The 72089-nt window shown below is 44.0% G+C and overlaps 2 protein-coding genes across 3 annotated transcripts; one reads left to right on the top strand and one right to left on the bottom strand.

Annotated features, from left to right (window-relative positions):
• Window positions 1–8853: 8853 nt before the first annotated feature.
• LOC138369654 (uncharacterized) lies at window positions 8854–11791 on the bottom strand. The gene is made up of 2 exons (XM_069333081.1): window positions 11673–11791; window positions 8854–11221 (listed from the first exon to the last, which is right to left on the bottom strand). The coding sequence occupies exons 1-2, from the start codon at window positions 11789–11791 to the stop codon at window positions 8854–8856; spliced, it is 2487 nt and encodes an 828-aa protein (XP_069189182.1).
• A 4727-nt stretch (window positions 11792–16518) lies between these two features.
• Window positions 16519–69730, top strand: LOC138369815 (uncharacterized). Of its 2 annotated transcripts, none has more exons than XM_069333558.1 (5): window positions 16519–16586; window positions 23869–23966; window positions 25179–25317; window positions 34912–35067; window positions 67815–69730. In XM_069333558.1, the coding sequence occupies exons 2-5, from the start codon at window positions 23925–23927 to the stop codon at window positions 67943–67945; spliced, it is 468 nt and encodes a 155-aa protein (XP_069189659.1). In that variant the 5' UTR covers window positions 16519–16586; window positions 23869–23924; the 3' UTR covers window positions 67946–69730. The 2 variants fall into 2 exon arrangements, with proteins under 2 accessions (XP_069189659.1, XP_069189658.1); XM_069333557.1 differs by lacking the exon at window positions 16519–16586 and adding an exon at window positions 16758–16855.
• The last annotated feature ends 2359 nt before the right edge of the window (window positions 69731–72089 follow it).

Raw genomic sequence — 72089 nt, 5'->3', positions numbered from 1 at the left:
AAGGCGGTGGTTGGGGTGCTGGTCCTGCAAGAGAGTCCCATTTGGTTGTGCAGTCTGTGAAGCTGGGATCATGTACCCCTGCCTGTTGAACTGAGTGCTCAGGTAGGATTTCCTTCACCAAGTTGTCAGACCCCACTGAAGAGGACAGGAACGCTGGTACAACAATTTGTGTTGCTGTGTGCACGCCAAGGCCCCCGAGTCTGACAGGAAGGGAGGCCTGTTTCCACTGTGAGTCGCTGAGGGAAAGATTGAGGGCTTTTTCTAGTGTTGATTTCAGCAAGCTGTCGTACTCTTCTAATTTAATATTGTTGAAAGATGGCAAACATCTTAGAAAGTAGGTCAGCCTGGGGAGGGACAAGCATCTGGTGATGAGGTAAAGTGCATCATGAGCATCGATGTCTTCAATCCTCTCGTTCATCCTCTTCAGGTCAGTGATCTTCTTACCAAGGACCCCGTCGATGGCATTCCTTCCAAGAGGAGCACCTAGGAGTGTGCTGTCCTCAGGGTTGGTTGTATGAATGTCAGGCAAAACAACCTTTATTTGCTCTATTATGCGCTGGTTGGTGGAGGTTATTTCGCACTTGGAAGTGTTCAGGGTGAGGCCTAGGCTTGCTCCTTGCTCCTGAATTATTCTTATGTCGTCCAAGAGTGAGGCTGGGGAGCCGGCTAGAGTACCATCGTCCAAAAAACAAATGTTAAGCTCACTGGACAGGTTATCGGTGACTTCCTTGATAACTAGGCAGAAAAGAAAAGGAGCAAGGGGGTCACCCTGTTGGACACCTTCTTGTGATTCAATTTCACGTTCCCCAAAAAGCAGAGTTAGATTCTTGCTGTAGCATGATTTTACAAACGGGTAGAGGGAAGGAAAAAGGCGATGAACTGCATCGAGTACTGCATCCCTTCTAACCAGATTGAAAGCATTTTTGAAGTCCAGCTTTATCAGGGCTTTTTCATCCGTAATGTTGGCAATGTAGGCTCTAGCTGCATGAGCCGCTGCCTCACACCCTTGGGGAAAGCCAAACCCAAGCTGTTTTGGGTTCAGCATGTCGGCTGCTGCCTGACTAACTGCTCTAGCAGCAGCCTTAGCGACGAGACGCCGGAGTGAATTGCCCCCAGCTATCGGTCTGATTCCTCCATCTTTTTTCCTCAGGGCACAGAGGGTAGCGCCAAAAAAGAGAGGCCGTATGGTCTCTGGTATGTTGTCAGCTAGACATGTGTTGGTGAATCTAGTTAGTTCCACCAGGAGGCCCTGTGCAATGTCTCCCAGTGCAGGGTTGAGCATTTGTTTGATGTGGTTGGGTCTAAGTCCTGTGAACCCACCTGCTGATCCTGGTGGGAAGGATAAAGCTACTTTATGCACCATGGATTCGAGCACACACAGGGGTTCTGCTCTGGTGACATCGACTAGGGGAACACTGTCGTCACGAGGAGCTCTGGGTGGGTCTTTTTTCCTCAGGGCTTGTGCTGTATCGGCATCCCTGGTGGCAACTGTGTCTTCACTGGTGATGACTCTGATCGCCCCTATTGTGTTGCCTTCTTCTATTTTCTTGCTGTCTGTTGCTCTGATTTTGGATGCCTCTGCTGTTGATACCTTTCCTGCCGTGGGTGTTTTTGGCACGGGTGGGGAGAGGTGCCTGGTTGTCCTCTCTAGGAAAACTATTTATAGCCATAATGACCGACGAAGCTAGTGATTTGTCTCTCCTTGCAGGGACACCTAGGCATATGTTTCTAAACAGGAGAAGGTTGCGCCATGCTTGGATGGTTCCGGGGGAGTCATTGACCTTTTTCAAGAGGCTGGATAGTTTGGCTGCTGCCTGGGGCCGGGCAGCTTTGGGGATGTGCTGCAAGGTTCCAACCGATGTTGCTTTGATGGCTTCTAGTAGATTCTCAATCGAAATGAGGCTGTTGGAGGTGTTTTCCCTGACTGCTGGATATATATATATATATATATATATATATATATATATATATATATATATATATATATATATATATATATATTTATATATATATATATATATATATATATATATATATATATATATATATATATATATATATATATATATATATATGTCGTACCTAATAGCCAGAACGCACTTCTCAGCCTACTATTCAAGGCCCGATTTGCCTAATAAGCCAAGTTTTCATGAATTAATGTTTTTTCGTCTACCTAACCAACCTAACCTAACCTAACCTAGCTTTTTTTGGCTACCTAACCTAACCTTACCTATAAATATAGGTTAGGTTAGGTTAGGTAGGGTTGGTTAGGTTCGGTCATATATCTACGTTAATTTTAACTCCAATAAAAAAAAATTGACCTCATACATAGAGAAAAGGGTTGCTTTATCATTTCATAAGAAAAAAATTATAGTAAATATATTAATTCAGGAAAACTTGGCTTATTAGGCAAATCGGGCCTTGAATAGTAGGCTGAGAAGTGAGTTCTGGCTACTAGGTACGACATATATATATATATATATATATATATATATATATATATATATATATATATATATGTCGTATATGTTACTATAATACTAGGTACGACATATATATATATATATATATATATATATATATATATATATATATATATATATATATATATATATATATATATATATATATATATATATATGTCGTACCTAGTAGCCAGAATGCTCTTCTCAGCCTACTATGCAAAGCCCGATTTGCCTAATAAGCCAAGTTTTCCTGAATTAATATATTTTCTATAATTTTTTTCTTATGAAATAATAAAGCTACTCATTTAATTATGTATGAGGTCAATTTTTTTTTATTGGAGTTAAAATTAACGTACATATGTGTCCGAACCTAACCAACCCTACCTAATCCAAACAACCCTACCAACATCCAAACATATATATCTAGGCTACTGGGGAGGGAGGACGCGTGGAGGAGACGCTGTTGTTTACTAAGCCATTACCTAGGGACATCTTGGCGTCACCGTGCTTAGCCTTCACAAAGTGCTGTGTGAATATCCTGGGAAGGTGCAGGAATGGCGGATGATGCCTAGAGTGGACCATCTCAACAAAAACGGATCAAACAGGTGGGTTTGCAGTGTATGGAATACAACGGCAGTGAGGGCCTCTCAGGCGCCCTATAGGCCTCCCACGGCTAAGGTGTGGGGGGGGGAGGGGGTGTTGTTGTTCGGTTGGGCGAGGATGTGCCACCCAATGTTTATAGAAATACGTTTGGGAAAGAAAATAAAAACCAGCAATCATGTTCAGAGCTAATAGAGCTCACAGTGTGTCGGATTACAAGTGTATGATTCATTCATCATTGTGCAGTGATATACAAGAAAATTATACCAGTGTTTAAGTGTCACCCTGACCCCCCCTCAAGCCGACGAGGCCCGGTCAACCCCCCACCTCCTCCCCGCCCGCCGGCCTCACCTCACCACTGTACCTCTTGCCATCCCACCACCCAGCCCACCCTGCGCCTGGGCGTCTCCCACCCACCTATTTACCGCCCACACAGTGCTTGTTGCAGGGATGTGTTACCCTCAATGCACCCAGATATGGCACAGGTCACAGCAAGCATTCAGGTTCCTCCCAAAAGGGAGGGAGACACAAGTACTCATACGAGTGGTGAGTGTGAGGGGCAGCTAGCCACCCCTCCAGCCACCACCCGTGTCCACCCCTGCCGCCACCACCCCTGTCATCCCTCCCACGCCGGCCGATGTCTCAGTCCGCCCGGGGGATGGAGGGGACTCCACCAACTAACCAGGAACCCCTCAGCCAAGAACACGGTCTTGGGAACAGTACATCCGTACGTGCAACCAGAGGAATGTGTCGGGTGTGTGACGAATATCACAACCTTAGAAACGATGGAACCCTACGTCAACACAACAACTGTGAGGGTTCACGGACGGTACCTGTAGAGAGAGAAGGCCCACTGGTTCCCCGGCACCCCCACACATCCCAGCAAACTTCATGTCATCAGATGACCTCCTGGGGGCCATCAAAGCATCCACCACCAGAACTCTTCCTCACATTCCTAAAGCTGCACGCCCATTTGCAGCAGGGAAATATACAGACCTTCTCAGGAAAGTGTATGAACGGTCCGCAAATCTTAATGCCGCGGCCACCATCAAAGCATGGCATAATTTGCTCCTGTTTGGCAATATTTGCTTAGGCGTACCTGCAAGAGGAGGCAAGTCACTAGCCTCATCAATCACTAGGGCAATAAATCATTTCCCCAGAGCTGACAACTTGATCACCATCCCTCCTCAACGCAAAACCGTCGTGGCAGACCCAAGAGTTCCAATGATAATTTTAAACTAGGAACACAAGTGGCCCAAAAAATTGAAGAGGGCAACACGGTAGGAGCAATTAGGTTACTTACCCGCGAAGACACAATCGCCCCTAGAAATGCCGCTACTGCCGACTCACTGAGAGAGAACCACCCTCCTAGAGTACCATGGGAACCTACTGCTCAGGACACAAATGTCCCGGACATGGGACCTCTATTCCTCCAAGCGTCAGAGGTATACAAAGCCATCATGTCATTTCCGCCAGGCTCAGCAGGGGGATACACTGGAGTAAGACCTCAGCACCTCAAGGAGATGGTAAATCCAGTTCTCGGAGAAGTTTCCGAGACACTACTGTCAGAGGTCACGAAGTTTGTCAACGACTGCCTCGCTGGGTTGATCCCAGATACAATTAAACCCTTTTCCTTCAGAGCATCCCTTTATGCCCTTAAGAAGAAGGATGGTGGAGTCAGACCCATTGTTGTGGTTAACACACTTCGGCGCCTTGTTGCTAGGGCAGCTGTCAGAAAATTTAGCATAGACGCTGCAACGATGCTTCGACCCCATCAGCTAGGTTTTGGTGTCCCCCATGGCTGTGAAGCAGCAGCTCATGCAGCACGAGCCTATATCAAGCACCTCCCAGAAAATAAGGCATTAATTAAATTTGACTTTAAAAATGCCTTCAACCAGGTAAAATGGGATGTGGTACAGGAAGCAGTTCGAACAAGCTTTCCTTCTCTACTCCCCTTCGTTTCAGCAGGGTACAGAAGGGAATCGACGCTGTTGTTTGGGGAACATGAAGTTGTTTCTGCAGAAGGTGTCCAGCAGGGAGACCCACTTGCCCCTTCTCTTTTTTGCATGGCTGTTAAAGAGGTCACAAGCAGGTTGACCAGCGAACTCAACATCTGGTTCCTGGACGATGGTACCATGGCAGGGACACAGGAGTCCCTGCTAGAAGATCTACAGCTGGTGAAATCTAAGGGAGAGGAGTTAGGACTCACCCTAAACCCATCAATGTGTGAAATCATCTCATCTAGCCAACCAACCATAGATGCAGTGCGAATCATATTGCCAGGAGCCCAAGTGATAGCTCCCGCCAACAGTGTGCTGCTAGGGGCACCTCTGGGCTTGAGCGCCATTCAGGTAGTCCTCGAAGAAAAGCTGAACGACCTGAGGAGGATGGAGGGAAGAATAAGGGCTTTGGACGCTCACGATGCTTTGTACCTTCAAAGCGCGTCTTCTAGCTGTGCAAGCGCCCCATGCCGGGGGACTTCCTGTTGGCAGTCCTTAATTCCGCCTTGGGCACCCGCCTGGACCATCGGACCCTAAGTATTGGTGTTGCTCTGCGCCTTGCCGCCCCTATCTCCACCGAGCACCGGTGTATTTGCGGCCATGCACGGGCAGACCAATACGGCAGCCATGGTCTCATCTGTCGTAAGACACAGGGAAAAATTGCCAGACATGAAGCAGTCAATGACATCATCAAGAGACGTTTGGCAACAGTTGGGTGTCCAACACAAAGGGAACCCCAGTTGTGCAGGCCTGACAACAGCCAAAAACGCCCAGCTGGAGTCACCCTGCAGCCATGGAGGGAAGGTAAACAGGTCGTGTGGGACTACACGTGTGTATCTACATTGGCTGATACCTATCAACCTTACAGCACAGCTGAGGGAGGCGGGGCGGCCACCTTCAGGGAGACCCAGAAAACTAACAAGTACAGGGACCTAGAACGTTGTTACAGGTTCGTGCCGATAGGCTCTGAGACTCTGGGCGCCTGGGGTAAATGTGCACTTAATTTCTTGAAGGAGGTGGGCGAGGAACTCATTGGGAAAACTAGAGACCAAAGAGCGGCCAATTTCATGTTCCAGCGCCTGAGTGTCGCTGTTCAGAGGGGAAATGCGTGCTGTATCTTGGGTACGCACCCGACCCCCGAAGTGCTGGACGAGGTCTTTGAACACTGATTGGTATATTGTTATATAAGTGTGTGTTTTCTGTAAACTGTAGCATTGCAATAGAATAAAATAAAAAAAACATTAAAAAAATAATAGGGGTGGTAACAGGAAATAATAATAATAATAGGAAAAGATTAAAGTATTCAGTTGAATCCACAAGGTCTTCTCTGAACACTATTTATTTTCTTCTTCGAGGATGTGGGTCCCTTTAATTAAACCAGTGGTGTTACCCCTAAATATATATATATATATATATATATATATATATATATATATATATATATATATATATATATATATATATATATATATATATATATATTTATATATATATATATATATTTATATATATATATATATATATATATATATATATATATATATATATATATATATATATATATATATTTATATATATATATATATATATATATATATATATATATATATATATATATATATATATATATATATTTATATATATATATATATATATATATATATATATATATATATATATTTATATATATATATATATATATATATATATATATATATATATATATATATATATAATATATATACATTAGTATTTTTGGTAGCAGTCTTTCTTGTAAACATATGTTGTTAATTATGACCGAAAAACACGAATTTTCTCAATATTTCTTATGTTTCTTTTCACTGTCGATGGTAACTGAAAAATCAATTCTCAAAAATTCATTTTTATTTCTAGTCTGATGCGATGCTTGAACGCGTTTCGTAAAACCTTATTACATTTTCAAAGACTTTAGTTTACACACACAACTGTAACCTGAAAACACTAAACCGTCAGCTAATCTGCCATACTTATACTCGCATGTGGATGAGGCGATATGGTGCAACAGTTTTGGATGAGGTGAACAAACGTGTGACAAATACAAGACAAAACATGAAACTGTGGGTATTAATTGGATATGAGAGCATAAGAATGGAAGTAACTGCAGAGGGCCTATTGGCAATTACTTTCTCTTGATGCTTCTATATTGGTTCGAGTCTTGAAGTGGGTAGAATATAGCTGTGCATTAATTGGCTGTTGATTACTGGTGTTGACATTTTGATGTGTAGTGCCTCGCAGATGTCGAGCCGACTGCTATCGCTGTACCTATCGATGATTTCTGTGTTATTTGTTAATACTTCTCTGGTGATGGTCTGGTTGTGAAAGGAGATTATATGTTCCTTTATGGAGCCCTGTTGTTTATGCATTGTTAATCGCCTGGAAAGAGACGTTGTTGTCTTGCCTATATACTGAGTTCTTTGGGGCTTACAGTCCCCAAGTAGGCATTTGAAGGCATAGACGACGTTGCTTTCCTTCAAGGCGTTCTGCTCTGTGTCTGGAAAGTTTTTCATGAGTAGATTGGCCGTTTTTTTGGTTTTATAGTAAATCGACAATTGTATTTTCTGATTTTTCTCTGTAGGGATAACGTTCCTATCAACAATATCTTTCAGGACCCTTTCCTCCATTTTATGAGCTGTCAAAAAGAAGTTCCTGTAAAATAGTCTAATAGGGGGTACATGTGTTGTGTTAGTTGACTCTTTATAGATTGCATGACATTTTACCTTTCTTTTTATGATGTCTTCAACAAAACCATTAGAGAAGCCGTTATTGACTAGGACCTGTCTTACCCTACAGAGTTCTTCATCTACTTGCTTCCATCCTGAGATGTGGCTGAGAGCACGGTCGACATAAGCGTTGACAACACTCCTCTTGTACCTGTCTGGGCAGTCACTATTGGCATTGAGGTACATTCCTATGTTTGTTTTCTTAGTGTAGACTGAAGTGTGGAAGCCTCTGCTCCTTTCCGTGACTGTTACATCTAGAAAGGGCAGCTTCCCATCATTCTCTATCTCGTAAGTGAAACTTAACACCGAATTCTGCTCGAATGCCTCCTTTAGCTGTTGCAGACGTCTGACATCAGGTACCTGCATAAAAATGTCTTCAACATACCTGCAGTATATGGCGGGTTTCAATTCCATGTCAACTAAGATCTTCTGCTCTATGGTACTCATGTAGAAGTTCGCAAACAGGACACCTAGGGGAGTGCCCATGGCGACCCCATCTACTTGCTTATACATGTGCCAATCTGGACTCAAGAAGGGTGCCACTTTAGTGCAGGCTTGGAGTAGCTTTCTTAGTATGTTTTCTGGTATGTCAAGAGGAGTACAAGCCGGATCACGATACACTCTGTCCATTATCATCCGATTGTTTGATCCACAGGTTCAACGAATTCCTTTGGAGACTTCAGGCTGAAAGCACATGGTACATAGTTAGTCAGCAGGCAGTTGAGTCGCTTAGTCAGCCTGTATGTGGGTGTGGGTATCTAGCTGATGATTGGCCGAAGTGGGTTTCCGGGCTTGTGAATCTTGACATTCCCATACGAATAACCAGGTTTGCATTCCCCGATATCCTTTGGCAGGTAAAGTCCGGATTTCTTGGCGTGCACAATTTCGATCAATCAGTTTACCTTTGTTTTCAATTCGGCTGTAGTGTCCTTTACCCTTTTGGAATTTAGTTTGGTCAGTGAGTATGAGGTCATTTTTGCCAGATATTCTTTAAAAAGACGAATAGCTGACAAAAATGAACCTCATTGGTTAAGTTAATTTTTGACCTGGAATGACCTGGGATGACTGGCGAGACCTGCGCTGCCTGGCGAGACCTGGGCTGCCTGGCGAGACCTGTGCTGACTGGCGAGACCTGGGCTGACTGGCGAGACCTGGGCTGCCTGGCGAGACCTCTGCTGACTGGCGAGACCTGGGCTGCCTGGCGATACCTATGCTGACTGGCGAGACCTGGGCTGCCTGGCGAGACTTGGGCTGCCTGGCGAGACCTGTGCTGACTGGCGAGACCTGGGCTGCCTGGCGAGACCTGGGCTGCCTGGTGAGACCTGTGCTGACTGGCGAGACCTGGGCTGCCTGGCGAGATCTGTGCTGACTGGCGAGACCTGGGCTGACTGGTGAGACCTGGACTGACTGGCGAGACCTGGGCTGACTGGCAAGACCTGTGCTGCCTGGCGAGACCTGTGCTGACTGGCGAGACCTGAACTGACTGGCGAGACATGTGCTGACTGGCGAGACCTGGGCTGACTGGCGAGGCCTGGGCTGACTGGCGAGACTTGGGCTGACTGGCGAGACCTGGGCTGACTGGCGAGACCTGGGCTGACTGGCGAGACCTGGGCTGACTGCCAAGACTTGGGCTGACTGGCGAGACCTGGGCTGACTGGCGAGACCTGGGCTGCCTGGCGAGACTTGGGCTGACTGGCGAGACTTGGGCTGACTGGCGAGACCTGGGCTGACTGGCGAGACTTGGGCTGACTGGCGAGACTTGGGCTGACTGGCGAGACTTGGTCTGACTGGCGAGACCTGGGCTGACTGGCGAGACCTGGGCTGACTGGCGAGACTTGGGCTGACTGGCGAGACCTGGGCTGCCTGGCGAGACCTGGGCTGACTGGCGAGACCTGGACTGACTGGCGAGACTTGGGCTGACTGGCGAGACCTGGGCTGACTGGCGAGATATGGACTGACTGGCGAGACTTGGGCTGACTGGCGAGACCTGGGCTGACTGGCGAGACCTGGGCTGCCTGGCGAGACCTGGGCTGCCTGGCGAGACCTGTGCTGACTGGCGAGACCTGGGCTGCCTGGCGAGACCTGGGCTGCCTGGCGAGACCTGTGCTGACTGGCGAGACCTGGGCTGCCTGGCGAGATCTGTGCTGACTGGCGAGACCTGGGCTGACTGGTGAGACCTGGACTGACTGGCGAGACCTGGGCTGACTGGCGAGACCTGAACTGACTGGCGAGACATGTGCTGACTGGCGAGACCTGGGCTGACTGGCGAGGCCTGGGCTGACTGGCGAGACTTGGGCTGACTGGCGAGACCTGGGCTGACTGGCGAGACCTGGGCTGACTGGCGAGACCTGGGCTGACTGCCAAGACTTGGGCTGACTGCCGAGACCTGGGCTGACTGGCGAGACCTGGGCTGCCTGGCGAGACTTGGGCTGACTGGCGAGACTTGGGCTGACTGGCGAGACCTGGGCTGACTGGCGAGACTTGGGCTGACTGGCGAGACCTGGGCTGACTGGCGAGACTTGGTCTGACTGGCGAGACCTGGGCTGACTGGCGAGACCTGGGCTGACTGGCGAGACTTGGGCTGACTGGCGAGACCTGGGCTGCCTGGCGAGACCTGGGCTGACTGGCGAGACCTGGACTGACTGGCGAGACTTGGGCTGACTGGCGAGACCTGGGCTGACTGGCGAGATATGGACTGACTGGCGAGACTTGGGCTGACTGGCGAGACCTGGGCTGACTGGCGAGACCTGGGCTGCCTGGCGAGACCTGGGCTGACTGGCAAGACTTGGGCTGACTGGCGAGACCTGGGCTGCCTGGCGAGACCTGGGCTGACTGGCGAGACCTGGACTGACTGGCGAGACTTGGGCTGACTGGCGAGACCTGGGCTGACTGGCGAGACTTGGTCTGACTGGCGAGACCTGGGCTGACTGGCGAGACTTGGGCTGACTGGCGAGACCTGGGCTGACTGGCGAGATAGGAGCTGACTGGCGAGACCTGGGCTGACTGGCGAGACCTGGGCTGACTGGCGAGACCTGAACTGACTGGCGAGACCTGAGCTGACTGGCGAGACTTGGGCTGACTGGCGAGACCTGGACTGACTGGCGAGATATAGGCTGACTGGCGAGATAGGGACTGACTGGCGAGACCTGGGCTGACTGGCGAGACCTTGGCTGACTGGCGAGATATGGGCTGACTGGCAAGATTTGGGTTGACAGGCGAGACCTGGGCTGACTGGCGAGATATGGGCTGACTGGCGAGACCTGGGCTGACTAGCGAGATATGGGCTGACTGGCGAGACCTGGGCTGACTGGTGAGATATGGGCTGACTGGCGAGAGACAGATAAACAACTTAGCAATTTGATTACCATTTTCTCTCGACCCGTGATTTGTGGAAGGCCTTTAACAATTTTTTTTCATTACTAGCACATATTTTTCCCTTTATGTATTTGAATATATTTTACACGTTCGTATTCAAGCTGAAACCTGGCCTGATTACTAAAAAATACATTCAACCAGCAATCTTATTTGGCTGCTCTGAAATTCTCGGTTCAAACTTATACATTTTTAATAGATACTCAACCTATATTTATATCTGACTGTTCACATTCTTCAGCATAATTAATGGGTAGCAGGCAAGCCACATCTCAGGCAGCAGTCGGGCGAGGCGACACCTCAGTACTGCTGGAGTCGCCCTCACGACAACACCTCGTTTAGGCACCGCTAGCGGTCACTGTTCCTGTCTCGACTTCCTCGCGTCGCCAGAAGAGCCCCAAGTGTGTGTGACCTCGCGCCTTCCACCCGACCATGTCAGTGTGTTTCTTCATAGTCAATTAACCAACAAAACTTGCCGTATTTTGACCTCTGACACTCGCACAACGACCAACACTCTATGGTGAGTTGCTTGTGCAATAACATTTGAATTTGTCACAGGAGTTCTGACCCCCACACATTCACACGTAGGAGGCATCGTTACCAGTCACCAGTGGGAGGCATCGTTACCAGTCACCAGTGGGAGGCATCGTTACCAGTCACCAGTGGGAGGCATCGTTACCAGTCACCAGTGGGAGGCATCGTTACCAGTCACCAGTGGGAGGCATCGTTACCAGTCACCAGTGGGAGGCATCGTTACCAGTCACCAGTGACACCACACCAGAAGCCTAAAAGTCTAGCGGTGCCAGGAACCAGCAAGTGTATTGGTGCCAGGAACCAGCAAGTGTAGCAGTGCCAGGAACCAGTAAGTGTAGCGGTGCCAGGAACCAGCAAGTGTAGCAGTGCCAGGAACCAGTAAGTGTAGCGGTGCCAGGAACCAGCAAGTGTAGCGGTGCCAGGAACCAGCAAGTAAAGCGGTGCCAGGAACCATCAAGTGTAGCAGTGCCAGGAACCAGCAAGTGTAGCAGTGCCAGGAACCAGCAAGTATAGCGGTGCCAGGAACCAGCAAGTGTAGCGGTGCCAGGAACCAGCAAGTAAAGCGGTGCCAGGAACCAGCAAGTGTATTGGTGCCAGGAACCAGCAAGTGTAGCGGTGCCAGGAACCAGCAAGTGTAGCGGTGCCAGGAACCAGCAAGTGTAGCGGTGCCAGGAACCAGCAAGTGTATTGGTGCCAGGAACCAGCAAGTGTAGCGGTGCCAGGAACCAGCAAGTAAAGCGGTGCCAGGAACCAGCAAGTGTATTGGTGCCAGGAACCAGCAAGTGTAGCGGTGCCAGGAACCAGCAAGTAAAGCGGTGCCAGGAACCAGCAAGTGTATTGGTGCCAGGAACCAGCAAGTGTAGCGGTGCCAGGAACCAGCAAGTAAAGCGGTGCCAGGAACCAGCAAGTGTATTGGTGCCAGGAACCAGCAAGTGTAGCGGTGCCAGGAACCAGCTAGTGTAGCGGTGCCAGGAACCAGCAAGTGTAGCGGTGCCAGGAACCAGCAAGTGTATTGGTGCCAGGAACCAGCAAGTGTAGCGGTGCCAGGAACCAGCAAGTGTAGCGGTGCCAGGAACCAGCAAGTAAAACGGTGCCAGGAACCAGCAAGTGTAGCGGTGCCAGGAACCAGCAAGTGTAGCAGTGCCAGGAACCAGCAAGTGTAGCGGTGCCAGGAACCAGCAAGTGTATTGGTGCCAGGAACCAGCAAGTGTATTGGTGCCAGGAACCAGCAAGTGTAGCGGTGCCAGGAACCAGCAAGTGTAGCGGTGCCAGGAACCAGCAAGTGTATTGGTGCCAGGAACCAGCAAGTGTAGCGGTGCCAGGAACCAGCTAGTGTAGCGGTGCCAGGAACCAGCAAGTAAAGCGGTGCCAGGAACCAGCAAGTGTAGCGGTGCCAGGAACCAGCAAGTGTAGCAGTGCCAGGAACCAGCAAGTGTAGCGGTGCCAGGAACCAGCAAGTGTAGCGGTGCCAGAAACCAGCAAGTGTAGCGGTGCCAGGAACCAGCAAGTGTAGCAGTGCCAGGAACCAGCAAGTGTAGCGGTGCCAGGAACCAGCAAGTGTATTGGTGCCAGGAACCAGCAAGTGTAGCGGTGCCAGAAACCAGTGTGATTCTAACCAATGACGGCGCTGCTCCTCGCCCCTCTGGTCCTGCTGTTGACCTCCACCACAGCTGCTCAGAGCGTCACAAACTCTTACAGTGAGATGGTCTCGTGCAAGCTCGTGGGAGACGTCCTCGTGCGACCAAGCAGCTGTAAGTACACCTCGAACCAGAGACAAGTGCTAAACAGTCCTGAAAAATGTTGAAATAGATAAAGATTTAGTTATGAGTTCGCACTTAAATTACACCTCAATATCAAAATGAAAGTTATTGTTTCACATTCAGGGTTGCAGTTGCAGTGTGCAGTTGACTGCTTTGTGAGCAGTGCCTGTTTCGCCTTCAACTGGGCAGCAAGCTCCACCACAAGCAGCTGTGAACACGTCCAGAACACCAACAATGTTAGTCTCGTCAGGGACATTGGCTACAGTCTCTACATGACTAATAAGGGTCAGAAGCAAGCGATATTTATTTCCTTTATCTAACATCAATAAACATTAGATTCAATATGATTCGTTTAGTCATTTATACGTTGTCTTTCGTGGAAAGTTTTTGGTTTCATTTTCTCTTTTTTTGCCTTCAAGAACATAAGCAGTAAGGAATTCTGGGGTCAAACGAGGCAAGTCCTATTCAACCCGTCCTCACACTATGCTAGTTAAAACAGCGGCCGTCCTCCCCAGACGCATTCATCAATTTTAACATATTGTGTATTAAAAACTAGTTTGTTCTCATATATAATTTAATATTCTTATACATAAAATTCTATATATTGCTAGGCGTAGGTTAACTTAGGTTGGATGTTTAGGCTCTGGTGATTATTTGTATTTGAAGTTTGTGAGTAAGGCATTTATAGCAACCCGTCCTCAGAGCAAGTATATTCGATCCAGTGGTCGACCCAAAATATGCATTCATCAATTTTAACATTATGTTCATTCAAAACTGACCTTTTCTCAAATATAATTAATTTTTATTATATATATTAGCATATTGTGCACATCTACCCTCAGGTCAGGTTCGGTTAAGTGTTTAGGTTCTGTTAACGATTATTTGTATGTGTGCAACCCGTCCTCGACTCAAGTCCATTACATCCAGCTGTCGACCCCGCAGACACATTCATAAAGTTTTACACGCTGTTCATTCAAAACAAGAATTTTGCTCATTCCAAACAGGATTTATTGTATAAATCAATATTATAATATATTAGCATATTTTGACCAGACCACACACTAGAAATTGAAGGGACGACGACGTTTCGGTCCGTCCTGGACCATTCTCAAGTCGATTGTGATAAAGATAAAGATTTAGTTATGAGTTCGCACTTAAATTACACCTCAATATCAAAATGAAAGTTATTGTTTCACATTCAGGGTTGCAGTTGCAGTGTGCAGTTGACTGCACACAATCGACTTGAGAATGGTCCAGGACGGACCGAAACGTCGTCGTCCCTTCAATTTCTAGTGTGTGGTCTGGTCAACATACTTCAGCCACGTTATTGTGACTCATCGCCTGCATATTAGCATATTATTCATATATAGGCATAGGTAAGGTTAGGTTAGGTGTTTAGGTTCTGTTGGCGATTATTTGTATTTGTAGTACGTGGGTGAAGCATTTACAGCGTTGTGATTCGAACAAAATTTGTCAGTGAAGCACTTGTTCCGGAACCGTTGTCAGTCATGTGGAAACCGTTTTTCATTCATAAACGGGGTGTGGCGGGTGCATGGAATCACTTTTGGGTCTTTGTTTTTAGGACAGGCTGTGCTTTTGGGTCATTAATTTGAAGGACGGGCTAGTATTTGTAGTACGTTGGTGAAGCATTTACTGCGTTGTACAAAGGTCGCAGCGAAGCAATTGTTCCGGAAGTGTTTGGACGTCATCAGTAGAAAATCATGTGTGTAAACCACATTTCATTCATAAACAGGGGGCTTGGCGGCTGGATTAACGAATGTGGATCTTTGAATGTGAGGACGAGAAGTCCGGTTAAGATCCGTTTACTGACACTAGTTGGTATACTGGTTGGCTCGACTCCTGCTGGTTGGCGTTTATCCAGTCCTCATCAGCAAAGGCCATAGACCTTTCCGTGCACCCGCCAAAGCCCTTGTTTGTGAAAAAGACGATTTACACACGACTCACAACTGATGACGTTCAAATACTTCTCAAACAAGTGCTTTGCTAACGACTTTTGTTCGACACAACGCTGTAAATGCTCAGCCTGTCCTCCAAACAAAGATCCAAAAGTGATTCCATGCTCCCGCCAAACCCCCTGTTTATGAATGAAAAGTGGTTTACACACGACTCACAACTGCTGACGTTTGAACATATCTGGAACAAGTGCTTCACTGACGAATTTTGTTCGAATTACAACGCTATAAATGCTTCACCCACGTACTACAAATACAAATAATCTCCATCAGAAACTAAACACCTGACCTAACCTATCCTATGCCTATATATACACAAAATGCCAATATATTATAATATTTATTTATACTTGAGAAAAATCCCGTTTTGAATGAACAGCATGTTAAAATTTATGAATGCGTCTGTGGGGTTGACCGCTGAATGTAATGGACTTGAGTCGAGGACGGGTTGAAATGCTTCACCCACGTACTGTAAATAAAAATAATTGCAAACAGAACCTAGACATCTAACATAACCAATGCCTAAATATGCAAATATATAACAAGAACAGTTTGTTTTTTAGAAAAATCCTGGTTTGAATGAACAGCATGTTAAAATTCATGAATGCGTCTTTGGGATCGACCGCTGGATAGAATGGACTTGATCTGGTGAAGGGTTGCCTATTCATAATTCATAAATACTTTTATACTTTTGATGAACTATACAGTTGGACAAGCTCATTAATTTCTCATAATTACTGTATTCGCTTATCTTTTTTTAAACTTGCTTAATTGTTAGCCTCAATTATGGTAGCTGGTAATTAAATTGATTCGTCGACATCCTTATTGCAAACCCAAAATCTTGCAGGTTTATTTTATTGTTGTTAAACCACTTATCAAGCTGGATAAGAGGTTTAATCCATGTAGCGATTATAATTTGCTCCTTTGAGGGCATTGACAGATAGTCATTATTATATTTTAAATAATGCTGCCTCTAACACATGGCACATTTTAACGTTTAAAGCTTACGGTGAAAAGAAAATCTTGTCTACAGCTGTACGAGTGAGACAGAAGGAACCTGGCATATCGGGCACTTGGCCAAGAGAGACCACTCAGACCACCAGCCAGGTCGCACGTTCCTGAGGTCTCTGTTGGTGTTTACATTCGACGCTTCTCGGTTGCCCTGGAGAGTCGTCTCTCTGTTCCTAGCTAGTGTTTCCGTTGGGTGATTGCTTGTTTGCTCTGCTGGTGGTGGTTTGCCACTGACAGGGTGACGTTTGCTTAGCCATGGGGACGTCTCGCCCTCCAATGAAGAGGACGTTGTCGGCTGGTCTCGCGTTTACGGTGCCGGTGGACCATCCATTGGTTGGCGTCGCCTTGGTGGACGTGCTGCATGTGCAGCTGTCTGACCTGGTGGGCATCCAGCTGCTTCAGGGCCACCGTGCTGTGGTCAAGTTCCGCCTCCAGGCTGCCTTTCAGGCGTTTTTCGAGCGGTGTGAGGGGCGTGTTTACCCTCTCCCTGATACTGCTGGCTCAGTTAAGGTGGTGAATCTTAGTGTCACCTTGACGTCTGTGACCGTGCATGGTGTCCCCTTCGAATTTCAGGACGACTTTTTAACCTCCTGTTTCGAACGATTTGGGACAGTGTTAGGTATTCGTCGGAACAAGGTCGTTGCCGGGCACTGTGTTGGTATGCTTGACGGCTCCCGCACCCTGACGATGTCGCCGAGGTGTAGTGTCCCATCGTCGATGTCCGTGTTGGGTTACACGCTCCGCTGCCAGTACTGGGGTCAACCACGCACCTGTTATTGGTGTGGTCACGAGGGTCATCTGGCTGCGACGTGGGAGCGACTGGTCGGGTGCATGTTCTTCGTGCGGAGGATTTTCCGCCCCTGTTGCGTTCGGACAGTTCTGAGGACAGTGTGGGTGCTGTGCCTGAGGCGCCTGATTGCCTGTCTGCTGCTCCGCCTGTTGAGGCGAGTTGTACGGCCCGTGCGACACGTCAGGTGACTGCTGTGGCCCCTGGGGTTATTGAGCCAGTGTGTGTGGGTGTCGGGCCGTCGCCTGCGCTGCGTGTCGTGAAGGGTGTCCCGGTGGAGGTCCATGTCCCGCCCCCGCCTGTGGATGTGATACCGGCTTCCGGGGACGCGGGTTCTGCTGTTTTGGAGGGGGTGCTTCGGCATGGTGAGGTGCCTGCAATGTCTGTGTGCGTTGACGACTGTAGTTCTGCTCTTTCCATCCCTTTGCAGAAGCGTGCGCGTTGGTGCTCTGAGGCTGTTTCCCTGGATGATGTAGACAGTGTAGGTGATGTGGCCTTTGTGGACTCTTTGGACAGTGCGGGTGTGGCCTGTGTGGATGTGAAGATGGTGGCCATGCCTGCGGAGGGGCCTGCTGGGCGTGGTGTGGTGCAGCCTGTCTCGAAGCATTCGCGGCGGGCTCGGAGTGTGTCTCCCCTTTGTGGTGTGCCTTGGGAGGAGGTAGGGGAGTATGGTGCTCAGCTGGCGTCCCCCGCCGTGGATGATGGTGTTGTGCGGGGCTCCGAAGTTGCTACCTGTGTCCCCCTTCCTGCGTCACCTGCTGTTGGATCTCCGCAGTGGGGGGTTGTCCCTGATGATCGGGACCTCGTCGTGATGTTGCGGAAAGATGTGCGCCGGGGGGCCTCGGCTCCTGTGCCCGGTGGTGGGGTCGATGCCGCGCCTGCATCCCCTGCTGTTCCCCCTCCTTCCTTGCTCCGGGCTGGGGGTTGCCTAGTCCCGTCTGCTGGGGTCGTGCCCTGTGAGGGTCCGGAGTTGGGCCCTTATCGAGATGCCCGGGTGCTTCCGATCCCGTGGTGCTCGTCTACTATCTGGGTATCGTCGGAGAAGGAGTTTGTTTATAGGGTGCCGGATAGGATGTCTCAGCCGAGGGCGCCGCCTAGTGGCCTGCTGCCCGCTGACCTGTGGGTGATTTGGGAAGTGTACTGCTTGTGCTTTCCGATACACAATTTTCTGGAGAAGTATTAGTTCCCGTCTTGTGCACACTGCTATGCCGTACGTGGATCAGCTGCCGCCATGACCACGACGCCCTGCCCCCTGGTGCGAGATGTCTCCCTCTAATGTCTACTCCTCTCTCTGCGGCCCGTCACATCTACCACTTTTGACTTTCTTCTCCTCCTAACCGTCAACGGGTCTCCTTACATCTGTGCTGGTGCAGTCATCGGGAGGGTTAACCCTTCATGCAAACTGCACCTATTCTCAAGAAGAAGAGTACATATATGTGTTTATTAAAAATTATCTGATTGAAATGTCAGAGGATCTTCTCCGTCGGGCTCATGCCAGGTATGGGCGTGTGGAATTTATTCGTGAGTGTAGGAACACGTCCGGAGCCGTCAAGGGACTCATTAATGATTACAGGACGGCTAAGATGGTTCTTCGTGGAAATGTGCCTTCTTCTCTATCGATTGCTGACTATACGGTTGTCTTCGTCTACCGGGTTCAGACTCGGACATGTTTCAAGTGTGGTCATGTTGGCCATGTGGCTGCTGCCTGCACCACTCGGATGTATGAATGGGTTAACCTGTTTAATGAAAACGATTTTCCTCCTTTGCACGAGCAAGAAGATCTCTCGGTTCTGAGTAGTGCCCCTTGTATGAGAACGGATGCCGTGGTGGATGATGCCAATCTGGGTTCTACAAGTGCTGCTTCATTGGTTTGTACTGGTGGAGATGACGTACGTACTGCTGTGTCGTCTCCCGGATGGTCTGATAGGGGTGTTGATCTCCCTACAAGCCCGTGCGTGCCCGTGCCGGCCGGCTCCGAGGACGAGTGTGCTGCGGTGACTGCCAACTCTGGTGAGGTGGTAGATGCACTGGTTGGCAAATCATCGATAGATGTGTGTTCCAGTGCTGAGTCGATTGGTATGCATCGGAACCCGCAGCATGTGATCCGTGATGGTGTTGATGCGGCTCGGCCTGCTACTCGGACAACTGAGGTGGTGGCGGAAGTGCATATGGAGGATATACATGCTCCCAGTCGCAGTTCTGGATGACGTGAAGCATAGTGCATGTTGCCTGTCGGCGGTGGGCAGCACAGCCTGAAGCGACGGAAATTTGGGGATTCTTTTCAGAATATCCTAGATGCAAGGAAGAGGTTGGGAGACGGCACCCCCCCCCCCCCCTTCCTTGATGGCTGTGCAGTGTGACCCTATGGTTCCGTCCGACTCGGATATTCTGCCTTCTGGTGGAGGCGTGTCTGTGATGGATGATGGCATCCCTAAAATTCGTGGAAGTGGTCCACCACCTGGAGGTACACAGAATGTGGATTGGTGGGATATTGTTAAGGGGGTCCAGGAAAAGTCGGTAGGGGGCGATTTGGTAGTAAGGTTCCAGAAGAGTTCCGAGGGTAAGCTTGCCGATGTGGCTCCCTCTGCTGTAGTTTTGGGGGATGGGGTTGAGGGCTCTTCTGTTGGGTGCGATGCTACCCTGGGATGTAGTGATAGTATTGTGTGAGTGTAGTCCTCTCTGTTTATTTTCTCAATGGATGTGTGGATGACTTGTGTGACATTGAACGTTAATGGGTTGAATTGCCGTTTGAAGCAACATCAGCTTGTGTCTTTGGCCCGCTATCACAAGTTGGATGTTATATTTACTCAGGAGCATAATGTAAGGTGCATTGACCGTCTGGAGGTGTTGGAAAATTTCGAGGTGTTGCTGAACCCTCCGGTGTTATCAAAGGGCGGCACGATGATCTTGTTGGCGAAGAGGGCGAGTGTGGTAGTGGTGAGTTCGGAAATGAATGACTGTGGTAATGTAATTTTGGCGCATGTGTCGTTTATGGGTTCTGTGTTTCCCTTGCTGAATGTGTATGCACCCTGTTTGAAACCAGTGAGTTGTATTTGTAAATATAAAAGGAGGGAGCCGAGCGGACAGCACGCTGGACTTGTGATCCTGGGTTCGATCCCAGGCGCCGGCGAGAAACAATGGGTAGATTTTCTTTCACCCTATGCCCCTGTTACCTAGCAGTAAAATAGGTACCTGGGTGTTACTCAGCTGTCACGGGCTGCTTCCTGGGGGTGGAGTCCTGGTCGAAGACCGGGCCGCGGGGACACTAAAGCCCCGAAATCATCTCAAGATAGATAGTTTACCCTCAGGGATGCATAGGCGAGCTGAGAGGGAGGAGTTGTTCTCGGATGGTTTGCTTTATTTTTTACAGAATGATACGAGGAGCAGGATTTTTGGTGGTGACTTTGTGTAATTTCGGTTCAGGACTGTAGCACTCTTACTCAGGCGTCTGTCTCTCCTGCTTTAGTTAGGACGTTGCAGTCTGTACACTTCCGTGATACCTGTTTTCTGGCGAGTGGTGTCCTGGCCTATACTTTTGTTAGTAGGGATTATGGTACTCGCATTGATCTTGTGTAGGTGCACAAATCTTATAGACAGGTCCGCTCCTGGGCCACTGTTCCGGTCTGTTTTTTGGACCATAGTACGGTGGTGGTGGGCGTTGTTGTTGTAAATGATCAGATGGGGTTGGGTAGGGGTTGGTGGAAGCTAAATTGTAGTTTGCTTAGATTCCCGCTGGTGATGGAGGAATTTGGTGTAATGTGGAGAGCGCTGGTGAGGCGGAAACCTGAATTTGTGTCTCTGTTGGATTGGTGGGACTGGTGTAAAGTGGAGTGCAAACATTTCTTTGTTCGTTTATCGAAGCGCCTTGCGGCGGAATGGTATGGTCTTTTGAATTTGTTGCAGGCTCGATTGCGTCAGCTTTATGGGCTTATGGGCCAGGGTTTGGATAGGTTTGATGAGATTGTCTTGTTGAAGAGAAGGATAAATGGGTTGCGGGATGGAGTATTCACAGGGTGGATGGTATGGTCCTCACTAATACTGATGGGTTGGTGTGTTATGTTCGGGAGGAATTGGAGGGTTTGTATAGGAAGGTGGAGTGTGTTTCGGCTGATTGTGAGTATTTTCTTAGTTTTTGTCAAAATGTGTTGTCTGTTGAGGACACTGTACCGTTACTGAGGGAGTTTACGGATAGGGAGATTTGGGAGGTGGTTCGGGGGTTGGCGAATGGGAAGGCGCCTGGGTCTGATGGGTTACCGGCAAAATTCTATGGCTGCTTATGGGGGGGGGGGGTGCTTTGGTCGGACTTCTCAGAGGTGGTGCGGTATAGCCTGAGGCAGGGTGTCATTAGTGGGTCACAATCGTTTGGTATTATTCGCCTCCTACCAAAATTGGGGGATGTGCAGCTGCCCTCGAATTGAAAACCGTTGTCTCTCCTGAATCAGGACTATAATTTTTTTTTCAAAGTTACTGGCAAATAGACTTTAGTTGGTTTTGGGGAAGTGTGTTTCGCCGGGGCAGTTTTGTGGTGTTCCGGGTAGGTCGATGGTCTACTGTAATAATTTGATGAGGGATATGATTTATTATCTTTCAATGTTGTTTCCTCGGCGTTGATAAATTTAAATTAGTCCAAAGTTTTTGATAGGGTGGATATGAGTTTTGTGTTTCAGGTAAAGGAGAGGGTTGGGTTTGGGCCGCAGTTCGTCTCTTGGGTCAGAATGCTGTATAGGGATTGCCAGAGTAGTGTTTGTATTAACAGGGTGTTGAGTGCCCCCTTTCCCCTTGGGGGGTCGGTCCGCCAAGGTTGTCCCCTTTTTATAGTCCTGTTTATTCTATTTCAGGAACCTCTGTATATAGCTTTGTGGTCCCATCATTCTCTTGTGCCGCCGCCTCTCCCGAATGGTTTGCTGGTACCTGTTGTAGGGTATGCGAACGACACGAGTGTGTTTGTCTCGACGGAGGAGTCGGTTCTTGTGGTGCAGGATGTACTGGCTCGTTTTCATTGGGCGACGGGAACGGTGCTAAATCGGAAGAAATCTTGTATGATGGGGCTTGGTGCCTGGGCTTCTCGGCCATCGTGGGGGGGGGGGGGGGTGCCATGGTTCTCGGTTGTGGACTTGATTCGGATTCTTGGCATCTGGAGGTGTAAAACGTGTGCGATGTCCTTGTGGGAGAACTGGGAGGCAGTCTCTAGAGGGGTTTTGGGTTCAATTTCATGTTTACATGGGAGGAGGTTAACTTTCTTTAATAGGGGGGCTGCTTCTAAACTGCAAGGTTCTTTCCAAAGCTTGGTATATTGCGCATACCTTTCCGTTGAGTCGGCAGTTTGCATTGGCCATCAATAAGGGGGCTTTTCGATACTTATGGGGTGGGAGGAATTATCCGATACATAGGTCTACGCTCTGTTTGCCAAAATTGTGAGGCGGGATTGGATTGTTCGATGTATATTATAAGGCGTTGGCGATATTTTTTGTCACGTTTAAGAAGGGGCTCTTAGAGGGGGCCGGTGTGTTCTCTTTTGGATTATATTATTGTACGATGCATATAAATTATCTGTTGAGATTGCCTTTGTGTTCAGAGACTGCGTTTCTATCGCCTCCCTTTTATACTTGTGCAATTGATGTCCTCCAGAGGCTTTGTCGTGTGGAGAGGTTCTTGTTTTTTTACGTGTCGGAGGGTGTATGAGGAATTGCGTCCTTTCGTCGCCCCTGCTGTGGAAGACTCGTTTCCTCTTTTTGATTGGGTGGTGGTGTGGCAATCGCTCCATTTGAAGTTTCTAGCTCCGTCGCAGAGGGAATTCCTGTACCGGTATTTACACAAGTCGCTTGCGACTAACGAGCAGCTGCTGAGGTTTGGAATTAAGGATAGTACTGGGTGTGACCTTTGTGGAGGGCTGGAGACTGCATTTCATGTGTTTTATTTTTGCCCAGGTCGGGCGAGGTTGGTGGATTCGTTGACTGGGACGCTTCTGCGTTTTTGCGGGTCGGCGTTCTGTATTACCCCTTTACGCTTATTGATGTTTGATGTTCAGGCTACTTGTAGGAGGGTCCGTAATACTGTACTTTTGGTTATATCGGATTATCTTTATTGTGTGTGGGTTGGGAGGCGGGAGGGGTGTACAGTGGATAAAACGCTGGGATTTTTGGAAGGTCGGTTACGTTACTCGAATTGGGAATTACGTTGGTTGCTTGGGGAAAGATTGGGGGATAATTTTACTGATAATTATGTGCGTTGGGGGTAGTACATGTCGTTTTTTTTGGGGGGGAGAGGGTATTGGGGCGAAGCTGTATCTTCCTGTCCTTTGTTTAATAGTGAGGCGGTGTATTCAGTTGGGTAGGGTGTCCGCGGTAGCCTTTGTTGTTTTCTACCATTGGTAATTAAATTGATTCGTCGGCATCCTTATTGCAAACGCAAAAGCTTGCAGGTTTATTTTACTGTTGTTAAACCACTTATCAAGTTGGATAAGAGGTTTAATCCATGTAAGGATTATAATTTGCTCCTTTTAGGGCATTGACAGATAGTCATTATTATATTTTAAATAATGCTGCCTCTAACACTTGGCACATTTTAACGTTGAAAGCTTACGGTGAAAAGAAAATCTTGTCTACAGCTGTACGAGTGAGACAGAACGTACCTGGCATATGGGGCACTTGGACGGGCGACCTCATGTGTGAGGAGGGATACTACGTCTACGGCTACACACTGTGGGTAAGACACGTGATGTGGTAGGGAGGTGGAACATTTCTAAAGGGCATAGTGTGAGAGAGATAAGGGTTAATAGTAGGCACAAGGTGGAGGAAGAAGTTGTATATGGAACAGTGAGAAGATAAATGTCTGGTAAAATGCAGTGTGAAGGACAATGTATTAGTGATGACAGTGTGAGGGATAACAGGTTGGAAGAGCACAGGACGAGAGGAAATGATTGCGCATGGCGCAGTGTTAGGGGAAGATGTATGCAGAGGGCGCAGTGTGAGGGAAAGAGGTATGTCGAGAGTGCAGAGGGAAGGGGAGGGGTATATAGACGGCGCAGTGTCAGTGGAAGAGGTATGTAGAGGGCGCAGTGTGAGGCAAAAGGGTACGTAGAGAACGCACTGTGAGGAGAAGGGGGGTCTGTAAAGAGCGCAGAGTGAAGGGAAAGATTATATAGCGAGCGCAGTTTGAGGGAAAGGGGTGTGTAGCTAGCGCAGTGTGAGGGAAAGATATTTGAAGAGGGCGCAGGCTAAGAGAAAGAGGGTATGTAGAGGCGCAGTGGGAAGGAAAGTTGTGAAGAGAGCGCAGTGTGAGGGGAAGAGGTATGTAGCGAGAGCAGTGTGAAGGAAAAAATTATCTAGAGAGGGTAGTGTGAGGGGGGGATGGGGTATATAGTGCGTGCAATATAGGATAAGGCAAAACTTAAAACAAAATTGTTTGAGATGAAAGGGAACTTTTGAAATATATGTACGTTGTACAGGACAAGTGTTGGTGGCAGTGGCAGGTTGGAGCGTATGTAGTTCACGGGTCTGATAATGCTAATGGTGTTGATATTGTTGAGATGAGACTGTATGAATTTCAGATAAACATTTCAGTGACTAATAGTGATGGATGAAGTCAGCTAATGCCATAGTGACCCCTGTATGTGCTCACCATACAGCACAGGGACAATATTTGTTGCACATTTGGCACCATCAACAGCTCTCATGTATATGTGACAAGGAAAAGATTAGTAGTGCACATTATCTTCATTGGACATCGAATGGTTTTGAACTGTTGAAGATTCATAGTGCAATTTTTTACTGTCAGCCATTCAGTGTTTCTATGTTGTCTTCACGCATTGTTAATTCAGAAGATAATTTCAGCTCAACAATATATTTTTGGTTGAGACCAGCCTTAACTATGAAAATATCGAATTAAAAGTTAATAATGAAGAGTTTGTGTTGACAGCACGACACCTACGTCAACATCACCATGACCCCTGACGACTGCGGCCTCACGGGCATTGAACTACTGTGTAGTTCCCTGCAGGGAACACCATCTACCTCCGTCTATTATAATCTAAATTATCCAACCAGTACAAAAAAGGGTGAGTGGAATATGTTTAAAATATTGAATGATTGCATCCAGATGAACCAGATGATTGCATCCATCAGTCATCAACTCTTTCAAAATAACTTATACAATTTATTCAAATTATACACGAATAATTTCATATAAAATAGGTGTTTACATTCTTGAAGTACAATTTACTTTTAACCAAAATATAAAAGTTCACTTTTGATAATCTATACGTTCGAGAAGTCCTGATCTGTGTTGCTGTAAGGAGGAGGGAGCACCGGGAGCCGGGAGCCGCTCAGCCAATGTAGTGGACAGAACACTGGACGCGTGATCTTGTGGTCACGGGTTCGATCCGGGCGCCGGCAAGAAACAATGGGCAGAGTTATTTTCACCCTGATGCTCCTGTTACCTTGCAGTAAATAGGTACCTGGGAGTTAGTCAGCTGTCACGGGCTGCTTCCTGGGGGGTGGAGGCCTGTTCGAGGACCGGGCCAAGGGGACACTAAAGCCCTGAAATAATCTCAAGATAACCTCAAGATAGCATCCCATCTATAAGTTATGCTATATTACACTGCAGCCTTCAGCAATACTTTATTTCATGCAATTACACTTTAGTGTAGTATGTAACAACATTTTCACATATACAAAATATTATTGTCTAATGTTTTATGGCTTTCGTGCATTGTTTGGAATCGGTTAGACTATATTAAGTATTTCAGTTCGGCTAATAATCTGTCGTATTTACACTATGTAATTCAATCTCTGGTATACTACTTTAAGCTGAAGCTATCTAGAAAGTCGCGCATGTCAACTTGTCAATACTGTGTAACAAAAAATGGTGATTCATCATATATGTGTTAGAACTCTTATATAGGAGGAATTGTACATAGGAAATTTAAAGTGACTGTGAGACAAACTTCACAAGTGATCTATTTAGACAGACTTTATAGGAGTTCCACATCACCCAAGTCTTGTCGAGCCCTGACTATCCTGCCTATTTTGGCGTTTAACCAACACTGGTGGTTCTAAGACAAAGGAAAGTCCTTTACCTAAAACGCTTTTTCTGTCCGCGTGAGTCCGATTTCTGATACCACCGTTTCCTTTAACTGCCTCCCCTTCCGTTGTTGTTCCTCCAGCTGTTTCAATCTCCAAGCCGTTGTCCTCCGTCTAGGTAGGGTCCTCCTCTCTTTCTTTGCCTGTTGTAGCCACGTTCATTTGATCCATTCCATCCTCCGTTTCCTCTGTCTCCTCGATTGTATCGTTCCCTTCGGTCCAGCCCGTCCTTCTAAGGTTTCATAATACCAAGTTTCACGTTGGTTATGTTGAATTGTTGGGTCTTTCACTGAGCCTGTATTCTCCGCTTGGAGGAGGATGGACCTTGGTCTTTTTTCTTTGGTTACGGCTAGCTGCTGCTGCAGTTGCTGTTGTTCCTACTGCTCCGGTTCCTCTAAGATTTTGTTTAAAGCTGATTGTAGTTCATGAGTTGTTCCGTTCGCTGCTTTTTCCTGAAAGCAAGCCTATGTGTAGCTATTCTGTCCTGATCTAATCTCAAGTCGGCCATCATAGGTTATATGAACATTACCAATTCTGGGGTGCGTTCCACGCATGAAAGCATCTCATACCAGAGCTCCAACTCTACTTTCGTCCATGTCTTTATTTGATAGTTGTGCATTATAGAATTCATTCTTTGTGACTTCCTGCACATGGGGGGACTTTAATAAAAGGCATGGCATAATACCTCTGGCATTATTCTTAAAACAATATGCACTCCTTAATCATCTTGTCTTTGCAATTGCTGTAGTTGCCTTTTCCCTTATGGTGTAGAGGACTTTTGGTCTCCTCTAACTTTCCCATCTTCATAATCTTAGACTTACTGGATATGAATTCAAGAAACCATTTGTGTGATCACTCCTCGAGTTTGTTTAGGGCTTCCTATAACTTTTGCATTCTTCCTGCATTTTTTGCATTCCTTATAAGCTTTGCATCATCTGCAAACATTGACATGTACGAGCTCACTTCCTTGGGTAAGTCTTTAACATAAATTTGAAACGGCAGCGGTCCCAGGATCGAGTCTTGTGAGACTACATCTGTTACATTCATACATCTTGAAACGTACTCTCTGACTGATTTTTTTTTGTTTTCTCTCCTTTAGGTACTCCTTTTCCCTGTTCAGTGTTTTCCATGTGATCCCAACCTGATTCTCCATCTTTGACGGCCTGTCGCTCATGTGGAAGAGTGTTAAGTGCTTTGTTAACCTTATATGAAAACACAATCTACCCAACCTACCTTTTTTCTGACTTTTTCGTTTAAGAACTTATAGATTTTATAGAACTTACAGAACATATAGAACTCAGTTAAGCTTGTCACATACAACTTTCCTTTCTAAATCCCTGCTGACCTTTTGACACATAGTCAGTACTCTCCAGATACTTCAACATTCTCGACCTCATTAATGTCTCCAGCACTTAACATAAAAAAACATTGTCAAGGACACCACCAATTTGTAATTTAGTGTTTCCTTTCTATCGCCTTACTTAATATTTTAACTATGCATTTTTCCAGATTTCTGGGAGATTTCCTGTCTCAAGCTTTTATTAAATTTTTTATATATTAATGACACTGTACTGTGATGGTGGTGGTGGTGTTCGGAAGAGGGGTGGTGGCGGTGAGTATGGAGACGGGGTGGTGGTGGCGTGTGGAGACGGGGTGGTGGTGGTGGTGTGTGGAGACGGGGTGGTGTTGGTGGTGTGTGGAGACAGGGTGGAGGTGGTGTGTGTGGAGACGGGGGGTTGGTGGTGGTGGTGGTGGTGTGTGGAGACGTGGTGGTGGTGATGTGTGGAGACGGGGTGGTGTTGGTGGTGTGTGTGGAGACGTGGTGGTGGTGGTGTGTGGAGACGTGGTGGTGGTGGTGGTGTGTGGAGACGGGGTGGTGGTGTGTGGAGACGGGGTGGTGGTGTGTGGAGACGGGGTGGTGGTGTGTGGAGACGGGGTGGTGGTGTGTGGAGACGGGGTGGTAGTGTGTGGAGACGGGGTGGTAGTGTGTGGAGACGGGGTGGTGGTGTGTGGAGACGGGGTGGTGGTGTGTGGAGACGGGGTGGTGGTGTGTGGAGACGGGGTGGTGGTGTGTGGAGACGGGGTGGTGGTGTGTGGAGACGGGGTGGTGGTGTGTGGAGACGGGGTGGTGGTGTGTGGAGACGGGGTGGTGGTGTGTGGAGATGGGGTGGTGGTGTGTGGAGATGGGGTGGTGGTGTGTGGAGATGGGGCGGTGGTGTGTGGAGATGGGGCGGTGGTGTGTGGAGATGGGGCGGAGGTGTGTGGAGATGGGGCGGAGGTGGTGGTGTGTGGAGACGGGGTGGTGGTGGTGTGTGGAGACGGGGTGGTGGTGTGTGGAGACGGGGTGGTGGTGTGTGGAGATGGGGTGGTGGTGGTGGTGGTGTGTGGAGATGGGGTGGTGGTGGTGTGTGGAGACGGGGTGGTGGTGGTGGTGTGTGGAGACGGGGTGGTGGTGGTGGTGTGTGGAGACGGGGTGGTAGTGGTGGTTTGTGTGTGGAGACGTTGATACCTGCTTGATGGGGTTCTGGGAGTTCTTCTACTCCCCAAGCCCGGCCCGAGGCCAGGCTTGACTTGTGAGAGTTTGGTCCACCAGGCTGTTGCTTGGAGCGGCCCGCAGGCCCACATACCCACCACAGCCCGGTTGGTCCGGCACTCCTTGGAGGAATAAATCTAGTTTCCTCTTGAAAATGTCCACGGTTGTTCCGGCAATATTTCTTATGCTTGCTGGGAGGACGTTGAACAACCGCGTACCTCTGATGTTTATACAGTGTTCTCTGATTGTGCCTATGGCACCTCTGCTCTTCACTGGTTCTATTCTACATTTTCTTCCATATCGTTTACTCCAGTATGTTGTTATTTTACTGTATAGATTTGGTACTTGGCCCTCCAGTATCTTCCAGGTGTATATTATTTGATATCTCTCTCGTCTTCTTTCTAGCGAGTACATTTGGAGGGCTTTGAAACGATCCCAATAATTTAGGTGCTTTATTGCGTCTATGCGTGCCGTATATGTTCTCTGTATTCCCTCTATTTCAGCAATCTCTCCTGCTCTGAAGGGGGAAGTGAGCACTGGACAGTACTCAAGACGGGACAACACAAGTGACTTGAAGAGTATAACCATTGTGATGGGATCCCTGGATTTGAAAGTTCTCGTAATCCATCCTATCATTTTTCTGGCTGTCGCAATATTTGCTTGGTTATGCTTCTTAAACGTTAGGTCGTCAGACATTATTATTCCCAAATCCTTTACATGCTGTTTTCCTACTATGGGTACATTTGATTGTGTTTTGTACTCTGTATTATGTTTAAGGTCCTCATTTTTACCGTACCTGAGTACCTGGAATTTATCACTGTTAAACATCATGTTATTTTCTGATGCCCAGTCGAAAACTTTATTAATATCAGCTTGAAGTTTTTCAATGTCCTCAGCCGAGGTAATTTTCATACTGATTTTTGTGTCATCTGCAAAGGATGATACGAAGCTGTGACTTGTATTTTTGTCTATATCTGATATGAGAATAAGGAAAAGCAGCGGTGCAAGGACTGTAGCCTGAGGTACAGAGCTTTTCACTGCACTTGGACTAGATTTTATATGGTTGACAGTTATTCGCTGAGTCCTGTTTGACAGAAAACTGAGTATCCAGCGTCCTATTTTACCAGTTATTCCCATTGACCTCATTTTGTGTGCTATCACGCCATGGTCACATTTATCGAAAGCCTTTGCGAAGTCCGTGTATATCACATCAGCATTCTGTTTCTCTTCTAATGCCTCAGAGACTTTGTCGTAGTGCTCAAGTAGCTGTGAGAGGCCCGATCTTCCCGCTCGAAATCCATGTTGGCCTGGGTTGTGAAGGTCATTGGTCTCCATGAAATTTGTGACCTGACTCCTAATCACTCTCTCAAATACTTTTATGATGTGCGATGTTAGTGCAACTAGTCTATAATTTTTTGCCAATGCTTTGCTCCCTCCCTTGTGTAGAGGGGCTATGTCTGCTAATTTAAGTGCATCTGGTATCTCCCCCGTGTCCAAGCTCTTCTTCCACACTATACTGAGTGCCTGTGCTACCGGCACTTTGCATTTCTTTATAAATATTGAATTCCATGAGTCTGGACCTGGGGCCGAGTGCATGGGCATGTTTTCAATTTCTTTTTCAAAATTTAGTGCGCTCGTGTTTATATCAGTTATATTTACAGGGGTTTGAATATCCCGCATAAAGAAATTGTCTGGATCTTCCACCTTCATGTTGTTTATTGGAGTGCTAAACATGTCCTCATACTGCTTTTTTAGGATTTCACTAATTTCTTTGTCATCCTCCGTGTATGAACCTTCACTTATACGAATAGGTCCAATACTGGCTGTGGTTTTTGCTTTTGATTTCGCATATGAGAAGAAATATTTTGGATTTGTCTTTTTTTCCTGAATGGCTTTCTGTTCTAACTGCCTTTCTTCAGTTTCATATGAGTGTTTCAATTTCCGCTCGATTTCTTCAATCTCCCTATTTAAATTATTCCTTCTTTGACGGGAAATTCGTGTCTGCATAAGCAGTTCCGTTATTTTTTTCCTGCGTTTATAGCGTCGTCTGCGTTCTCTTTCTACGTTAGATCTCTTTCTGGCTTTCCTCAAAGGAACATGTTTCAGACAGACTTGATACGCTTCTGAAGTCCGTTTTTCTATTCCTTCTGTAGGACTTGTATTACTTAGAACAGTTCCCCATGGAATGTTTGTAAGTTCCCTGTTTATTATCTCCCAGTCTATCCTTTTATTATTAAAATTGAATTTACTGAATAGCCCCTCTCGCTTTATCAACGTTTTAGGTCTATTCTGAGTATTGATGGTCGTTTGCACTTCAATGAGCTTGTGATCTGAATATGTGGTATCTGATATCGTAATGTCTCTGATAATGTCTTCATTGTTCGTAAAGACCAGATCTAGAATATTTTCATTTCTCGTTGGCTCCGATATCTGCTGATTGAGTGAAAATTTGTCACAGAATCTAAGTAGTTCTCTAATCTGTGGTTGGTTAGGTCTTGATAGATTTCCTGGAATAATATTATTGTTTGCTATTTTCCACCTGAGACTAGGCAAGTTGAAGTCACCTAGGAAGATAATATCAGGTATCGGGTTCTCCAAATTATCAAGGCTATTCTCTATTTTGCTTATCTGTTCTGTGAATTCCTCAGCCGTTGCATCTGGCGGTTTGTATATTAGTATAATCACTAAATTTATTTTCTCTATTTTTAATCCCAGTACCTCTACCACCTCATTTTAACGTTTAGGAGCTCCGAGCATACAAGGTCTTCCCTAATATACAGACCCACTTCTCCATGTGACCTAATTTTCCTATCACACCTGTATAGGTTATATCCTGGAATCCAGATCTCACTGTCCAACAATTCCCCTGCATGGGTTTCTGTGAAAGCTCCAAATACTGCATTTGACTCCGTGAGGAGGCCATTTATGAACTGTACTTTGTTGTTTGTTCTTGTTTTCAGTCCTTGTATGTTGGCAAAGATGAATGAGGTTACTCTATTAGTGATAGTTTGAATGGGAGACTTTTTCGGCAAGTCCATTATTCGTGGACATAATGAGTTTGTTCTGACCAGTACTGATTGTTGTAGGGCAGTTGTCTGTCGTAGTTGTAGTTCCCTTTCGGTGGGTAATTGTATCTGTAATTCTGGAATGCAAGTGGATCTGGCATCCAGTTCCATACACTCTCCATGCTGCTCCTTTTGAATTCTCTGCCGGTCTGGTATAAAAAATTTAGAGTTTCCTCCAAATTCATTATCCTGCTTGCCACTCTTTATGTAACGTTCCGTGCCTTTCACGTGAAAGTGTGGGCAGCTAAGGTCATAGCATTTTCTGTCCTCCAGTGAGGTTTGGCACATGTCAGGATGGAAAAACCTACATATTGATCCAAATCGACACTCACCTTTCCTAAGCATATTTAAACATTTTTTGGGATGTTGGTAACTGCATTCTAATCCTTTCTTATTACCAGCATATCTGTCTGCATATGCCCTTTGCATAAAATTTGCATAAGTCTGTCCTTCTGTTCTGAATTGCTCTATCGGGAACCATCGTAGTGTCTGTACCTATCGAGCTGTCAATGCTGTCTGTTACACTTTCTAGTTTACTGTCATCTACATCCTGGCCTACTGAGTCAGAGTTTACAACTTCCTGAGTTTCAGACTCAGTTTCATCCCTGACTATAGCCTCCGCCCCTTGTATATTAGAATTGTTGTTCCTTTCCCACTCCTTCTGGATGGCTGGTAGGCTTCCAATGAATGATGTTTTCCGATCATGCGTCATGTTATCTACCCCGTGGTGGAGGTGGTGGTGGTGTGTGGAGACGGGGTGGTGGTGGTGGTGGCGTGTGGAGACGGGGTGGTGGTGGCGTGTGGAGACGGGGTGATGGTGGTGGTGGCGTGTGGAGACGGGGTGGTGGTGGTGGTGGCGTGTGGAGACGGGGTGGTGGTGGTAGTGGCGTGTGGAGACGGGGTGGTGGTGGTGGTGGTGGTGGCGGCGTGTGGAGACGGGGTGGTGGTGGTGGTGTGTGGAGAGGGGGGTGGTGGTGGTGTGTGGAGACGGGGTGGTGGTGGTGTGTAGAGACGGGATGGTGGTGGCGTGTGGAGACGGGGTGGTGGTGGTGGTGGCGTGTGGAGACGGGGTGGTGGTGGTGGTGGTGTGGAGACGGGGTGGTGGTGTGTGGAGACGGGGGTGGTGTGTGGAGACAGGGTGGTGGTGGTGGTGTGTGGAGACGGGGGTGGTGGTGGTGGTGTGTGGAGACGGGGTGGTGGTGGTGGTGGTGTGTGGAGACGGGGTGGTGGTGGTGGTGGTGTGTGGAGACGGGGTGGTGGTGGTGGTGGTGTGTGGAGACGGGGTGGTGGTGGTGGTGGTGTGTGGAGACGGGGTGGTGGTGGTGGTGGTGTGTGGAGACGGGGTGGTGGTGGTGGTGGTGTGTGGAGACGGGGTGGTGGTGGTGGTGGTGTGTGGAGACGGGGTGGTGGTGGTGTGTGGAGACAGGGGTGGTGGTGGTGTGTGGAGACGGGGTGGTGGTGGTGGTGGCGTGTGGAGACAGGGTGGTGTTGCCGGTCTTTGGAGACGGGGTCCTCGCCAATTTTTGCTTGCGGGGGTTGAGCTCTGGCTCTTTTGTCCCGCCTCGGGGACCCGCTTCTCGAGGTAGTGTGATGGTGGTAGTGTGGAGACAGATTGGTAATGGTGGTTTTTGGAAACGGGGTAGTGGTGGTGTGTGGAGACTGGGGGTGTGTACTCACATTTTTGTTCTCACCTCTTTGTGCTTGCGGGGGTTGAGCTCTGGCTCTTTGGTCCCGCTTCTCAACCGTCAAACAACTGGTGTACAGATTCCTGAGCCTACTGGGCTCTATCATATCTACTTTATATATTGTGTACTTTCTTAATCAGCCTCCACCACATCACTGCCAACTGCATTCCAACTGTTAACTACTCTGACACTGAAAAAGTTCTTTCTTACGACCCTGTGGCTCATTTGGGTACTCAATTTCCACGTGTGTCCCCTTGTTCGTGTACCACTCGTGTTAAACAGTTTATCATTATCTACCCTGTCGATTCCTCTGAGAATTGTATGGAGTGGAGTGTGTGTGTAATTCAGTTCACTCAGCGAACTGAGTGTGTGGAGACATGATGTTAGTCTGTGGAGACGGGATGTTAGTGTATGTAGACGGGGTGGTAATGTGTGGAGACGGGATGTTAGTGTGTGTAGACAGGGTGGTAATGTGTGGAGACGGGATGTTAGTGTGTGGAGACGGGGTGGAAGTGTGTGGGGACGGGGATGGTACCATGAAACTTACACCTTATATGTAAAGTGTATGTATCTAAACTCCCAACTTATGGTTTGTTCCTAAGTTCTTTTATTGATTTTATTATAGCAATAAACATGACATATTTGCATAATTTTTGGGGGGAACATTGAATATTTGTATTAGGAAAACTAAAGATGTTTTGGAAACTCCATAAGTCACGAACCTTTATTATATGCTAATGTGTCAGAAAAGTGTCATAGAATGATTATATCTGAAAGGTGTTTTTTTTATTCAAACATGAAAATATGTAAAATTCTTTGAAAAAAAAATATATAATCTCCCTTTCTATTTACACTGCAGTACTGAAACTTGGAACAATTGCAGCCCATTTCATATACAACTAGTCAAAAAATATTGGTTTACATTGAACAACTTTTCCAAAACCAATCTAATGCCCCCAACAAGGTGGTGGTGGTGGTGGTGGTGTGTGGCGGGAGAGCTGTAAAGGTGTGCATGAGAGGCACACCACCACCATTACTCCTGTCCCCACAGACGTAATTATTAGTGCAGCGTCAACTCTGGAACTGCCGGGTAACCAATGTAGCATTTAATTTGATATCTTGTGAAAATTCACAAAATTTCAGTACACTTAACATGAATACTATTTCTACCATAAACTTCTGTTTATCTGTCATCTTAATAAATGAAGTTATAGTTTTTCCAAACATCTCTCGTGCAGCAACAAGATCACATCTCGGTGCATTGTGTATTCCATACCTTTTCCACAGATACAGTTAACTGCACAGAGGGAAACTTTATTCAGGAGTTCATGATCAGATTTGGTCCAAGACGGGGCTCTGTATACGACGACGATGCCTTGAACCAAGTTTACTTTCGCTGTCAAGACAACACCAAACTGACAAGTTTCACTGCCAACGAAACTGGTAAGTTTCTTGAAACCTTAATGGGGTTTGTCTGTCATTATTTTCTCTCTTCAGTGACAGCCATGTAGATGAGCATTGTTGTAAAAGTATCTGTTGAGCTTTCTTTTCTTATAAGTGGAACTTGAAAGACTTGGAGGGAAGATGTAGCATTTGAAAGAATTTTTGTCGTAATAAGCTGGAACGGAAAGCAGCATGAAGAAATCATCCAATTTGAGTACCATAAAGAATAAAAGACAGGAAAACTGATGAGAAATCTACTGTATATAATGTTGATATATTAAATGCATTATCTGCACTGGAGGATGGGTATTCCAGGGAAAACAGTTCTCCTTAAATTTAAGACGAAGTAAGAAGCTCAAAAAGAAGGTAAGAAGCTCTTTATAGTTTCCATTTCATGGTGTCATTTGGACAGGGCTTTTGTGCTAATTAGATTGGAAATACATTAAGAGTTTGCTTTCCAGGACCGGGAATTGCTGATATGTAACAAATATTGGGAAATTGTGTCAGGTAATGGAAAAATCATTGTTCGTATTATTAGAGAGGTCAATGATTTGGGTATGTTTAAAAGTGAGGCACTATAGGAGAAATAAATAATTGGGGCCAGGAGAAGAATCAATCTCATATGCATTCTGCACTGAAGGGATGGTTGGAAAAAATGGCAGCCTAGAGCTTTTTAGTGTAAATTACTAACATCCCCACAAACACAAAACGTTGTTTTAACATTCGCAAAATCTGGTGGTATCTAGAGAGTTGTGCAAATGACAAGTTGTGAGAAAGTTTCAACATTCATTTAGGTAACATTTAACCTAAGAAAGATAAAAATATTTAAATTTAACAATTGCACAATAATAGATTTTCTAAAACTATTGTCTTCCTTATATTAAAAATTTATTTCTACATGTTTAAAAATTATATTTCCTTACTTTTCAGTAAAATACATTAAAAAAATAAATATTGTGTGATAACTGTTCGAAAAAAATATTAAAACATTTATATATTCTATGACCGGATTAAGTATTTTTGTGATATAAATCAAATTGGCTTTTATAACACTATTTTCCTCCTTTGAATATCCAGGAATACTAATATCATGTTTAACTATTAAATGTATGTATTTTCTCTAAAATACATAACATGATAGAATTTGTGTCGTAACAAATGATTTGGAGATGTGTTGTGGCTTTTATCTCTATTTAATTCAAAGCAAACGAAGATCTTGGCGTTCTTTAAGCACCCTAGCAAGCATTTCGTCTGGCCCTGGGGATTTGTTTGGCTTCAGTTTCACTGTTTAATAACATCCTCCCTGGTAACTGCTAAACTAGTCAACCTATCCTGTTTCCCCACCCACATAGACTTGTTTGGCTGAAGGCATAATGTTAGGTTTCTCTTTCGTAAATACAGAGATCAAATATTTATTAAAAATACTACTCGTCTCTTTGTCATTATCAGTTATATGACCTATCTCAATTTTAATGGGCCTATCATTCCCTAATCTTTCTTCGATATAACTGAAAAAATAACTTTAGGATTTGTCTTTGCTTGCCCTGCTATACGAACTTCATAGTTTCTTTTTCTCCTCCTCATCTCTTTTTTTTTTTTTTTTTTTACATTTCTAACCAGTTGGACGAATTCTTGTTCTAAACTAACTTCCCAATTCCTAACCATTTTGTACCAAGCTCTCTTACTTTCTATGAGGTTCTTCAGATGCTTTGTTATCCATTTTGGGTCATTATTATTCGATCTATTAAATTTGTATGGTGTACTACATTCTTGTGCTTTGCTTAGAATATTGTTAAATGTTATTTTTTGAACCATCATCAAAATCCCTTTTACATCACCCATCATTGGGTTCACGTCTCGTTCATTGACTGACTCCCTCCCCCTATGCTCAGGACTTTCCAATCTATTTAAACCAACAAATTTCTTTGGCCATTAAAATCAGCTTTTCGAAAATCTGGCACTTTAACAGAATTTTCTCCTACAAATATATTCCATTTTATGCTAAATCTGATTTCTTTGTGATCACTGTTCTATAGCTCACTCCCTATTTCGAAGTCATTTATTTGTGTTTCCCTGTTAGTTAACACTAAATCTAAAAATATTATTTACCCCAGTTGGCTCCTTAATGTGTTGCTTAAGAAAGCAATCATCAATCAATTCTAGAAAATCTTCTGCTTCATTATTCCCTGTTTTGTTAATCCAGTTTATTTCACTGAAATTAAAGTCACCCATGAAACAAATACTGTTTGACTTAATGCTCTAGATATTTCATCCCATAGATGCTTAGCTTCCATTCTGTCCAAGTTTGGTGCCCTGTATATAAATCCTATTAGATTTTTATCTATTTTGTTTAATTCTAGCCAAATAGTTTCTGTGTGAGGCTCAGTTTTGATTCCCACCTTGAGATTACATTTAAAATTTTCCCTGACATATATGGCTACTCCCCCTCCTCGTCTAATATATCTATCTGTGTAAAATAGTTTAAATCCGTTTATTTGATATTCAGCTAATAGTTCTCTGTTTTCTATATTCATCCGTGTTTCTTAAAGTGCAATAATATCTATTGTTTCTGTGCAAAGAAGAGCATTTAAGCGAGCATGTCAGGGAACCTATAGTCCCGAAATACAATAATAATAATAATAATAATAATAATAATAATAATTTTTATTTAGGCAAAGGTACATACATAGAGATTTTACAAAGTTTGTTGGCTTTATAGATAAGAGCTAGTACATACAATGCCTAAAGCCACTATTTTGTATCTTCCTACAAGGAAGAGGATAGACAAGAGGCACTGAACTATAAGCCAGTGTCCCTAACTTGCTGAATACCATGCAAGCTGATAGAGCAGATTGTGCGAAAAAATCTAGTGGAACATTTGGAGCGAAAGGCGAAAGAACTTTGTAACACAGCATCAACATGGGTTCAGGGATAGCAAGTCCTGCCTCGCAGGACTAATTGAATTCTACGACCAGGCAATAAAAATCAGGCAAGAAAGGGAGGGGTGGGGATTCATATTTTTTGATTGCCAGAAAGCCTTTGATACAGTACCACACAAGAGGCTAGTGAAAGAGGATGCAGGCAGGAGTGAAAGGGAAGGTAATTCATTTGATAAGGGAGTACCTAAGCAACAGAAGACAGCACGTCACTGAGGGCTGAGGTCTCAAATTGGCGAGAAGTCACCAGTGGAGTCCTGCAGGGTTCATTCCTTGGACCTATACTGTTTCTGATATATGTAAATGATCTCACAGAGGGTATAGAATCGTTCCTCTCAATATTTGCTGATGATGCGAAAATTATGAGTAGGATAAAAACAGATAGTAGGAGGTTACAAGATGACCTAGTCCAACTGAATGAATGGTCCAACAAATGGCTAAAAATGTTCAACCCGAGTAAATGCAAGGTAATGAAACTTGGCGGTGGAAACAGGAGGCCAGACACAGAATACCGAATGGGAGATGAAGTACTTCATGAAACGGACAGAGAAAACGGACAGATCTAGGAGTTGATATCACACGAAACCTTTATCCTGATGCCCCACATAAAAAAATTACATCTGCAGCATACGCGAGGCAGGCTAACATCAGAACAGCCCTCAGGAACCTATGTAAGGAATCATTCAGAACCTTGTATACCTCATATGTAAGGCCAATCGTAAAGTATGCGGCCCCAGCATGGAGCCCGTACCTTGTCAAACACATGACGAAGCAGGAAAAAGTTCAGAATTATGCCACTCGGCTAGTCCCCCTGGACTAAGAGGCATGAGTTACGAGGAAAGGCTGCGTGAGTTGCACCTCACGACACTGGAAGACTGAAGAGTAAGGGAAGACATGATCACTACCTACACAATTCTCAGAGGAACTGGTAGGGTAGATAAGGATAAACATTTTAACACGGGTGGTACGCGAACAAGGGGACACAGGTAGAGACTGAGTACCCAAATGAGCCACAGGGACATTAGAATGAACTTTTTCAGTGTCAGAGCAGTTAACAGGTAGAGTGCATTAGACAGTGATGTGATGGAGGCTTACTAAATACACGGTTTCAACTGTAAATATGAAAAACCCAAGTAGGCTCAGGAATCTGTACATCAGTTGATTGACGGTTGAAAAGCGGGACTAAGGAGCCAGAGCTCAACCCCCTCAAGCTCAACTAGGTGAGTACACATACAAAGGGTGTGGAGGAACTTCCGGAATAACAGAACACCATAAAGCAGGAAGAGATACCAGAGAACCAGGAATGAGTATGTCAGGGCGAGAAAGAAGCAGAGAAAAGTTATGAAAATGATATAGCAAACAAAGCCAAGACCGAACCAAAGCTACTCCACAGTCACATCAGAAGGAAAACAACAGTGAAAGAACAGGTATTGAAACTTAGAACAGGCGAGGACAGGTATACAGAGGATGACAAAGAGGTGTGTGAAGAACTCAACAAGAGCTTCCAAGAGATCTTCACAATAGAACAAGGTGAGGTCACTGTGCTAGGAGAAAGGGAGGTAAACCAGGCGGCCTAGGAAGGATTCGAAATTACGAGAGAGGAGGTCAAGAGACACCGCTGGATCTGGATGTTAGAAAGGCTGTTGGTCCAGACGGGATCTCGCCATGGGTACTGAAAGAGTGTGCAGAGGCACTTTGCTTGCCACTCTCCAGTGTATAGTAGATCACTGGAGACGGGAGACCTACCAGAAATATGGAAGACGGCGAATGTGGTCCCAATATACAAAAAGGGCGACAGGCAAGAGGCACTGAATTACAAGCCAGTGTCCTTGACTTGTATACCATGCAAGGTGATGAAGATAGTGAGAAAAAACCTGGTAACACATCTGTAGAGAAGGGACCGTGACAAATCGCCAACATGGGTTCAGGGAGGGTAAATATTGCCTGACTGGCTTAATAGAATTCTACGACCAGGTGACAAAGATTAAGCAAAAAGAGAAGACTGGGCGGACTGCATTTTCTTGGATTGTCGGAAAGCCTTTGACACTGCACCTCATAAGAGGCTAGTACATAAGCTGGAGAGACAGGCAGGTGTAGCTGGTAAGGTGCTCCAGTGGATAAGGGAGTACCTGAGCAATAGGAAGCAGAGAGTTACGGTGAGGGGTGAGACCTCAGAGTGGCGGGAAATCACCAGTGGAGTCCCACAGGGCTCTGTACTCGGTCCTATCTTGTTTCTGATATATGTAAATGATCTCCCGGAGGGTATAGATTCATTTCTCTCAATGTTTGCGGGCGATACCAAAATTATGAGACTGATTAAGACAGAGGAGGACTACTTGAGGCTTCAAGAAGACCTAGACAAGCTGAAGAAATGGTCAAACAAATGGTTGTTAGAGTTTAACCCAAGAAATTGTAATGTAATGAAGATGGGTGTAGGGAGCAGGAGGCCAGATACAAGGTACCATCTGGGAGATGAAATACTTCAAGAGTCAGCGAAAGAAAAGGACTTGGGGTTGATATCTCGCCAGACCTGTCTCCTGCAGCCCATATTAAGAGGATAACATCAGCGGCATATGCCAGGCTGGCCAACATAAGAAGGGCATTCAAAAACATGTGTAAGGAATCATTCAGAACTTTGTATACCACATATGTTAGGCCAATCCTGGAGTATTCAGCCCCAGCATGGAGTCCATATCTAGTCAAGGAAAAGACCAAAATGGAAAAGGTTCAAAGGTTTGCCACCAGACTAGTACCCGAGCTGAGAGGTATGAGCTACGAGGAGAGACTACGGGAATTAAACCTCACTTCGCTGGAAGACAGAAGAGTTAGGGGGACATGATCACCACATTCAAGATTCTCAAGAGAATTGATAGGGTAGATAAAGACAGTCTATTTAACACAAGGGGCACACGCACTAGGGGGCACAGGTGGAAACTGAGTGCCCAAATGAGCCACAGAGATATTAGGAAGAACTTTTTAAGTGTCAGAGTGGAATTTTTAAGTGTCAACAAAAATGGAATGCATTAGGAAGTGATGTGGTGGAGGTTGACTCCATACACAGTTTCAAGTGTAGATATGATAGAGCCCAGTAGGCTCGGAAACCTGTACACCCGTTGATTGACTATTGAGAGGCGGGGCCAAAGAGCCAGAGCTCAACCCCCGCATGCACAACTAGGTGTGTAACTAGGTGAGTACACAAACCACATTTCCACACCACTCCATAACACATCTTCAAACCACAGCTCTTCAACACAACACCAATTCACCCCACCACTACACAACAGCACACCACCACACCACCACACAACAGCACGTTACCACACCACCACACCACACAACAGCACGTTACCACACCACCACACAACAGCACTTCACCACACCACCACACAACAGCACTTCACCACACCACCACACAACAGCACTTCACCACACCACCACACCACAGCACGTCACCACACCACCACACCACAGCACGTCACCACACCACCACACAACAGCACTTCACCACACCACCACACAACAGCACTTCACCACACCACCACACAACAGCACTTCACCACACCACCACACAACAGCACTTCACCACACAACAGCACTTCACCACACCACCACACAACAGCACTTCACCACACCACCACACAACAGCACTTCACCACACCACCACACAACAGCACTTCACCACATCACCACACAACAGCACTTCACCACACCCCCACACAACAGCACTTCACAGCACAATACATTTGAATCTAAGAAACAAAATAAACGATTTAAGAAGTTTCTTGTCGCCATCTCCAATAGTTTAGCTCTCCATGTCTCCTTACTTCCATGCAGTTCCTTGTTCTCCCAGTCTATTCTTTTGTGATTGAAGTTCACCATGATGAGCAGATGGGATCTATTTTTACAGGCAGCAGAGACTGCCCTCTCAATTATAGTGTTTACCACCATGTTGTTGTTGTCATACTCTTGCCTGGGTCTTCTGTCATTTGTTGGAAGCTTATATATCACTGCTACTACTATTCCTAATCCTCCCATTGTCATGGTGCCTGTTATGTAGTCTCTGAATCCCTCGCTGCCCTGGATAGCCATCTCCTTCAAACTCCATTCCTTTCTCATTAGAAGGGCCACTCTGCCTCCTCCCCTACTTCCCTCCCTCTTTCCTTATTAGTGTGTAATCCTGGGGAAACACCCCATTCGTTATGATTCTTGAGAGTTTTGTTTCTGTGAGTTCGATTTACTTCTTGTGCTCTTTCCCTTAGTTCACTTGCCTTGCTTGTAATCCCATCTATGTTCGAGTACATCACCCTGAAACTCTCTTCTGTCCTTCCTCAGTTTCTGTTGATACCCCAGAAGCAGGGAAACAGGGCAGGTCCAGGATGGGAAGGCCTAGGAAGGGAGACCTGGAAGATCTGGGGTGTGCGGGGGGCTGGGATTATCTGGTACGGGGAGGGTGGTGGAGGAAGGAGGGCTTTAGGGGATGGGGGAGAAGAAAGGGTTTGGCAGGGAGGGTGAGACGGGGAGGCTTGGGGGGGGGGGGGGCGCGTGGGGGGGGGGGGGTTAGAGGGAGGAGGCATAGGGGGTATGGAGGAAGGGACAGCTTGAGGATATGAGGGAGAAGGAGAGGCTTGGGAGGGCTGTGACTGGCGAGGAAGGAGGAAGGGCTTAGGGGAGTGGGGGGAGGGGAGAAGGGAGGGCTCTGGAGAGTGGGGGATACTGGAGGATTTATTTTTTTTTGGGGAGGGGGAGGAGAATGGAGGTTTTGGGAGGGGGGAAAAGGGAGGGCATGGGGGATTATGGAGGCCTTGTGGGTGGGGGAGAAGGGAGATCCTGGGAAGGGGGGGAGGGTGCCCAAGGTGGACACCTTGGGCACCAGGTGTTTTGGCAGGTAATTAATCTATTGGGTGGAGGATGGTGGAGGAGCTTCTCTCACTGTGTCTGTTGAGCTGCTTGTGGAGGGTTCCCCACTACCCTCTGGGATTGTAGGACTCAGGGTTTTGGCTCCCTGATTCCTTTCTTTCTCCCTGCGCTCCCTCCTCGCGGCTGCGGCCCTCATTCTCTCGTAATTTGTCATCTCCCTCTGCAGGAATACTTTTTTGAACTTCTGTACATTTGCTAGTCTGCTCTTCCTTGCTAACAAGTCCTCTTTTGTTCCCTCGTTCTTGAATAATACCTTTATCACATATCTCTGTCCTTGTTGTACTGTCCGATCCTAAGAACCTTTTCAATATTTTTGGTTATCCCTATCCATCTTTACTCCCTTAAGGATCTCATTAACTTCATTTTTGTCCTTGTCTCTCCTTTCCACTGGACTGGTCCCTGTTTGCTTCTTAATGCCTACTATTACTACTGCTCTTTTTCACTCTATCAGCTGACTAGTACATCTAACTCCTTCCTAACTACATCTAACTACTAACTAACTACTGCTTCCTGAGAAGAAGCTCTTCAATGGCAATTCCCTAACTGCAGACCTAGCTTCATGCCTCTTTTTAAGCACTTCTGCAAATGAGGGGTTGTTTTGTAGAAGTTCCCTCAACAGAAGCATCACCATCTCCCTGAGGAATGGTTTGTGTCTGGTATTGTGGAGGAGTCTTCCTCAGGCTTCTTATCTCCTCCTTTGCTGCCCATAGTTCATCCTGCAGGTTGTTTACTGTCTCCCTCATTACCCTCAGTCCTTCACTGTATTCCTCCCACATTTGCTACAATGTTACCCTAGTCCAGGCTTCCTGTTCCTCCCCATCCTCCGAGTTTGTCCCTACTACGTTTGTCTCCCTGCGGGGTCTTCCCCGAGTTAGTCTCCCTGTCATATTTTCTCCCTATGAGAGAGACAGAGGGAGAGAGAGAGAGAGAGAGAGGGGGAAGAAAGAGAGAGAGAGAGAGAGAGAGGGGGGAGAGAGAAGGAAGAGGAGGATAGAGATAGATGAGATGAGAGAGATGAGAAAGAAGGGGAGAGTGAGATGAGAAAGAAGGGGAGAGTGAGATGAGAAAGAAGGGGAGAGAGAGAGAGAGAGAGAGATGAGAGAGAAGAGTGGGAGAGCGATGAGAGAGAGAGAGAGAGAGAGAGAGAGAGAAGAGTGGGAGAGCGATGAGAGAGAGAGAGAGAGAGAGAGAGAGAGAGAGAGAGAGAGAGAGAGAGAGCGATGAGAGAGAGAGAGAGAGAGAGAGAGAGAGAGAGAGAGAGAGAGAGAGAGAGAGAGAGAGAGAGAGAGAGAGAGAGAGAGAGAGAGAGGGGAGCTAGTGAGAGGAGTGGGGGAGAGGAGAGAGAGAGAGAGGGAAGTGTCAGCTGGGAGGGAGAGAGAGGGAGCCGGTAATTATGGGTAACTCTCGCCAAGGTGTCAAAATCTGTTCGTGATGTGTGTGGGTGTGTAATTACCTAATTGTGCTTGCTGGCGTTGAGCTCTCTCTTTGATCCCGCCTCTAAACTGTCAATCAACTAATGTACAGGTTCTTGAACCAACTGGGCTCTATCGCATCCACTCTTGAAGCTGTGTATGGAGTCAGCCTCCGCCACATCACTTATGCATTCCATTTGTCTACTACTCTGATACTGGAAAAATTCTTTCTAATGTCTCTGTGGTTCGTTTCGGCACTCAATTTCCACCTGTGTTCACTAGTGCGTGTGCCCCTTCTGATAAATAGCCTGTCTATATCTACCCTATCAATTCCTATGAGAATCTTGTATGTGGTGATCATGTCCCCTCTAACTCTTCTGTCTCCCAGTGACGTGAGGTTTAAATCCGTAGGCTCTCCTCGTAGTGTATACCCCTCAGTTCGGGTACTAGTCTGGTGGCAAATCTTTGAATCTTTTCCAGTTTAGTCTTATGCTTGACTAGATATGGACACCATGCTGGAGCCGCATACTCCAGGATTGGTCTGATATATGTGGTATAGAAAGTTCTGAAAGATTCCTTACACAAGTTTCCAAAGGCCGTTCTTATGTTAGCCACCCTAGCATATTCTGCTGATGTTATCCACTTGATATGAGCTTCAGAGGAGAGGTCTGGTGTGATATCAACCCCCAGATCTTTCTTGTATACTCTTGAAGTATTTCATCTCCCAAATGATACATTGTATCTGGTCTCCTGCTCCCTACACCTATCTTCATTGCATTGCATTTGCTTGGGTTAAACTCTTAACAACCATTTGTTCAACCAATCCTGCAGCTTGTCCAGGTCTTCTGGAAGCCTCAAGCTGTACTCCTGTCTTAATCCTACTCATAATTTTGGCGTTGTCAGCAAACATTGATAGGAATGAGTCTATACCCTCTGGGAGATCATTTACGTATATCGGAAACAGAATAGGTCCCAGTACAGAGCCCTGTGGGACTCCACTGGTGACTTCACGTTAATCTGAGGTCTCACCCCTCACTATAACTCTCTGCTTCCTATTGCTTAGGTACTCCCTTATCCACTGGAGCGCCCTACCAGTTACTCCTGCCTGTTTCTACAGCTTATGCATCAGCCTTTTATGGGGTACTGTGTCAAAAGCTTTCCGACAATCCAAAAAAATGCAGTCCTCTCATCCTTCTCTTTCTTGCTTAATATTTGTCACCTAATCGTAGAATTCTATTAAGCCTGTAAGGCAAGATTTACCCTCCCTGAACCTATGTTGATGGGTTGTCACGAAGTCCCATCTCTCCAGATGTGTAACTAGGTATTTTCTCATGATCTTCTCCATCACCTTGCATGGTATACAAGTTAAGGACACTGGCCTCTAGTTCAGTGCCTCTTGTCTGTCACCCCCTTTTTGTATATTGGGACTACATTAACCGTCTTCCATATTTCTTGTAAGTCTCCCGTTTCCAGTGACCAACTATACACTATTGAGAGTGGTAAGCAAAGCACTCCTGCACACCCTTTCAATACCCATGGTGAGATTCCGTCGGGGTCAACAGCCTTTCTCACGTCCAGATCCAACAGAGGCCTCTTGACCTCATCTCTTGTAATTTCGGACCCTTCCAGGGCCGCCTGGTATACTGCCACATCTCGTAGTGCAGTGACCTCTCCTTGTTCTATTGTGAAGACCTCCTGGAACACCTTGTTGAGTTTCTCATACACCTCTTTGTCATTCACTGTGTACATTTTTTTTCATCACCTGTTCCTTCACTGTTTCCTTTTGATGTGACTGTGTAGTAGCTTTGGTTAATTCTGTGTGTACTCAACTGTTAGTACTCACCAATTTGTGCTTGCGGGGGCTGAGCTCTGGCTCTTTGGTCCCGCCTCTCAACCGTCAATCAACAGGAGATTGGTGTGTGTGTGTGTGTGTGTGTACACAATGCAGGATCGAGCATTGACTCCAGGATCCTGCCTTTCGAGCATCGGTTGTTTACAGCAATAACTCCGGACCTATTTCCCTATCATACCTAATTTTAAAATTATGAATAGTATTTGCTTCCACAGCCAGTTCCTTAAGTGCATTCCATTTTTCCACTACTCTCACGCTAAAAGAAAACTTCCTAACATCTCTGTGACTCACCTGAGTTTCTAGCTTCCACCCATGTCCCCTCATTCTGTTACTCTTCCCTGTGAATATTTCGTCTATGTCCACTCTGTCAATCACCCTGATTATACGTTCCTATCATGTCCCTCATCTCCCTTCTATTTTCTAGTGTCGGAAGGCACAGTTCCTTCAGGCGCTCCTCATACCCTATCCCTCGTAACTCTGGAACGAGTCTCGTTGCAAACCTCTGTACTCACCTAATTGTACTCACCTAATTGTGCTTGCGGGGGGTTGAGCTCTGGCTCTTTGGTCCCGCCTCTCAACCGACATTCAACAGGTGTACAGGTTCCTGAGCCTATTGGGCTCCATCATATCTACACTTGAAACTATGAATGGAGTCAGCCTCCACCACATTACTTCCTAATGCATTCCATTTGTCAACCACTCTGACACTAAAAAAGTTCTTTCTATTATCTCTGTGGCTCATTTGGGCACTCGCTTTCCACCTGTGTCCCCTAGTGCGTGTGCCTCTTGTGTTAAATAGCCTATCTTTATCTACCCTATCGATTCCCTTGAGAATCTTGAATGTGGTGATCATGTCCCCCCCTAACTCTTCTGTCTTCCAACGAAGTGAGGTATAATTCCCGTAGTCTCTCCTCCTAGCTCACCCAACCACTTGGGCTAGATGGTAGAGTGACGGTCTCGCTTTATGCAGGTCGTCGTTCAATCCCCGACCGTCCAAGTGGTTGGGGCACCATTCCTTCCCCCCCGTCCCATCCCAAATCCTTATCCTGACCCCTTCCCAGTGCTATATAGTTGTAATGGCTTGACGCTTTTCCTTGATAATTCCTTCCTAGCTCATACCTCTCAGCTCGGGTACTAGTCTGGTGGCGAACCTTTGAACCTTTTCCAGTTTAGTCTTATGCTTGACTAGATATGGACTCCATGCTGGAGCCGCATACTCCAGGATTGGTCTGATATATGTGGTATAGAAAGTTCTGAAAGATTCCTTACACAAGTTTGAAAATGCCGTTCTTATGTTAGCCAACCTGGCATATGCCGATGATGTTATTCTCTTGATAAGAGCTTCAGAGGACAGGTCTGGCGTGATATCAACCCCTAGGTCATTCTCTCTCTCTCTCTCTGACTCTTGAAGTATTTCATCTCCCAAATGATACATTGTATCTGGCCTCCTTCTCCCTTCACCTACCTTCTTTACATTACAATTGCTTGAGTTAAACTCTAACAACCATTTCTTCGATTATTCCTTCAGCTTGTCTAGGTCTTCTTGAAGCCTCAAGCTGTCCTCTGTCTTAATCCTTCTCATAATTTTGGCGTCGTCAGCAAACATTGAGAGGAATGAGTCTATACCCTCTGGGAGATCATTTACGTATATCAGAAACAGGATAGGTCCCAGTACAGAGCCCTGTGGGACTCCACTGGTGACAACGTTAATCTGAGGTCTCACCCCTCACTATAACTCTCTGCTTCCGATTGCTTAGGTACTCCCTTATCCACTGGCGCGCCCTACCAGTTACTCCTGCCTGTTTCTACAGGTTATGCATCAGCCTTTTATGGGGTACTGTGTCAAAAGCTTTCCGACAGTCCAAAAAAATGCAGTCCGCCCAGCCTTCTCTTTCTTTCTTAATCTTTGTCACCTGATCGTAGAATTCTATTAAGCCTGTAAGGCAAGATTTACCCTCCCTGAACCCATGTTGATGGGTTGTCACGAAGTCCCTTCTCTCCAGATGTGTTACTAGGGTTTTTTCTCACAATCTTCTCCATTACCTTGCATGGTATACAAGTTAAGGACACTGGCCTGTAGTTCAGTGCCTCTTGTCTGTCACCCTTTTTGTATATTGAGACTACATTAGCCGTCTTCCATATTTCTGGTAGGTCTCCCGTTTCCAGTGACTTACTATAAACTATTTAGAGTGGCAAACAAAGTGCTCCTGCACATTCTTTCAATACCCATGGTGAGATTCCGTCCGGCCCAACAGCTTTTCTCACGTCCAGCTCCAATAGGTGCTTCTTGACCTCATCTCTTGTAGTTTCGAACCCTTCCAAGGTCGCCTGGTTTGCTGCCACCTCTCCTATCGCCGTGACCTCTCCTTGTTCTATTGTAAAGACCTCCTGGAACCATTTGTTGAGTTCTTCACACACCTCTTTGTCATTCTCTGTGTACCTGTCCTCACCCGTCCTAAGTTTCATCACCTGTTCCTTCACTGTTGTCTTCCTCCTGATGTGACTGTGTAGTAGCTTTGGTTCGGTCTTGACTTTATTATCTATATCATTTTCATACCTTTTCTCAGCTGCTCTTCTCATCCTAACATACTCGTTCCTGGTTCTTTGGTATCTCTACTTTCTGGTGTTCTGTTATTACGGAAGTTCCTCTATGCCCTTTTGTTCAGCTATCTTTGCTTTCATACCTTCCTTATTAAACCACGTATTCTTATTTTGCTTCTCGGTTTTTTCCTGTCGAGCCGGGATAAACCTGCTTACAGCCTCCTGACACTTTTGGGTGACATAGTCCATTATATCTTATACGGATTTGGTTCTGAGTTCTGTGTCCCATTGTATATCCCTTAGGAATTTATTCATCTCCTCATAGTTTCCCTTTCGGTATGCGAGCCCTTTGTTTCCCAGTTCTTTTTTGGGGGAGATAATTCCTAGCTCAACCAGGTACTCAAAGCTCAATACACTATGCTCACTCATTCCCAAGGGGGTTTCCAACTTAACTTACCTTATATCCGACTCATTTAGGGTAAATATCAGATCAAGCATAGCTGGTTCATCCTCTCCTCTCATTCAACACCCTTGATGTGTTGGGTTAGAAAGTTTATTGTTGTCACGTCCAGCAGCTTAGCTCTCCCATGTGTCCGGTCCTCCATGTGGGTCTCTGTTCTCCCAAACTATCTTTTGTGTGTGTGTGTGTGTGTGTAACACTTAGCTATACAAAAAATAAAAGAACACTTCTTACATTATGGTCAATCAAGGTAGAAACAGACAAGAATTGATTTTCATGTTGGTCTCAATGCCTTTCAATCTCTAGAGGGCTATTAAGGCCACTTCAATTGAACTGACCAACCAGCAAGAACACTTCAGTTCTGATATAATACTATCATAAACTCTCAGTGTTTATGCAACGAGAAGCTGGTACACCTCAAGGTGCTTATATCACTTTGAGTAACTAACACAATTTAAAATTGCAATAACTTATTAAAAATACAACAATTAAAAAATACACCAAATTACACAGCAGAACTGGGAATTTATACTGAAGCACACAGAAGTAAATATACTTAAATATATAGACTGTAAATCAACATTTAGCAGTTTAAACTCAAATATTACAAGGCATTTTACTGTACATTACTTCTCATAACCAGTAACCACAAAAAATTAACTCAAACTATATTAAAAAATAGAGGAAACTAACTTAAAAAATGTGAACGTAAAGAAATAGGATTAAATCTAAACTGTATTAAGTTGCACAGAGGAGAGATTATTTTTCAAAAACGGCCAAAACTTTTTAATATACAAAGACTCCATTAATTTTAGGTCAAAGGAACCATTATTACAAATATCCAAAGTTTTTATACAAGACTCAGTGATCGAGGATGATCCTCTTCTCAAGAGTCGTCTCTAATTTCCCAGAATGACAGCTTCGATAATTTCAAAACCTATTCTATAGGTTTGATATTCTATATACACTATTCTCTATATACACTTCTCTATAGTGTATCTATTCGATGTTCAGTTATCTTAAATTTTAAATTCCTAATGAAAATACCAGTTTATGTACCGTTACAGATTGATCAGTTGTATAATACACGTGTGTATTCAGTGAAACATTGAAACTCAACTGAGTGTGTAGAATGGCCTTATATTTCAAATAGGAACCAATGGTATTCAAATTAATAACAATAATCTAAAATCAATTTGTGGAGAACACTGTAGAAAAAATTACTCGGTCGATTTCAAATAATGTAACTAACAGAATTGAATATGATCACATAATATACCTCAGATCTTTCCTCACCATAGAAATATGAGGGAGAACAACATTTATCCTGTAAAATTTGTTTTATGTAGGTTTGTATAATATGGAAGGACAAACCTTTATTCAAGAACAATTCCATTAAGAATTTTATTTCAAGATCGAAATTGTACAAAGTAGAGGAAAATGAATCAGCTCTATTCACCAAACTTTTTTCTGCATTCGTCTTAAATATCTTGGGGACAAACGAATGAAAGGTCAGATCTTTCTTATCTTTAGATAAGATCCCAGATTATCTGTAAATGACCTCTCTGAAGGTTTACTTATGCCAACATAATTTATTTTCGCAAACTAAATTATAATCTGCTCCAATTACAGAACAAAATAATCTCTGTCCTATCAATTATATATCCAGCTCCACCCTCTGGATGATAAACTTTCACTATGTTTTCCCTGTCGGGGAAACCTACCGGTGATTTATTTGATTATTATTTTAAGAGGTTTAATTTATTACTTCTAAGCCGAGTGTATTTTGTAATTTATTGTCACTACACTTCCATTCACATATTTTTTTTAGGGGGCTTTCATATTTTAATCTTACTGTAATTAAACGGTAGATTTTAGCTAAGATACTAATTTACTCTACTATATAAAGACAATTTAAAATGGCCTCAGCTGTTTTAGTAGTGTGAGAGCTGATCCTCCAACATCAGACACCCTTGGAACACTCTTAAGTGTGTTCCTGGTGGACAGGTTTAATGGTGTCGGGTGATCCTGGTGGTCTAGCTCAACTGATGTCTCATGGATCACAATTTACCTAACATGTAAAGTACAGGTGTGACATGTGAAATTTAGGTTGTTATAATAATGAGGCTTACCCTTGTAGTGTTGTTTTCATGCTGCTAAACCAACTAACCATCTGAGAGTTATATGGCCATAAACTAACAAGACATGAGGTTTAGTCGGATACATAGCACTTCCCTCTGTTTCTTGCAAATTTTTTTGAATAACGTGAGTCACGTTGCCCTTTGGGATTTGCTGGTAGAGTTTGTGGCCACATGGTAGGTTCAACAACCTTGTGACGTATCAACTCCCCAGTCAATCACAATTAACACAACACTCATAGCTGCCCTTTGTTTACACAGTCTCCCTCCATCCCCCTCATCACTTTCAGGTGCCAAATTTATCGAGATGAGTAAGGAGAGTTTTGCATAATCTCATATTGTTATTGACTGAATAATTAATTGAAATAGTTAATTTTGTTGTGTTACCAGGTCTCAGAAGGTGTATTTTACATCTAACATTTGTCAGATGAATTTTGTGACAAAAACTGATTATAGTGGCCTTTCCTATTCTCTTTCATCCTTTTATGATTAATGTAAATTAACAACATTTTATGGCTGTTTCATTAGAGTTTGTATATTTGATGTGGAAATTTCCCCACATAATTACAGGGGTGGGGGGAAGGGAGCGGGAAGAAACACGGGCCGAAGTCCAATATTTAAGACTGCCGAACACTTCATTACTCCCCTTCAGAATTATGGTAATCTTGTTTCACTTTCATTCTGCACGGTTGTGTGGCAGTTCGTATAGGACGGATGTCCCATACTTGAGCGGCAGGGTGGGAAGTCTTTGAGCGACTTCATTTGCTGCTAACTCGAAAAGACCTAATTTCTCGAGACTAGTGGTGTCTCTGCACTTTACTTTCACTATTCTCAAGACACCCTGGCTCTCTGGATGGACAGAGACTATACGGCCTTGAGTCTACTCTGAACATGGACCGTCACTGTCTAACAGAACAATATCGCCAGGCTGTAATTGAATTCTGTTGTAGGGATTATTCGCCCCTAATGAATGATAAAGCAATCTGCTCCCCCAGAGCAGTCAGATATTCTTAGTTCCAAACTTCATCCCACCGACTAATTACTCTGGACAAATGTTTATAACTCTGAACCAAGTAGCTCTCTCTGACATATGAAATATCTTCTGGTTCCTTGTCAGTGAAGAACACGAAAGGAGTAAGAAGTCCTCTATACATCAGATGAGATGGACTTAGTGGCTCACGTTCTGAGTTATCATCAGAGGGGTAGGTCAGTAGTCGGTTATTGGTCCAAGACTCAATTTCCGTGACAACGGTTTGGAGCTTCTGGAGATCGATTTTTTTCCTGTGTAGAGTTTTCCTAAGACACAGTTTGACTGTTCCCACCATCCACTCGAAGAAGCCTCCATGCCACGGTGCTTGGAGGGATATAAATTTCCAGTAATACGGCCATTGGTTCAGGGCAGTGCGTACCACAAGGTGGTTACAGACTTCCCTCAGACATGGTTCCTTTGCCACCAAGTTGGATCCACTGTCAGAGATCATCAACTTGAGGCAGGATCGACGGGCAGTAAATCCGCAAAACGTCTGTATGAATGCCTCTACATTCACGTCTGAAGTCACTTCTAAGTGTAATCGTCTTATAGAGGCATGGGTGAATAGGCAAACGTATTCCTTCACAGGGATTTTGTCACTAAGCCCTAAAAGAGTTATGGCTATATAGAGTTATGGCTCGTGTGCAGTCTACACCAATAGTCTCAAAGGGACAAAGGTGGACTACTTATTCCTTAGGTAGTGGTGGCTGTCCCGATCGTTGTTCCTCTGACAGATTAAACAGGATTTTATTATGGACTTTACAATCTGGTGACCTTGAGGGAGTCAGTACTGTTGTCTGACTGAGGTGAGGGGATCTAGTGCCCCACCATGTAAGGTGTTGGAAATTTCCAACAAGTTATTCTCATCCCTAATACAGCAGGATGTATTTCCTATATTAGGCTTCATACACATATAATATTCATTTACCAATCCTTAGTACAATGGGATGTACTTTCTGTACTAAACGTAATAATTAACTAACACTACTAATATGTAGTTTAGTATTATAGAATTTACTGTACTAGGTTGTGGAACATCATTTAATTTCTCCTAGAATTATGAAGTGTTGCGTCAGTCACTCACGGAGAATAAAATTTCCACATATCTATAGATCTAACACAAATGTAACCATTTACTTTCCTTTATCTATTTAAATAAAAATGGAAATGTTCGTTTGTTAAAAATCCCTAATCTCCGAAAGTTCTTCACAGATTGCTTTGAAATTTTCACACAACATTCCATTCGCATCCGAGCAGGGTTTTTTTTATACAATATTATATAAATGTCGCGTCTGTGATGGGAAAAAAAACATGCTTTTTTTGGAAAAACTTAGATTTTCATGTATTTTTCATGTGAGGGAAATCTTTGAAACCTCTTTACCGATTGCTTTGAAATTTTGACATAACGTTGCATTCCAATAGACGAGTATTTTTATATGCCTACTATTTACATGCTTCACCTGTGTCAGGAAAAAACATGCTTTTTTGAAAATCAGCGCCATCTGTAGGGCGTAAGAGCAACACGTGCTGTAATCACTGAAAGTTCTTCTCAGATGACTTTGAAATTTTGTCACAACGTTACATTTGAATACGTGCATGTTTTTATATACCTACTATTTAGATGCAACACCTGTGACAGGTAAAATCATACTTTTTGGAAAAATAGCGCCATATGTTGCACGTAAGAGCAACACACGCAATTTAAAATACAGTACAATTTCATTTCAATGTTTCCGATTGCATTGATAAATTGGTTTTTCAAAGATTTTGATTTATTTTCATTTTGATTTAATTATTTTGTGTGACATTGCCTTTGAATTGAGCTACGTTTTTTAGCATAGTGTTCATTTCATGAGTATAGTTTGTTTCTTTTTTCATTGTTTTTCATTTCGTTTTTTTAACTGTTCTTATTTTTCAGTGCAATTGGTGGTGAAATTGAGCTGTGTCGATTCATCTGCGTTTGAATCAAAATATTTTGTTAGTATTTTTTGGTTTGGTTTTGAAAACAAGAAAATGGAAAAACGTATATTTCACAGCTGCAAATGTGCAATAAACAGCAATGAATCCACCGGCTACAACTGTTACTGCTTTCTTCACGTTATGTCAAAATGACGCGTTTGCAAAAACACTGTTGTATTCGAAAGTGCCTACCTATTACACGTGGAATGCCAGTAGAAAATCATTTGAACGATGCAAACGAGGAGAGCGAGTTGACGGACAGCCTGGCGTCTATATAAATAAAAATGGAAATGTTCGTTTGCTCAAAATCGCTAATCTCCAAAAGTTCTTCACCAATTGCTTTGAAATTTTCACACATTCCTTTCGCATCTGAGCAGGTTTTTATATTCATACTATATAGATGTCACATCTGTGATGTTTTACCATTATATGCTTTTTTTTAAAATATGCTTTTGTGAGAAAACTGTGTTTTTCATGTGAGGGAAATCTTTGAAATCTCTAACCGATTGCTTTGAAATTTTGACACAACGTTGCATTCAAATAAGTGCGTCTTTTTATATATCTACTATATACATGCCCCACTTATGACAGGAAAAAACATGGTTTTTTAAAAACAGCGCCATCTGTTGGACGTAAAAGCAACACACACTGTAATCTCCAAAAGTTCTTCACCGATTGCTTTGAAATTTTGACACAACGTTGCAAGCAAATAGGTGCGTCTTTTTATATACCTACTATATAGAGGTTTTTACCTCTGACAAGTAAAAACATGCGTTTTTGAAAAACAGTGCCAACTGTTGCACATAATAGCAACATGCACACTATAATAAATGTCATGAATTCCATTTCAATATTTCTGATTGCATTGATAAATTTAATTTTCATAGATTTTTATTTTTTTTTATTTTTAAATGAATTATTTTGGGAGACATTGTGTTGGAATTGAGTTGTGTTCTTTACCATACCGTTCATTTCATAAGTATAAGTATAGATGCCATACCTGTGACAGGTAAAACTATGCTTTTTTGAAAAACAGCGCCATCTGTTCCATGCAAGAGCAACACACATGCTATAGTAAATATGTTACAATTCCATTTAAATGTTTGTTTGCATTGATAAATTGAATTTTCATAGATTTTGATTTATTTTCATTTTGATTTAATTATTTTGTGTGAATTGCGTTGGAATTGAGCTGTGTTGTTTACCATACCGTTCATTTCGTGAATATAGTTTATTTTTTTTATATTTTCATTTCATTTTTAACTGTTTTTTCTTATATTTCAGTGATGGGAACATCAGATCACTTTGTTCCCAATTTTCTGAGGGAACATCAGACCATTTGGGAAGGCATCGGACAAGGGAGTGGGGAAGATACGGGGACGGAAGTGAGAGATGTGGGGAGGACGATGGGACAGGGAGGGGGTAATCGTGGGGAAGGACGAGGGGATGGGGAAGTTTGGGATGGTGCGGACGAGGGATGGGGAATGGAGAATGGTGTGGAGGACAAAGGGACAGGGGAGTGGGACATGGTGGGAAGGAAGAGGGAATGATAGTGGGTAATGATTGGGAGGACGAGGGGACGGTGGAGTTGGGAATGGTTAAGAGGCTGATGATACGGGTGAGGGGGGGAATGGTGGGGAGGACTGGGGGACAGGAAGGTTGCTGAGCCACAGCAACGCGTGGCTGGGTACTGCTAGTGAGGAATAATTATTTAGTAATAGGTTTACCTTTAGTATACAACAGTTTACTGGAATTCCTGTACCCAGCTTGATCGCTATTCCAATAAATAATATCATAATCTAAAATTATTTCCACCACCAAGCAAGTCTGTTTTATTTGTGCAGTCTACATTAACTAACTTGCACTCTGAGAATTAAACATCACCACATAAAGTATTTGAACAAAACATCAATAATATATATAAACGCCACCTTCCCTATTTAGTGTAAATAAATAAATAAATAAAATCTATGTTCGAGCCCCTACTGGGAGCAAATACGCATGCGCAACTTTCGAGAGGGAGGAGAGAGGACTCTTGCCATATTAGAACAAGCGGCACAGTGCTCCGAAGCGGTCCCAACAAATCTTACCATCCAGAAGGTATCCTTACATCCCTGGACGCTAGACTGAGGACGCAGCTTACCAGAATCACAGACAGCAGTTGGGCAGGCATTTTTACCTTTTAGCTATGACAGGTAAAACATAAAGCTCAATAGCTTTATGAGCTATTGAGCTCATAAATTCGTAACTAATATAGGTAGCCATCTCGTGACGCTGCAGTTGTAATAAATAATCCCATGTAAGTGCAGCTCTTTGCTCTCCAAATATCTAGATATTATTTTATATGTGTGTGAATTCCAGTTTGGAGTGGAAATTATGGAAATATAATTATTGCAGCATGGTGCAACACCCCTGAGGAAGAGTGTGATCGCCATACCCTCACGTGTTCCAAGTATAGCTATCTCAAACTGTTTCCAGACTGTCATACAGTGGACTGCATCAACGTCTCTGTCACATCTGAGATTTAATAAGTTTTCATTGTAGATAGTACTTTATTATTCAGAGTCCATATTTATCTGATATTGCCTTTATGAATTATTAATCTTTACATTGCAGTAGTATTTCTTGCATTACTTATTTATCTCATTATCTATGTGTGTGCATATTATCTTCATTATTATTATTGCATAATATATGTTACACATAGACTAATCTTATAGAATACCCCCCAAAATGTGTCATGGGAGGGTGACTCTAGAATTATATAATATACAGTCATTGCTTAATATAATTTATTCATATATAATCATAGATCTATAAATCACTGATTTTCTCATTTAAAAGATTCTGGTCCTTCGAGCTACCTTAGAATTAATTTTCTTGCATTCATAAAATTATACATTTTATTAGTATTATACTGGAGCCAGATTTCCCCCACATAGGATGCAGGGTCTGCGTATATATAATATAATGATCCTCTTATTCAGTGGTTGCGAAGGGAGATACGATGGATGTTTAACTTCTAAATCAACATTTGCATGTTGTATGCTCCTACCTCATTGCAAAATGTTGTAATTGTGTCAATCCAAAGATTTAGATCATGGTCTTATCAGGGAGGTTCTCAAAATCCTTCCCATATGTTTGGATTTGGGCTTGCTTTACCCAATATATCAGAGCACGAGGGTATTTATGTTTGAGTCCTATTTTACTCAAGAAATCAAACACCCTTTGAGTGACTGAATAATTTATTTAGATCAGAGTACTGAGTAGGATCAATTACCAAAATCTGGGGGTGGTTCTAGAATCTCATTGGGAGCAGTGACATTGGTCACAAGGACTTGTGGGTTTTTATTTAGGCCACTGATAACTGACTAGCCACTGAGGTCTATGGAACCACATCTCAGTTTTGTATGTGGTGACGTTTCAACGTCAGGCCTCTGGAAAGATAGTCAGCAGGATTCTCTTTTGTGGATCCATATCTGAGTTTGTACTCAGCTGCTAGCAGGCTACTCTCTTATTTCCTTTATGCGATTGCTCACGTAAGGCATTTTGCTCTTGTTATTTTGCATGCACTGTAGTACTGCCTCATTATCTGACCATACCACTGTTTCTTCAAAGTGGATGATACTTCAGGTTAGGACAGAAAATGAGCCAATTTTACTCCTAGCAGTAGGGCGGTTAACTCCAATTGTTGCAATGACCGTTTCGTCAATGGTGCTACCCTGGCCATTGATGTAAGCACATTTGTTGCTCATTAGTTGCTAAGAAGGCTACTATGCCACAAGCCTTTCCTGGGGCATCACAGAACACACAGCTTAATTGGGTGATTTTGATGTACTTTGTTTCGAGGGAACTTGACAGACTTAGATACTTAGAAGGATACTTAGATCCTTCACTAACCCCTGCCACTTTTCTTGCAAGGCTGGTGTTAGTGAATCATCCCAGCCTATCTTCTCTTGGCGGCATTCCTGCAACATCAAATTCCCATTTATCAATATGGGACTTAATAATCCCAAATGGCTGAATGGTTTACTGAATTGGGATAGTAGTTTCCTCATTGTTAGGCTGATGGTTTCTGGTTCCACCGTTTTTATTGTTAATTGGTCAGATGTTGTTTCCCATTCGACTCCTAATACTTTCGTCTTCTGAAGTATTTAGTAGTCAGGAAATTCTGACTAGATCAGTTGATTTAGTTTTACATTATTGGAGGCCTATGACTGGAGAGGCATATTGCTCCCAACAACTCTCGATTGGCCTCATTCTATATGTTTAGCAGTTCCTTTTCACTGCTGGTTGTTCCTTGGACGTTGTCTACATACAGGTTATTGCTAGTTTAAGTTTTATTTGGGCTATTGAACTTCTTCCAATGCGGGTCTAAGGTTGCTTGAAGCAGAAACGGTGAAGAAATAGCTCCAAACAAAAACTGATGCAAACCTGTGCTATTAATTCACTTGTTTGGATCACTAGGTTCCATTACCCATAGGAACTTGGTGTAATTTCGGTCCTCTTTTTGGAGGCCTATCTTGAGGTTATAGTTATCTTGAGATGATTTCAGAATTTTTAGAGTCCCCGCGGCCCGGTCCTCGACCAAGCCTCTACCCCCAGGAAGCAGCCCATGACAGCTGACTAACACCCAGGTACCTATTTTACTGCTAGGTAACAGGGGCATAGGATGAAAGAAACTCTGCCCATTGTTTCTCGCCGGCGCCCGGGATCGAACCCGGGACCACAGGATCACAAATCCAGTGTGTTGTCCGCTCGGCCTACTGGCTCCCTACCCTAAAGAATGTCTTGCTTATATTGGTCATGTATGTACAAATCCCTATGTGCAACTTTAACAACAATTCGTGCAGCCTTTGTGTCAGGAAAGGGCCAGTTTGAAGGCTGTCATTCAATGAGACACTATTCTGCTTGGTCTTAGCACGGCAGTTAAACACCATCCTCAGTGGGGTAGTGGCCGAATATGCCATTACTGCATGATGTGGCAAATAATATCCTTCCTTAGGGTCATCATTGGTTACAACTTCGATAAATTTGTTGTATTATGTCATGTACAATTTCAGGTTCTCATGTTGACTATTTAAGTGAAATACCTGAGACCTTAATTGGTTTTGTGTCTTGAAAGGATTTACTGGTAGTTGAGGATGATTCAGCTTCCATGGTAACCTTGACCCAGTATTGGTTGTCCCTGTAGACAACTGAGTCCATGTATTGTTTGTATGTCTAGTCATCATCTGCACTAGGTTCTATAGGGATGTTACCTAAGGCGGCTAGATCCCACAATTTATGTACTGGGAAATCAAAGCTCATCGTCAGACATGTCTATGAACTTAAGTGGTGACTGTTCTCTGCCTAGTCACGCAACCATCACTGGGTTGACTTCTTGGTTGTCTACAGGTGTGGGTTCCTTCAGACTCAATACTGAGCCAATGAGAAAAGTGTCTCCCACAGATAATAACATGTTCATTCCCTGCCTTTTAGTTTGTCCAAGGGTGAATTTATGATAATAATCTGCACCTACAAAGAATCCAATGCTGGAGAGGTGATCAGATGTTATTTTGTTGTCAGCCAACTTAATTCCCTTTTCTTGTAGGAATTTGGCTGTTGTCCCTAGACCATGAATATATAGGTTAGATGGGATTTTGTCTAATATGATAGTCTGGATAAGTCGGGCATAACCGCCAAAACGTACTTATGGTTGGACCACTTTGTAGACTTGGGGTCTTGTGTTGGTGAGGAACTCATATATTTAGTTTTGCCTGTGAAACGGGTTTTAAATTGAATTTATCTGCCACTTCTTGGGTGACAAATGTTTTTTGGGACCCCATGGTTAAATATCCCGTGGGTGTTGACCTTGGCCCTTCTTATTTTTTTGTGTAAGTTGGGCAGTTGGCAAAGTCGCAATTATTCTTAGCCTTTGTTGATAGAACACTCATGTCTTGTCATACGTTACAGTACTGGTCGGAGGTGGAAGTCTCTTCCTCCACCTTGGTTCTTTGGGACTTTAATTTTATATCCCCACACAGTACCGAATGGTGCTTCCCTTTATTGCACCTATTGCAAGTGCACAGTTGGGTTGTACAGGCATTAGTGTTATGTGACCTGAGGCACCTGGTGCATATATGCAACTCTGTGAGTCGCTTTACAAGTGTGGTATAATCAGTGTAATTAGTGCAGTGGTGTATGGAATGTTCTTCATTACAGAATAGACACGTCATCCATCCAGCCTACAGAACGTTTGGGAGTCACTGCCTTGGGTGACACAGTAACTGTAGACTTGGAGGGACCCACTACATATTTGCCCACACTGCCAAATTTCCACCTTGGAGTGGAGGTGGTTGATTTAGGTTTAGTAAGAGTGCATGTCGTACTCGTTGGTCTCGCTGAATTATCAGTGGATGACTTTTCAGTGTCAGATTAAAATTTGCTATGATCTCTCATTCCATTGACAGTTATTCTCAATCTCTCAAATATTTCATCTAGCGATAGGATGTCTGTCTTATAATGTGAGCAAATTTCTGCTATAACATCCCGAGGAAGTTTCCTCTGGATGAATAGTTTTAGTGACTATTTGGAAGTCTGCACATCTACTTTGGAGCTATGGGCTTTCACAAGTGACTCCACTTCGAACCTAAAGTATTGAAGGGAGTCTGGTCGATTGCTAAGGGTATTTAAATCTATCAATGATAGAAAAGATTAGATATACTTAGTTCTTTGTTGTAGTTGTCCTTCAACAACTTTTTAACTATATCATAAGTGTCCTCATCAAGGGAGAGATTAGCTTCAGCCTTCTTGGCTTCCCCTTTGAGGAGGATTTGAAGATATGAGAAATTTGTCACCTTTGGTATGGATGTCTTAGAATAAACATGAGTGTTAAAAGACATCCAAAAAGTGTTCCAATTTTCTTTGTCCAGTCCAGCAAAGGTTGGTAAGTCTAGAGGAGGTAATCGTCCTCTGACTGTGCTGTACTGAATTAAGACACTATTGCAGACTGTGCTGCTTTATGTGCATCTAGTAAGTTGAGCCAAAGACTCAACATAGTCTGAGTAACATCCTCATACACTGCAAATTCTGCCATGATTTTATCCATATCATCATGGTCAGTGTTACTGGCATGGATCGCATCTCTTTATAACTCGATCTTTCCTTTTACTTGATCGAATTTGTTATTGGCCACCCACAGATAGATTTCCAGGGGAATGAAATCAACTGGAGACTCTTGTGACAAATTCTCATATTTGTTGAGCCGTCTTGTCAGGTGACCCTATTCTGCTGCTAAGACACACTTTATTCTCTATGGATCAGCCATGTTGACTGAATAATTAAGTTTAGATGATCCCATAGATTCTATAAGAAGATAACAAGGATAATCTTTCATAGAAAAATTTAAAATTTTGAGTAGTGAAAGCCTAGGGTTATCACTACTAGGTCACCTAGGGTAATCTTGCCACTAGGCTACAATATCATACTTCCTTGGAGGTTGGCGCATAAAGGTAATATATATGTTTAATCATACACACAAATTATTTGAGTGATAATCAATGTCAGTGTTGGAGTATTTCAAGTTAGTTCTTCAAAGTCACCCTTAGTTAGGACAGAGACACTTATTAACACCCAAAAATGAAATAATTACAGTTAAACATATACAAATAGATAAATATTAAAGATATACAACACATCTCGTGCTAGTATCGTTCACCCCTATAAAAGGGGGGGTCATCACAATAGATTATGGTGCTAGGTTGTTCAATATTTAATACAAACTCTAGACTATGGCTATCTTACTCTAAAACTAGCTATAGAATAATGTAGTGCAGTAGACCAGTGCAATATATTAATTGTGTTTATAATTTATATATTAATTAAATAAATCTCTGCTCAAGATAAATTATGTAAACAATTGGTGTTGGTAGCCTCTTGTTAACCTCTGGTGTTATTTGGTAGAATTAATTATTTTATTAGTGATCTTTCACGAAATTAAACACCAAATTACTGTAGATAAACTCCATGAAAGCGTAGCCGCAATTTGGTTGGATTTAATGTATGCGTTAAACTCCGCAGATATAACACTCGATGAATTTGGTGGATGAGCTCCACTGTTTGACTACCGACCAGTCTGTGACTGGCGATGTGTGTTTAATATATTATTGCACTGATTCTTTAAATGTAATAATAGTCTAACTCTCTAGACTATCCCGGTTCGATGAACCATAAAATATGTGGAAAAACATAACGGTGATTTATTTCATTATTATTTTAAGGGATTGAATTTATTACTTCTAAGTGGTCTGTATTTTATAATTTATTTTCTCTAGTAACTTCCCTTAGCACATTTTTTTACACATTTACATTTGGTAGAATTTAGCTAAGATGTAAATTTACTTGTGTTGTCCCGTCTTGAGTACTGCTCAGTACTCACTTCCCCCTTCAAAGCAGGAGAGATTGCTGAAATAGAGGGAATACAGAGAACATATACGGCACGCATAGACGCAATAAAGCACCTAAATTATTGGGATCGTCTCAAAGCCCTCCAAATGTACTCACTAGAAAGAAGACGAGAGAGATATCAAATAATATACACCTGGAAGATACTGGAGGGCCAAGTACCAAATCTACACAGTAAAATAACAACGTACTGGAGTGAACGACATGGAAGAAAATGTAGAATAGTACCAATGAAGAGCAGAGGTGCCATAGGCACAATCAGAGAACACTGTATAAACATCAGAGGTCCGCGGTTGTTCAACGTCCTCCCAGCAAGCATAAGAAATATTGCCGGAACAACCGTGGACATTTTCAAGAGGAAACTAGATTTATTCCTCCAAGGAGTGCCGGACCAACCGGGCTGTGGTGGGTATGTGGGCCTGCGGGCCGCTCCAAGCAACAGCCTGGTGGACCAAACTCTCACAAGTCGAGCCTGGCCTCGGGCCGGGCTTGGGGAGTAGACGAACTCCCAGAACCCCATCAACCAGGTACTCTACTATAAAGAACATTTTAAATGACCTCAGCTGTTTAAGTAGTGTGAGAGCTGATCCTCCAACATCAGACATCCTTGGAACGCTCTTAAGTGTGTTCCTGGTGGACAGGTTTAATGGCATCGGGTGGACCTGGTGGTCAAGCTCAACTGATGTCTCGTGGGTCACACTTTACCTGCCAACAAGTTATACCATAAAAACTGACAATAACATGTAAAGTACAGGTGTAACAAACGAAATTTGGGTTGTTATAATAATGAGTCTTACCCTTGCGGTGTTGTTTTCATGCTGCTTAACCTACTAACCATCTGAGAGTTATATGGCCATAAACTAACAAGACATGGCGTTTAGTCCTCGTGATATGTCAACAACCTCGTAATATTTCAACTCCCCAGTCAATCACACTTAACACAACACTCATAGCTGCCCTTTTTTTACACAGTCTCCCTCCTTCCTCCTCAGCACTTTCAGGTGACAAATTTATCGAGAAGAGTAAGGAGGGTTTTGTAAAATCTCATATTGTTATTGGATGTATAATTGAGATAATTAATTAAATAGTATAATGAATTTTCCTGGGTTACCAGCTCTTAGACTGGTGTATTATATATTGTAACATTAGTTAGATGATATTTGTGACAAGCTGATTGTAGTTGCCTTTCCCAATCTCCGTAATCCTTTTATGACTAACTAATGTAAATTAACATTTTATGGTTGTTATATTAGAGTGTGTATATCTGATGTAGAAATTTTTCCACATCCCCAAAAATTGGTGATGACTAACAAAGAAAATACGATAAATTTTATTGAAGTTGGAAACAAGATATGTATAATAATCAATGGAGATTAAGGACAAATATAATAATAGATATTAAATTCATACACATAATTCCGAAGTCTGTTGGTCAGCTCATATCAAGTTACTCTCATGTCCTTTGCAAGATTAGACCCCTACCTATGTTAACACTGCATCTGCGATTTTCTCATTTATGTTAAAACTTAATTTTTAACTCTAATCATGCTGCAACAAATTTGAAACTTCACCTAGATTTTGTTTTTCTTAAAAATCAGTGATGAGAACTTCAGATTATTTGATGTTCCCAATTTTCTGATGGGAACATCAGATCATTTGGAAATGCATTGGACGAGGGAGCCGGTCGGCCGAGCATGTCGGAAAATCTGACACAATTTAATAATATTACATACAGGCAGATAATATTGCTGCCATTGTATACATAAGTTACCCATAGAAAATGTAACTTGTAGTGGAACTTTCCGTCTATAGAAAATGGGATATCATTACCACATACTATTATAAATTCACCACCTATTATGGTGGGAATTATTCTTAAATACATTAGTCTTTGGACTTTTACATCATAAAAACATCTCATATAAATTAACTTAATTATCAGTATTAAAATAGAGTAAATGTGACCCTTCTATCACTTTCTGATATATGGACAATGTAGGCCAGTAGCGTCAGTGAGGAGGGAGTGGTCAGCCATTGTTATTGTTGTTTAAGACCAGAGTCGTTGGAGCTAGTAACTACTATAAATTCTCTTGGACGAAGTGTGACGAAGATCAGAGTAGTGGTCTTCCATCATCGACACGCTGTCAGCAAATACAAGGGAGGTGTCTTTCCGAAACCCGTTTATCTATTCATTTATGGCCATTAATGTTGGGTAGATATTGGGTGAGCCAGTGAGATCACAAATGATCGACTCAAGGTAATTATGCCTTGGTCTTTATGGTTCATTGTATAGTGTTTTCTCTGATATGGCTGTCATATATTAGGATTCTGGCTTTATAGCTAGCGCCCTTTTGACAGGTCAAGACGAGGAAGCATGCTTTGTGTATCAGTTACCAGGGTGATGGAAGCTACCTCACACGAGGAAAATTTGGTGTCTACATCCTAGTTATACCTGGTGGACTAAGGCCTGCTGTACAAATAAGATAAGGAACCTCTTCAATGTACACTAATATGTAGTTTGATTGGCTGCATATATATAAATTCAATATAACCCCCCCCCCCCTAATGTGCAGTGGATCGATTTGTGAGATTATTGCAGAAATACAGTCCACTTAATTAACATCATACAAATTGCTATCGAAATATATAAATTAACGTAAATATAAATTCTATATAAATTCATATAAATTAAATATATATAAATCTCACAGGTCGGTTCCCACAGAGCAGACAGCACGCTGGACTTGTGATCCTGTGGTCCTGGGTTCGATCCCAGGCGCCGGCGAGAAACAGTGGGCAGAGTTTCTTTCACCCTATGCCCCCTGCTACCTAGCAGTAAAATAGGTACCTGGGTGTTAGTCAGCTGTCACGGGCTGCTTCTTGGGGGTGCAGGCCTGGTTGAGGACCGGGCCGCGGGGACACTAAAAAGCCCGAAATCATCTCAAAATAACCTCAAGAAGGGAGTGAGAAATTATTGGGAGGATGAGGGATGAGGGGAAAGGATGGTGGGGAAGACAAGGAAACAGGGGAGGGGGTGATGGTGGGGATGACGAGGCGACGGGGGAGTTGTGGTTGGTGGGGGACAGGGGAATGAAGAATGGTGGGGAGGACAAAGGAACAGGGGAGTGGGAGATGGTGGGGATGACGAGGGGAGGGGTGAATGGTAGGGAGGATGAGGGGATGGAAAAGTGGGAGATGGTGAGGAGGACGAGGGGACGGTGGAGTGGAGAATGGTTAGGAGGATGAGGGGACGGAGGAGTGGGGAATGGTTGGGGGGACGAGGGGACGGGGTTCGGAGGAATGGTTGGGAAGACGAGGAGACGGGGAATGGGGGACTGGTGGGGAGTACAAGGGGACGGGAGTGATGGATGGTGGGGAGTGCAAAAGGGTGGGGGAGGAGGGTAGGGGAGGACGAAGGGACGGGGAAGGGGGGAATGGATGGGAGGATGAGGGGATGGGGGATTGGGCGAATGGTGGGGGAGGATGGTTGACAGGGGAGGGTTGCTGTTGCTCAGCGACGTATGGGCAGGTACAGCTAGTATCCAATAAAAGAATATACGCTCAAACAACTTGAACTTCAGCCTTTTTAAATGGTATTAAAGTAAGCAGTAGAAAGCATAGAGAAGGTTGGCGACATACAAGAGGGAGATTGAATTGAGGGAGACATTCTGCAATCCTCATGGACACATATACTAGCAACCTCGAACCACTCCACTAGACATCGAAAACCACGACGTTCTGTAGAGTGGGTGGTACAGTATCCTTTCTGCCGACCCAAAACTTCTATGGTCCAGGTTCCACCTGTACCATGTTGCATAGGGTTAAGATTTGCTTTCGCCTCACCTCTGTTCTCTCCACTGCCGAGATCTTAGCACAAATCTCCGCCGCTGCCAACGTCTCACCGGCCGAATGCCAACGTCTCACGGGCCGACATCCTGGAGACAATTGAGTGTGCACCTGCTCTTCTCCGGTGATTCGGACCTTGAGAAGATATTCACCACCACCACCACGACAGCCTTGCAAAATGCCGGCCTCACCCTCATACCACCATAACGCTACCAGGCGAACAGAACCGTGTTCGCCAGGAATATTAGTACATGGATCACCGACCGCGGCGACATCCTCGCCATCAACAACGACCAGATCCCGATGCTGACAGAGATATCAAACAAGATCATCTCCAACGCCAAAGTTAACCGCAGACCAACAATGAAAGTGACCTTCACCACAGCTATCAAAGCGACCCATGCCACAGATTACTGACTTTAGTGCACAGGAATCACTATACCACCCAGCCAAGTGACCAATGAATGCTTCACGGAGCTCCAGTAGTGCTCAACAAAAAGGAGAGATCATATGCAAAAAAAAAAAAAAAAAAAAATCGCCCAAACGCCTACATCTTGCACGGTAATCATGCCCGGTGCCATTTGATTATGAGAATATTATATGAACCTTTCAATGAACCTTGGGCCGGGAGTGAGCTGATTACTGGAATGATAAATTCGTGGGATTAGTTCCGCTGGTTAGAGGTTTTGCAGGAAAATACCAGCAACTTCCTTTAGATGTGAGATTTTTGTGGTACTGTTAAACGTTGGATCACTCACCAGTTTTGAAGCAAGTAAGTAATTACAACACATCAAATTTTAAATGCGTTTCATGTCTGTGTTTTGGATTTATTTAAACACTAATTCCTTAAAATAACCTATAAATCACACAAAAAAGGACAAATTGGCCTTTTTTTGGCGACCTTATGAAGATAATACAGGCTTTATCTCTGCACAAACAATACAGAAGATAACATAGAGAGCAATCCTAGATGTTATCAAGTGTGAGATATATAGAAAGAAAGTATAGAAAAAGATGTCATATTTGAGTTTACCAGGGCGCTACAGTTATAAGGAAAATAACCAATTATGTGATTCTTAGAACTGAGAGGCAAAAGATTTATGCTTGGTTTTGATATCCTGGTGAAAAATGTTCAAATATTTTAAATAACACATGTTTCTTTATGATAGTTCCTAGAGGTAGTGTGCTGATGGTCTTGGTGTCTTTGGCAGGGACTTGGAGCAACTGGACTTCCTGTGTGCCTGGGATGGTCCTGTGCGGGGTGCAGATATTGCACGAGTCACTTGGACAGTACGACAACACCTGCTTCAATGAGATCGTGATGCTCTGCTGTTTACCATAGTTGTTGTATTCTCTTATATCTTTCTCATTTCCTTGTCGCTGATATCAATATTAAGGTCTGTAATGTGATAATGACACATGTTTTAAATTACAGAAAATATACTTCCTAATATGTGCCTATCTATATCAAATTGTTGGAAAATGATGCATAAATAGCTTGGCATTGGAGATTGGGGATTGAACTGAAAATTCGTCATCCTAAAATTTATTGCCACTAAAACAGGGCATAATATAGGTTCGAAGTTACAAATAGATAATGATGAAAGGTTTAATGTACTAATTTAATGCTGTATATTGATAAAAGAAAATGGTGAAAATTGCTCGCCTAGTTGTGCTTGCAGGGGATGAGCTTCAGCGATCTATAGACCAACATCAAAACTGTCAATCAATTGGTGTACAGATTCCTCAGCCTATTGGGCTCTATCATATCTACATTTGAAACTGTGTATGAAGTCAGCTTCCACCATATAACTGTCAAACGCATTCTATTTACTAACTACTCTGACACTGAAAAAATTATTTCTAGTGCCTCTGGCTCATTTGGGGACGCATTTTTCACCTGTGTCCCGTTGTTCGTATTCCACCCAAGTCTCGTTAGTCTGTCTTTGTCCACCCTGTCAATTCCCCTGAAAATTTTGTAGGTGGTGATCATGTCTCCCCCTAACTCTCCTGTGTTTTGTGATGTAATATGAAATGGAGTAAATTTTACCAGAAGATGAGTGAAAGAAAATAGCAAAATTTAGGAAGGATTGTATTCCTGATGGTTAAGAGAAGTAATAGGTAAAAGTTTGATTGTAAAATGAAAATTTATATGAGTTTATATGAGAAAATTTATAAAATTTATATTTTATGGATGATATTTGCACATGCACTGTGGGATAATGAAAGGGAGAATAAAGTAGAGTTTTGACCTATTACTGTTTGTAATGCTTGTTGCATTAGTTGCACACGATCTTGTAAGATCGTGTGCTCAGCGATCTTATATAGTGTTTATGTATGTAGATTAGATAGTTTGTGCAAATAAAGAGATGATATAATGAGTGAAGTGAGTTGATATTATGAAGGTAGGAGCGACGTGCACTATTGCAGCCGGGGTGAGTGCCTGACTGAGCTGGGAGAAACCCAGGCGGACGGAGACTTTCGGGGAGGACTCATCCATGCAGGAGAGTACCCCCGCAGTACAGACCGGCGTTCATAATAGGACATTGTAGTGCAAAATTTGTTTAGATAAATGTTGTGTTTTGATAGGAGATATGTTATTATTTGTGTGTTAATGGAATTACAGGTTTATGTACGATGGACGTTCGTGTATGGTGGACATTCATGTGTTATGGCCGTGGTGCGTCCAGAGTTGACGTAGCAGTGGTGCTTAGTGGACGGGAGTCGTCATTCGTTGGTGTAGCAGTGATATAGAAGCTGCAAGAGGACATACTTAATTTGAGGACCCTCTGATGGATGGGCCAGTAGTGATTCTCAGGAAGATCAATCACCATTGAGGAGACTTGATATGTAACGAGAGTGGCTTATCTTTTGGACGTGATACAAAGAGTTTTGTGGGCATCATTATATGTTTGAGAGGTGGATGGATTCATGTAGTATTTCTGATGCAATGCAAGATGATGGCGTTGATATTTATTTGGTCTTGTTAAATTACATGTATGAAGGTTAGCCCAGACGGATAGGTAACTGATGCACAGTAGGTTACTGGAGTGGATCAAACAGCAGCCTAGCAGATACGATTTTTTGAGCACTGATATTATTCACTCGTGATGATAAGTTGAAGGACCATTACCTGATGTTACTATATTATTGTTTTTATTCTTTATTATTTGTAATAAATGTTTGTTAGATAGATAACCGTGTTTGCCCTTGTCCTGGTGAGAATTTTTAAGGGGAAGGAGAGGCAAATAATTGCTGGCCAAACAACAGCATACAAAAAACAAATAGGCGAACTAGAAGGAGGTCACTTTAAGACTAGGAGAGAGAGAGGGTAGGTCATAGTTCCTCAGTTAGAGTGAGTATTCTTGACAATAGGGCCAGTTCTGAGCCGAATCCCCATCAGTATGACGTTAAGCTCCTTCTCCATATTTAAGTTCATTGCCGGATGACTCTCCAGTGTGTGCTCCGCAGGTGCTGGTAAGAGGTGGTGGAAAGATTAGAGAGTAGTAGTAGTTTTTTGTTTTATTTTATCGGCTGCTCCCTGACGAGGTGAAAGCCCAGGGTGACATTGGGTGGCACCTGTGAGAGAGATATTTCATGGGGTCCTGATAAAATTGGGCGCCTGTGTGCGGGAGGTGAACGATCACACCCATAGCCTATGTCCGAAAGGTGAGGTGTCATACCCATAACCTGTGTTTGTGAGTGGGGAACTGTTATAAGCACATGTAACTGCAGGTTGAGTTATTTCTCTCTTTTAGAAAACTCCCAGGACAAGATGGATAAGGTGGAAATGTTTGTAGTTTCTGGGAAAACCTTAAGACTTGGAAGGATGTGCACAGGAACTGTTTAGAGAGATTGCAGAGAGATGTGGTATCAGGAGAGTATCATCCAAAGTAGTAGTGATGAAGGATGAGATCTTTACTAACACCAACAGTGCATAAACCTGGGGTAATGGTGGATCTGAAATTAACATCTATGAGAGGTACAGTTTTACATCCTGCAACACTCTAAAGAACTACAGACTCTCCAGTATCTCTCTTTGCAACATTAGAGTATACGGGCAGAAATTAATGTTAGGGAAGCACTAGTATCACGAAGAAGAACCACTGGCGTCCATTTCCCATTCACACTCAGAACTTTGCCTGAAAACATATATGGAGAATACTGTTTTACCCAGTTGGGGTCTACAGTGACATGTTCATTAGTAAATTTATTCTGCACACCTCTACAATAAATGAGACCAGTTGGTCGTAACTCAGGGTGCAAACTAAAACAAGAATTAATCACATGTCCTTTCCACTTACAATGAGTACAATACCTTACAGACAGTGGACACACCTGTGGAACCAACTGTATGTTTAGAGTTAACATTACTAATATTTGATGTTCCTGGCAATGGAGTAGCAAGTTTAGGTTTCGTAAGAGAAGAGTTCATAGGAATAGCTAGAGCACTAGTACTGGATTGGTTCTGATATGTATTTCGGTGAGCATTAACTTTACGGTTAAACTTTGGTGATTGAGCTTTCAAATGTGCTCTTGTCAACAACTCATGCTCATCCGCGAGCTTAGACAGCTCATAAATATCTGTTATGTTTTTCTGCTCTGCCATAAAAGTAGACAAGAGCAACATATAATCCTCTTCAAACATATGGCAGTGGTAACCACCGGGGACAAGGGTCTTAGAAGGTGTGAACGGAAAGACACTTGTAGTTTAAAACAATAACATCTATTCACGAAACTTAATAATAACAATACAAGGCAACAATAGCTTAACATTACATCAGATATAGTCAGACTTCCGGTTCAGACCGCTCGTTGCTCCAACATTAACTAAACTGAAAACAGTGGGCCACCGCTCGGACACAAGTAACAGTTCGTAACGTCTGCGGCAAAAAATTAAATTAACAACAACAATTTAAGACACAACAGACAGATCTATCACAGAGACAGTCCTCCGAGCTACAAGAAGTTAATTACGTTAAAGCTCGTCTCTCCGGATGGCAGTCAAAGCAATCAATTACGTTACATCACTACAAGAAATACAAGAAAAAATTTCTAATAAATTTTAATCAAAACAACAAGTCTCAACCAATTTACGTTAATGAGCAAAACTAATTATGTTAATTGCTGACTCCTGGACAGCCAAACAAAAGCAAGGTAAATTACGTTAATTACAATCTGTCAACACAGACAGTCAAGCAACCAAACAAAGCTTAATGAAGTTAATCAAACAACCACCGGGTAATTAGCAATCAGTGAGTAACCATACTAATTACTGTCAATCTGAGAGTCAATTAACTCACAAAGAATTACGTTAACACTTAGCTGATCTCTGAGATCGCTTGACGAACACTGATTAGTCAATACATTGCTAATTACCTCACACTACTACTGTAGGTAATTAATAACACTAATTACAATATCACTGACTTCACTTAATAATCACAAATCAACACAACACCCGGTCACGTAGACCAACACAATAC

This window comes from Procambarus clarkii, chromosome 29 (genome assembly GCF_040958095.1).
Source record: "Procambarus clarkii isolate CNS0578487 chromosome 29, FALCON_Pclarkii_2.0, whole genome shotgun sequence".
Taxonomy (NCBI): domain Eukaryota; kingdom Metazoa; phylum Arthropoda; class Malacostraca; order Decapoda; family Cambaridae; genus Procambarus; species Procambarus clarkii.
This window is presented reverse-complemented; position numbering and strand designations above follow the sequence as displayed.

Coding starts and splice junctions, on each gene's coding strand:
- LOC138369654 (XM_069333081.1), bottom strand. CDS start 11,791: ATGCCTCCTACGTGTGAATGTGTGGGGGTCAGAACTCCTGTGACAAAT. Junction 11,222..11,672: donor GTGTCAGAGGTCAAAATACG/GCAAGTTTTGTT, acceptor AAATTGTTAAAG/GCCTTCCACAAATCACGGGT.
- LOC138369815 (XM_069333558.1), top strand. CDS start 23,925: ATGTGTGAGGAGGGATACTACGTCTACGGCTACACACTGTGG. Junction 25,318..34,911: donor TCCAACCAGTACAAAAAAGG/GTGAGTGGAATA, acceptor CCTTTTCCACAG/ATACAGTTAACTGCACAGAG. Junction 35,068..67,814: donor TTTCACTGCCAACGAAACTG/GTAAGTTTCTTG, acceptor TGTCTTTGGCAG/GGACTTGGAGCAACTGGACT.